Source organism: Phaseolus vulgaris, chromosome 2 (genome assembly GCF_051622355.1).
Source record: "Phaseolus vulgaris cultivar YP4 chromosome 2, ASM5162235v1, whole genome shotgun sequence".
Lineage (NCBI taxonomy): Eukaryota > Viridiplantae > Streptophyta > Magnoliopsida > Fabales > Fabaceae > Phaseolus > Phaseolus vulgaris.
In genome coordinates, this window is record NC_143499.1 from 11688096 (window position 1) to 11760184 (window position 72089).

At 30.5% G+C, this 72089-nt stretch overlaps 3 protein-coding genes and 1 pseudogene across 3 annotated transcripts; all 4 read left to right on the plus strand.

Moving 5' to 3' along the window:
* The first annotated feature begins 8025 nt into the window (after positions 1–8025).
* On the plus strand, positions 8026–9444 carry LOC150028994 (uncharacterized; annotated as a pseudogene).
* A 2907-nt stretch (positions 9445–12351) lies between these two features.
* LOC137810658 (methylsterol monooxygenase 2-2) lies at positions 12352–15574 on the plus strand. Its single transcript, XM_068612045.2, has 7 exons — positions 12352–12564; positions 13346–13483; positions 14204–14349; positions 14482–14601; positions 14687–14899; positions 14994–15074; positions 15232–15574. The coding sequence occupies exons 1-7, from the start codon at positions 12535–12537 to the stop codon at positions 15317–15319; spliced, it is 816 nt and encodes a 271-aa protein (XP_068468146.1). The 5' UTR covers positions 12352–12534; the 3' UTR covers positions 15320–15574.
* A 15509-nt stretch (positions 15575–31083) lies between these two features.
* On the plus strand, positions 31084–33946 carry LOC137810662 (methylsterol monooxygenase 2-2). Its single transcript, XM_068612049.2, has 7 exons — positions 31084–31167; positions 31328–31465; positions 32589–32734; positions 32888–33007; positions 33099–33311; positions 33400–33480; positions 33642–33946. The coding sequence occupies exons 1-7, from the start codon at positions 31138–31140 to the stop codon at positions 33730–33732; spliced, it is 819 nt and encodes a 272-aa protein (XP_068468150.1). The 5' UTR covers positions 31084–31137; the 3' UTR covers positions 33733–33946.
* Positions 33947–65868: 31922 nt separating this feature from the next.
* Positions 65869–67841, plus strand: LOC137810659 (uncharacterized). Its single transcript, XM_068612046.2, has 3 exons — positions 65869–66603; positions 66744–66886; positions 67381–67841. The coding sequence occupies exons 1-3, from the start codon at positions 66339–66341 to the stop codon at positions 67489–67491; spliced, it is 519 nt and encodes a 172-aa protein (XP_068468147.1). The 5' UTR covers positions 65869–66338; the 3' UTR covers positions 67492–67841.
* Positions 67842–72089: the final 4248 nt, after the last annotated feature.

The following is a 72089-nucleotide window of genomic DNA, read 5'->3' on the forward strand; positions in this document are numbered from 1 at the left end:
CGTCATTAATTATGTTTCATTTCGCACAAACTATTTAATGTACCATTGAAGAAAATATTAAATGAATGATCATCTTTCATTTATTTTCATTTTTATGATCAACATATACTTATTTAGTATCGCCTTATATCTCTTATATTTATCTTATTTGGATTTATTTTTATATCTTTTATCTTTATCTTAATTTGTTTTGCCTTTATTTTATATGTTTTATGTTTTTAGTTATTATTTTTTTTATTGTTGCTGTTTTTATTTTCTAGACTCTTTTTTTTTTCATTTTTTGCTTCTCATTTTTAAGCATTAAGTGTAACATTTGCATTAGTTTTTTTTTTTTAGGATTTTGCATTTAGGATAGACACTTCCATATTACTTGTGTATCCACTATTAATTAATACTAATTGACTTTGTTTTTTTTGTAATTATGTCATGTATTTTTTACTTGAAATTAACATGATTACATCATCTATAATAATAAAAATAAATACTAATTTATGTTTATAGATTCAACTTTTATGTTGTTGTAGAGTTTAATTTTTTATTTTCTTCATTTTAAAAAAAAATAATTTTAAACTAAACATTTTAATTTTTTTTATTTTATAAAAACTCATTTCTTTATTCATTAATTATATTTCTAACTATTTTAAACATTAAAAATATTTATTTTTTAATGCATTCAAAATTAAAATTATCAAAAAATAAATAAATTATTATTTATTTGTTTATTTTTGAAATGGTGTTAGATAGGGAAATAAAAAATAAAAAGGTGTTAGATAGGGAAATGAAAACAAAAGGGTGCTAGATAGGGAAATAAAAACAAAAGGGTGCTAGTTAGGAAAATAAAATATAAATGGTGCTAGATAGGAAATTTACCCAACATTAGTCACGTAAATTTAAATTAATTTACTTTTTTACAATAAGTTCGAATACTATTTAGTTATTATTGTTGAGGAAATTTTGTAGCTAGTTTGTTGTAAGATTAAAATTTTATTTTTACATGTAATTTTTTTTACAATACCAACTAATTAGAAATTATTTATATGACATTTAAAGTATTTATAAAAAATCAACAAAATTATAATACATAAAAAATTCATTAAAGGAGGATATAAAAATATTTTATATTATAAAATATATGCACAATTTAACCTTTGAATATGTTATTAAAAAAATTAAATACCATAACCATGTAGAAAATAAACAGTCTTTATTTCAATAGTTGTATACTGCTTCTCATTAATATTTGTATTATTATTATTATAATAAAATAAAAGAGTTTAATTATGTACTTAGTCACTTAAATTTTGAGTACTTTTTTTTGCATAGAAGTATTTTAGTCTCTTAAATCTAAATTATTTTTTAATTATGCATCATTTGATATAAAAAAAATATTTTTATTTTGCATTAGAGAATATATAAAAATATTTTTTTTATTTCATTTTTTTAGATAAAAAATTACAATTTTATTTATTTGTTTGAGAAAATATTTCAAAATTGTAAAATTCTTTTAATAAAATAAATTGTTTTTTGTGAATCTAAAAATTTATAATTTATATTAGTTTCGAATATTTTTTTTTTCAGATTTATACTCACTATTATGCAAAAGATGATTTTTATTTCTTGCTAACAAAATAAACCATTTTAGAACTACTTTTTACTAAATTTATGCTAATTCAACATAACATATGTTATATATATATATATAGTAATTAATTAATTATTGAAAGGCCATTAAATTAATGAATTGGGTTAGTTAAAGTTAGAGAGCACAGATGAAAGGGAATGAAATCCGCTCCTGTTTTAACATTGATAAATGAGAAGTGGTTTTATTGATTAACTTTGTAAAAAGATTCCTCATTCCTACTTTTAAGATTTTCTCTGTACATCCGTGACTCACTGTCATACTGCATGCACTGTCACTCTGAGGTTATGTGTCACAAAATTTCAAATCATTTTATTCTCAATCCAAACTACCAAGAATATTTATACGTGGCAAAGAATATATATATACTCATTTAATTTTTATTTTTTTTTATTAGAAGAAGATTTAAGATTATTTGAATTAAGATAAATAGAGTAAAAAATTATAGAAAATTTATGAAAATTATAAAAATTAGTGATTGATGTAAAGACCGTGGTTAAAATTATATTTTTTATTCATAAAAATAAAGTTTATAAATTTATTTTTTTATTTTAAATTTATTTTAAAATTAAAATAATTCATTTCTTATAATTATTTTTAATCAAAATCTTATTTATTATGATTGAAGTATGAGCTAATTTAAAAAAAATATGAATTATGTAAGATTGTTCGTAAAATTGTCGAAAGAAGATGTTTCTAATTCTCGGAAACTTTATTTAAAAAATTAACTATAAATTATTTATTTATGAATTATAACTATTTATATTTCAAAAATTATTTTCAGTGTTAGAGTTATAATTTGTGTTAGAATTATAATTGATTATCAATATAAAATACTTCAATATTGATGTTGGAAGTTTAAACATCCATTATAAAAAAAACAATTTAAAATTGATCTTTATACTTCAAACATTAATTCTTCAAAGTAAAAATGACTCAACATCAACTTTAACACACAAAACATTGATTTAAAAAAATTAAAAAAAAAGGATTATGACTAATGGGGAATATCAATGTTCGTCTTAAAAGAGTAAAACAACTCATCTTTTCGTGCTCAACAATTCATTCAAATGAATAAATATAAACAATTTCAATCTTCACCAATTGTTTCTTATTACAGTGAATCTTCAATCTTCAAACACTCACTTAATGAAAATAAAATAAAACTTCATTCCTTATCTGTTGAGATAACAGACTACTTTAATATTTTCATCAATATATTTTTTTACTTTAAAAATCATCTAATGATATTTTTAATTAAGACTAATATGAAGTTATCATGAGTTAAATTTCATAAAGGCAAGTATCTTATAAAAATATTTTTTTATATGTTTATTTACTATTAATTGTTAATTGCTACTCCTTTTTAAAAATAGAATAATTTACTAACATTTGAATTAGTTATGTTTTTAGTATATCTTAAATTTATATATTTTTAATTAAATTTTATTAAAAACATTCTATCTTATGAAATATTTAAAATATTTTTTATTTTTATTTAAGTAATTTATTATTTGATTTTTGTTATCAATAATATGATATGACTAATAATTTTTGTCTTTCTCATCTTTAGTTTATTCATTAATTTGTTTATTTCTTTTTTAATCTCTTCAAAATTTGTCGGTGTTGTATTTTTCCATATGAACCAATTGATCAATAAGTGGGAAAAAACCAGAGAGAAAGGACACATGTTAATCAACTTACATTATCTCATCAACAATAAAATCAAATGACAGTTTAATCAATAAAAACAAAAAATATTCTGAACACTCAATAAAATAAAATAAAATAATTAATTAAAATTAAATAAATTTATAAAATCCTTAAAAACTAATTAAATCAAAATTTTAAATTATAAATCAAACAAATATTTGTATAAGCAAGATATTCTATATTAACTTAGTAAAATATTATTTTTTTAGTTAATTCATGTGTGAAGATGGATTAACCCTAGAATTAAAGGTGACTTTGAACTAAGAACTCAAATAATTAGTCAAGAATCAACTCTTAAAAGAAAATTTAACTAAGAAACGTATAGATAAACTTTAAAAGTTTTTTTTATATATATATATATATATTCTTCAAAATTATTAACATTGATCAGCAACAACTATCACTGGTATATATTATATGCATATAAACAAAACAATTTATACTCTCAAGACATAAAAAATCTCATTTTTATATTCAATTTTGTGCATGAAGAATATGTGAGGGAGAAAGGGTTCAAGCATCATCTAAAAAACATTAAAAAAAAGTAAAACAAATCCAAATCAATGTAAATGTCATTGAATTTAAGGTGCTTCATGTTGATAAATTACTTATATCTCTATCTTATTGATTTTTTAATAAAATATTTATTTAAATTTGATTCTATTAACTAATATGACATAAGTTTTAACATGAGATAAAGTTAAATAATATGATTAAAAATTGATACAACTATAATTGACATATATTTTAAAATAAATAATATTAATATAAGTAAAAATATAATATTACTTTATATAAATATTATTTCTTAAAAAAAGTTAGCTATTTTAGTTAACGTTGCACACTTTCAAATCCTATTTTGATAATTAACTATATTAAGAATGAACTCCACGTTAATCTACAATTTCATAAGCTTAATTGAGTATTTGCTCATTACCTCCTTCTAACTTAGATAAACACACTTTGACAAGAAGACATGCGATTTTTCTAATACAAGAGTTTATATTCATAAAAATGTGTTTTGTCATAATATATACTAACAAGCGAAGTAATAACACGCGAAGTAACGAGAATAAATTATTCAAACCTTTTTTCAATGTATTTTATACACTTTATTATATCTAACTTCTAGGAGAAATCCCTTCTATTTTATAAATATATTATCGTTAAACAGAACTATTTATTGTTATATAAAATTGTTCAACCATAACTTTATTACAAAAATTTTACTTGTATTTATAAAACATTGGGCAAAATTTTTTATTTATTTTATAAATACGCCTAATATAACCGAATGATGTAATTGTCAAAATCTTTATGGTGTGTTCGGATTGGGAAGATGATCTGAGGGAGAAAATTTGGAATGATATGAGAGGAAAGTGAGGTTGTTTAAATTGAGATATATTAGAATATATTTGTGAGGAAAGTTTATTGAAGTTTGTAATTGATGAAATATTGTGAAAGATTTTTTTAATTTTTTAAAATATATAAAATGTAAGTTTTTTTAAAAAAATTATAAAAGAATTTAGAAATATATATTAGAATTAAAAATATATATATTAAATTTAATAAAAATATGTATTAATAATTAAAAATAATATTTTATTTATTATTTATTTTATTATAATATAAAAATTAATATTAATAATTAATAAAGAAATTATAAGTGTTATATATATTAATATATAATTTGCATACATAATCATATATAATTTTTTTTTTAAATAATGCAAAATCATCTTTCTCTACAAATCTTCTCATGGAGGAAGAGAAAGTTTTAAACAAAAAAGTTGTATTGTTTTTTATGTTTTTACTCTTTTTTTTTTTGTTTTTTTTTTGTTTTTCCAATTTTCTCTGCCCTCTCTCTTTCTTTGCTATTCTTCGCCTAGAAACAAACGATCCCTTAATGAAAAAGTTTTGATATGTTAAACTAGTGAAGTCTTATTTGAAACAAGTTAAACATAGTCTTATTAAATGTTGTAGGGACATCACTTAAGATGAAATATTTGATGTTCTAAGTGTGTTCAAGCTTAAGCATTATGCTTGTTGCTTTAAACAATGCTAAGGACGTTGTAAATGAGGATACACCAAACTAAACAATTTATAAGTGTTTTATGTTAAGTGTACATGCTTAATTTAAATAGATTTATGTAAGCTAATGAACATCACACTATAAACACCACAAGAAAAATTGGAATTACATAACGATTATTATATACATATTTTTATTCATATATAAAGTGAGCATTACATACAAATATTTACATAGATTGAATTCAGTATGTAAATAAACATTACATACTGATTTTTTCGTATGTAAACAAAAGGTGGTTACATACGGATATAATCCGTATGTAACTTTGACGCCAAGAAGCGGGAAAATTACATACGGATGCAATCCGTATGTAACTTATTTAATTAAAAACAAAACTGTTACATATGGATTTTATCCGTATATAACTTATTTCAAAATTAAATAAAAAATAATAAAAATTATTACATACGGATTATCATTGCACATAATGTTCAACAAGTTTATTATGTACCATATCCAACATCACGCAGAGACAAATGTGGCTGGTGTGTTGCAATCAAAACGAAGCCCAGAGGTAGTATAAATTCTGAAGATGTAGAAATTGAAGTGTCATATCAAGTTGATGAAATGTCACATGTTAATGAAGTCACTGAAGTTGAAAGGGTTTCGAGATTACAAGATTTAGAGGTTGAGCTTGAAGAAGTGGACATAAACAATGTATCATCATTTGAAGATCAGATATATGAAGAAACAAATGAATGGGAAGAAGACAATGAAGAGGGAGAAAGTGAAGATGAATATGAAGATGACTTTGACATCTCTAGCTCTGAATAGACTTAGGAAGCGAATGTTAACAAATAATATCTATTGTAGGAATTAGTATTGTATTGTTGTTGTTTTTTTTATCAGCAAAGAATTAAATTAATTAAAATGGGATACTTTAGGGGTTTAGGGTTTAGGGCCCGTTTACAAATAAAGTTTACAGATAAATAGGATGATATCTATCTATATGACACCTCTTCCCTTCCTAACAAAAAACTACCGTCCATGGATCATAAAATAGCTAACACCTAAAACAGGGACCATATCCTAGATGATTCAAAGTAAGTACTTCTTTTAGAGCAAAGACCCCACCATCAGCAATTTATGACATTCCTCCATCGCTGCCAAGCATACCTAAATCCAATGTGGCAACAGCTTTGAATCGGCCTTGTAGAGCAACAACCTTGATTTGGCCTTTTAACATCATCTAACACAGCTTGTATGAGATAAACCAACATTGCTTTGAGCTTGCAGTAAGCTATTCCTACAATAACTGAGCCAAAAGCCAGAGAAACCAAAGGGACCAAAAACAGCATGTACAAGCAACTACAAACTGCAATTGCAGCTGCATAATTCAGATTTTTCATCACATGACCCATTAGTGACTTATGCCTTTAGCTCCAGCTACTACATGTCCATCTAAAAAATAGTTTGCTTCATGCCATGACCCGTCTGTTCTTAGAGCACCTCCAGCGTCTTCCATTACCTTCATTCACATCCAGCATGCATCCTTTGATTGGCTCCCGCGCATACCTTCCATTTGCACCCAACTCTTGTCCTTCTTCCTGAACCTACACAAATAAAAACGACAACCTTTCCCTGCTAGATCAAAATAAAGGACCTTTCAATTAGATATCTTTACAACTAAACCTAAATCCATGTACTAGCTAGTTACATTTCTCTACCTTCTTTTCACCTTTCTCCCCCCTTTTTTACTTATAGCCCCCTTACCTATTCTCTTCCTTTCCTTAGTGATTACTATTTAGACATAGGCTAGGATTCAGTACCCAATCTGAGAAGGCGTAGTTAAAATATTTTGTCATATATTTCAAGCAAGACCAGGTTTTGAGTTGTGCCATCTGAAAAATTTCTTCCACATCAACTTTCCCTTGATTGAAGATAACTTTATTCCTGTGTTCCCAAATACTCCCCACAACTACTGCCCATACACCTTTCTAAACCATATTTTGTCTAGTGTTCATATGTACCAGATGAAAATTCTCAAAATGATATTTCAAATCGTAATGTTAAGCACCCAACACGCCAAACCACCTGAAGCAATTGTTCCAAACCTGGTAAGCTATTTTACACTCCAGAAACAGATGTTGGTTTGATTCTTCACTATCAAGGCATAGAACACAAATGTTATCACTAACTACGACCCCTCTCCCTGACAAATTTACTTTAGTCGGTAATCTTCCCAAAAGGGCCCTCCATGTCGTGGTTAGTACTTTTGGCATCGCCTTAGACAACCACAGGTATTTAAATACATCTTTAACATTACCTGTGACATAATTAGACAAACATTCATAAGCTATTTTAACATACTTGTATTGTTGTTGTTAACATACTGTTTATTACTCCAGTTAATCTGATGTCATATTGTTGGTTTATGTTTGCTGATGAAGTATTGTATTGTTGTTGTTAACAGACTATTTATTACTCCAGTTAATTTGATGTCATATTGTTGGTTTATGTTTGCTGATGAAATTTTTGCATGATTATTGGAATTTTTTTTATTCAACTACATTCAATATATTTTTCTCCATTGATAAACTTATATTACCTTCATTATCATTTCATGCCATATATATAGATGTCATCAGAAGGTTCTGATCAACCATCACCAAGTAACAACAAAAAAAAGGGAAAAAAATTATGTGATAAAATTGTTATCACGATTTAACAACCAAAATCCATCATCTAGTCAACCCAATTCACATATTCCTTCTTCAACTCATGGATGTACCCCATCAGTAGCAGATGCTATTGCATCAACACCATCTCCACATGTTGGTTCAAATGCATCAACCCCACCAGATATTACACCATCCCCATATACAAATGTTGGAGGGACGCATTCAGCTGGTGATCGCCCTCTGATTCAGGCCATTGGGGGAGGGTAAGAATATAATAAAATTCAATTTATATAATTTACTATTATTGTCTTATAATTTTGACTAACTTTGTTTTGGTATTTAGGTTTTATCCATAAAAAAATGCATCAAAGGCCATCACTGCCACCATTAAGCAACAATTTGGTGAGCCATGGCCAACATGGGGGGCAATTCCACAGGCTAACCGGGATCTATTTTTTCAACGTTTTAAGGTACTTGTTTTTTATTTTCTTTAAAAAATTTATATTTTACAATTTGGATTGATGATTCTTGTTGTTTTGTAGAGGAAGGTCACATGGAGGGTTGAGGATGAGGACAAAATTAAGAAAAATTTCCATACAAAGGCTTCTCACACCCTTTCACAAATGTTTAAAGATGCTCGCCAAGAAGGTAAACGACCGGAATGGATTGGCAATAATGTTTGGAACAACCTCCTGGAACAATGCAACATGCCTTTGTATCGATCCAAATGTCATACAGCTAAAAAGAATCGTTTGTCCGAAAAAAGTGGATGTTTGCACACTAGAGGATCCATTAGAGTGCATGAACACGTTATTCGTTTGGTATGACTTCCATATAAAATTTTGTATTAATCTATGATTAATTATTACCTCCTTTTAATTTATAAATTGTTTTCTTTATAGATAGAGGAGCTTGACTGCTCGGTCCATGTTGATGAAGTGTTTCAACAAACACATATACGGAAGAGCACTAGGGATTTTGTAGATGATAGATCGAGGCAGACACATGTTAGTTTTTTTCAACTTTTTCTTAAATTTTTTTTATGTACATTAATTACTTTGATAACAAATATTTTTCATTTTAGTAGGAAGATTTTGAAAGTAAATTCTCTCAAGCATTATCTGAGTCACAATTTATGTCTACCTCAATATCTACTCCATTAGATGCTGCTGAGAAGGAAAGATTGAGAAATCGTTGTTGGTTAGAAGCTATAGGTGGAAGGTATAAAGGACGAGTATGGGGTTGGGCGTGTCGATCGTCAGGACGAATGTGTTGATTGATACCTACAACAAACTCAAGCATCATTTAGTAATAAGAAAACTGATTCAGAAGAAATTGTTGAACTTAGGCAGCAGATTCAACACATGAATGATTGATTTCAATCCTTTCAAGATTTTATGATGCAATATCTACCACCTAAAGCAACAAAAACTGCACAACATATTTCTCAGCAGCCAAATACCCTGCAACCAACTCAACAAAATCAAATGCAAGATAATAATAAAGTGCAAAATGATAGTAATCACGATGAACAACAAAATTCACTTGGTCAAGATTATAATAATTATTAGCTTCTTTAAAACTTAGTTATGACTTGAATTTCCTTTTATTAGTTTCTATTTTTGTTTAATGACATACATTTGGAAATTTTAGTTTTGTATTTATTAGCAAGTTTGAATGTTGATGAATATTGTCTTTGAATGAATTCTTATTTATGGGCAGGTCTGAATGTTAATGAATATTGTCTTTGAATGAATTCTCATAAGTGGAATGTTGATGAATATATGCAGGTGTAGAATGTCTCGGGTCACCAAATATTAAAACAACTGCACACTATTACATACGGATAAATTCGTATGTAAGTATGTCCACCAGTACATACAGATTCCATATGTAACTCTGTACATACTTACATACGGATTTATCTGTATGTAATAGTGTGCAGTTGTTTTAATATTATATTTAAGAACAAAATATTATATTTAAATATAACCTCAATACATAAGAGTTGGAACAAATTATTCCCAATCCTAGATGTTGGAATTAGCCACTCATGTTGACCATTACAAGCATGGAAAGCAAGAAAAGAAGATCCAAGATGTTTCTCCTAGACAATTGCCTCCTCTAGGGTTTCTAACACCTTCTATTCTCCCCATTGATATCTAGGGTTGTGCCTCACGCCTCATATTTAACCTACTTGGAATTGGGCTAAGTGATTGCTCGCCTGGGCGAGTTGGACGAAAACAAGCCCGACGTCTCTGGAGTGATCTCGCCTGGGCAAGATTGGGTTCGCTTAGGCAAGATCCTCTGAGAGCTTCTAGCTTAGGCGAGCTTGAGCGAGTGCTGGAGCATTCCAATTTTCCCTTTTTATCTTTGTCTATTCTCCTTCTGCCCTTTCATCTCCATTTTTTTTCTAAAATCCTGAGATTAACACAAATTTGGGAATAAATTGTTCTTATTCAAATTATAATCACAAAATATGTAAAAATGTTTAAATTCATAATCTAGGGGTTATATTATAGTTATTTTATTAATTAATATCAATAAGTGCTTGTATTTTAATATAAAATATTACTGAAATATGACACTTATCAACAAGGCGCAAGGTCGACCGCCTAACTCGAACAAGCCACATCTCTAACCTCATTAGGGTTGGATTGTGTTTGTTCATAAGACGTAGAACGTGAAGGAATGCCTAGTGGCTCAAAAGAAACCATCACTAACCTCTTGAAGACAAGATTGAAGACTTAACAAGCAGCTCGACACTCGAAAATTCCCTTAGCACTCACACTCGGAGCAAGTAAGTAAAAACACAAGAAAGTTCGAAATGAGCTCCTATTAATAGATTTCTAAGGACGAGAGAGCGAAATATTGTCTCATTTCAAACCGTTAGAATCGTTTCAATCCAATGGATCATAACGCTTGCACTTGAATCGACACGGTTAGATGGACCATTATATCTCTTGGATCAAATAAAGCAAAACTAAAAATGACGCATTGAAAGACATATGTTTCATCTCTGACACATTGAATTTAATGTGTAACAGTCACTTCATACCTCAAAGTACCCAATAGTCACATCTAAACTCTTCTGAATAATGCTTCATCAAGCCTCGTGGGCAAGTATACTAGTTAGGTCCAAACGAGCCACGTCACTCAACATCGGTGACCGACCGATAAACCAGGTGATTAAGTACATTAAAGAGCAAATAAATGATACATGACGATTATGGTAACATCCTACAAATAAGGGTAATACCCTTATAAATCTGGGCAACACCCTGATAAATCCGTGAATTATGAAATAAATAAGCTAATACTGTTTTATTAAAGATACACGTCAGATACGACCCATGAATGAAATAACCCACTATGAAACACTATAAATAAGCCTTCTACACAAGTGTAAGATACCCTTTTATCAATTACATACACTCTTAATACAAAATACTTACTTGATCGTCGAAGAACATTTTGTGGGTTAACTCTTGACTGAGCACCAAAGTATTGAAAAGCTAAAGAGTTGAAGTGCTAAAGAGCATAAGGAGAGCAAAAGAGGAACGACCGAGTCAAGAGAACAAATATAAGAAGGGTGAAAAAGGAGCGACCAAAAGATAAAAAAACAATTGTTATCGTCTCTCCCGTATTATCTAGGTCCCTTTATCTAAGTACAATTTTATACAAAAACACACACAAAAAATAAACAAAAAAGATAAACATAGTCATATTTAAATAGGTTTAAACTCACATTTTTATCTATAAAGTTTAATTTTGAAAACATATCTAAATGTTAGCATTAATCTAAATTTTACTAGAAAGAATTATTTATTTATTTATTATTAAAAAAGTTGTATTTTTTTCCTACTATATTATAACTAAATTTAAATACTCAAGTTGAAAAGTCAAACTTTCACTTTCCATACCTATAATGATATTTCTATTCTTAGATATGTTTTTCATATACTATCTTGGTTATTGGCTATAAAGAACGCCTCTCTCAGCCCGTTTAAACCAGCATCGTTTTTAATTTTTGTCCTCATATTTGATTATTTCAACTTCACATATTTGATTATTTCAACTTCTATGAATTTAAAATATAACATATTTATAAAAAATATGATCTCATAAAGCTTTCATACCATTTTTTAAAATAGTTGAATGAAATAATTTTTAATAAGATAAAATTAATTTTTACATTAACTAATTTAGAAATAGTGTGCAAGTGTAAAGAAAATTAAAAATGTAACTTTAAAGGTGGGATGATTATTGGTTATTACAGTCTGTCTTCACTTGTTTGGTTCTGTGGCCTTTTCCTCTCTTCTCATTTATACACGCACCACAATCTGGCGTACCACAAAGCAACTCTGCATCCACTCCCTCCCACTCTCTCTCTCTCTCTCTTTCTCACACGCGCGCGCACACACGCACATTGTCTTCTCACAAATCTCTCTCCTCGCCCCTCGTCCATGGCTTCGCTTCTCGAATCTGGCTGGCAGGTTCTTCTCTTTTCATTTTCTTCAATTGTCGCCGCTTTTTGTGCTTCCGTTAGCTTTTCCAATTCCACCGAATGATTCGCCCTTTGATTTAATCCTTGCTTCTTCTCTGTTTCTTGATGTAGTTGAAGAGAGCGTGTACATTATTGGCTTTGTTTAGGAATCATAAACGGTGCTTGCTTGATTGATTGATTTATTTAGTGATTGTGTTCATGATACTGTGCCTAATGATGCCTCATTGCTCTCTATTTGGAACTTCAATTGTTGCTCTAGATCATTCTAGTGTCTTTGATTTTTTAGATTATGCTTTTCACTTTCCTCTCCTGATTTGTGTTGCCTCGTCGTTATTGGCGCGTGAAATAGATTGCTGGAGTTTGTGCGGACTGTGTTGACAGTGCTGTTTGATTTTCAGATGCGTATGTGTAAATTATTGAAAGAGTTTGTAACCCGCTTATAATTATAAAATATTCCTTTGCTTGGAATATTAGGTTTGGAATATAAAATGCATTTTTCACTGTTCAGTATTTAGTGTAAAGGAAATGTTTGTGAACGGAGCTAGGTTCAAACCTTTCCTTGTTGGAACACATAATTTAGCATGTTCACGGAGGTGATTTCTATTGCATTTTTGGTTTTTTGGCATTTTGGCTTCGGACTCTTTCAGGTCCTGTAGATTGCATGGTTACATATTTTGTACTGTTTACCAAAAGTAGAATTGATGTCTGGTCCTTTTCGCTTTTTTTGGGAAATGCTATTCTCTCTCTTACTTGCTCTATTTGTGCTGCAGTACTTGATCACACATTTCAGTGACTTTCAACTGGCGTGTTTGGGAAGTTTCTTTCTACACGAGGGCGTTTTCTTCTTGTCTGGACTTCCCTTTATATGGCTAGAGAGGGCAGGGTGGATGAGCCATTACAAAATTCAGGTCTGCTCTTGTTGATGTTTGTTGTTATCTCAATGTTGGATGATTCCTCATTTTGTTCTCCAAGATGGAAATCTAGTGCCTTATCTTTTGTTGCTTTTCTATTTAGAATGAGCATTAGTTATGACCAAGGTAAACTGCTTCAATATTGTTTGCTTTGACTTGATATACGTGTTCCTTTACATTGTTTCCTTGGTGCTAAGAACAATGCTGTCCAGGTCTTTACAAGTGAAGAAGTCCTTAGAGATTTCCGTTTTCACTATCTTTTTCCTAATTTGTATGTCTTACATGCGTTGATGTTCTAACAATGCTTTTTGGTGTTGATTCCCAACCTCTGGATTGGCTGATTCAAACAAAACATTCAAAATATGTAACATAATTTTCTTAGACTTGTCATGCCATATTTGAATGATGTATTGATTGAACCCCCTTGATAATGGTATAAATGATAAATTTGTTTCCATTTTCACTTGTAAATATGTAGATACATTTTTATTTCAGCCGTAAATATGTTGCTACATACTTTAGAAAAATGAAACCAGAAGTTAAATTTTGTCTGGTCTTGACACGCCATCAATTTTCTTGTTTCTATTGTATGTCACTTAGTATTAGTATGCTACTCATTCGTCCTCTTTCTCTTGGTCCTTTTTTCTGTACCTGACTGAATCCTCGTCCGACTACAGTCTAAGATTTACTCTTCTTGCTAATCTTCCTTTCTTGCAGGCAAAAAATAATAGTCCTGCAGCTCAGGAGAAATGCATTGTTCGCCTGTTGCTTTACCATTTTGGTGTCAATCTACCTGTTATGATTTTTTCATATCCAGTCTTCACATACATGGGCATGCGGAGTAGTCTTCCCCTACCGTCCTGGTACATTCAGGTTCTTTTGAGCACTGTCATTATTCTAAACATTGGAGTCCCATGCTTGTTGCTTTTAAAGCTAATATGTCTGGAATGTGCTCTATTAAGCTTATTTAGCAAGATTGGATTTTGATTTTGCAGGAATATAGTTCTAACTCAAATAATCTTTTACTTCATTTTGGAGGACTTTATATTCTACTGGGGACATAGAATATTGCACACAAAATGGCTATACAAGCATGTGCACAGTGTTCATCACGAGTACGTTAATTTTTGTGTTTGGAATTTTAGCTTTTATTATACTTCTTATCCATAGACTACTAAAGGGTTTTTTGCCATTGTGAAGGTATGCTACACCGTTTGGTCTTACTTCTGAATATGCTCATCCTGCTGAGATACTTTTCCTTGGGTTTGCTACCATTTTTGGTCCTGCCATCACTGGGCCCCACTTGATAACTCTCTGGTTATGGATGGTTCTGAGAGTCCTAGAGACAGTTGAGGCTCATTGTGGATACCATTTTCCATGGAGTCTTTCGAACTTCCTTCCATTGTATGGGGGGTGAGTCTGAATTTCCTTCTCCTTCACTAGACACCAGCCACTTGGTTTATTCTGCTATTGTGCCTCTTGTTAAACTTTGTATCATCACTTTCAGAGCTGATTTCCATGACTATCATCACCGTTTACTGTACACCAAGTCTGGCAATTATTCTTCGACTTTCACTTACATGGACCGGTAAGTATTGAGCATATAGTTCTTAAAGAATTATTGTTGTTTCATGATGGTTAGAATGTAAAGTGGCTTAACTGACATATTGTGATGCCTTAATGCCCTAAAATTTTGGTGACTGACTTACTGACAATGGTACACGACATTTTTGCTGTCGTATTAGGATATTTGGAACTGATACAGGCTACAGAAAGTTGAAAGCATTGAAGAGCACAGAAATTGAAGACAGTAGCGAGCTAAAGAACAACTAGAATAAAATTTTGGGAATATCTGCCGACCATTAGAAAGTTGATTTGCAACTTAAGGGCATATTTGAAAAATGCCCTGTCAATTCCTTATGTGTTCGTGTTATTGTATTAGCTGGTCTTGTCTACAAAGTGCTGGTGGGTTTTTCTGGACATTCATGCTGTTATATAAAACTTCTTTAGTGACGGTGATTTCAATTTTGGGATGTTTCCCATTGGTGATCCAATATTCTTGATAATGGCCAAGTTTTTCCTTACGCAGATGAATGTTATTTGTTTGATATAAAAGTCATTTGAATTGAATGGAGTTAAGTGACAATGGAGACAGAGAAGATAACCAAGTATCCACTGACGATCCTGGATAAATTGATCCTACATATATGCCCTGTCTACAAAGATTTGTTGACATTCTTTTAGTCTTCAATGTCTTATCCCACATTTGAAATAGGTGATACCTTGTGCCTGATAAAGTTTTGGTTTTTCTGTATCTTTAAAATATAATTTTAATATATTAAAAAGGAATTTAATATATTTTAAAAGATTAAAATCAGTATATTTTGAAGAATTCAAATTCTAAAGTTTTTTCTCACATAAAAATACTATGAAACAACACTAGTGGCTGCTTTCGCCTGCTTAGGTATTTTCCGCAAGAGTGAAAGCAAGTCGGAAAAAAATGAACATAATTTTGTTATTTTTAACAAATGAGCAGAATTAATTGGCTTTGTTTCTAGGGATTTAGTTAAGATCACTCCCGCAACATATTTGCTATGTTTACTCATGACAAGCCTTCAATTTGAATCATTTGCCATATACTGTTAAGAAACAAAGTATATTATTTTTTATATATAGAAGAGTAAAAATCCTTGTATTGTCAAACATTTAAAAACAATTATAGTATACTCTTAAAAATAATTATTATGCAAGTGTTGGTGTAATTTAAATTTTGTGGGTTGACGTTATGGTGAGTTTTGAGAAATGGAAGGCAGGCTGGTCAAAGGTATATAAGTACTGTGAGGCTAGCTTGCTCCAGACGTGAATGATGTTTGGAATAACTGTTAGAAAATTGGGGTGCTTCCTGTAAGATCCATTACCACCTGATATGACCTTTTTTTAACCCTAAATTTGATATCTCATCCATTCATTAAAAAAACAACTACTACTCAGACAACTAATTCTATTAATATTATAATTATATTTTTATATTTAAAGTAACAATATATACTATTATATTATTAAAATGAAATTATTAACTGGTGTCTTTCTTCTAAAAAGGTGTCAAATATTTTATTTTATTTTATCTAGCACCCGTTGCTTATCATAGCACATGTGCTTATGATTTTTATTTAAAAAATATATTTATATATAATTTAAAATAAATTATTATATAGTAAAATTTTAGTGTTACAGAGTTTTCCTTAGGGATGGAAAAAACAATTTGGTGGAAAATTTTATGTAACCGTTTATATTTTCTTAATTAAAAATATATGTTTACAAATATAAAATAAATTAAAATCTAGTATATCTTTGGTTTGTGTTCACTTAATGTAACCAAACCAAACCAATTCAATCACTACTTTAAATTCATGTTAATTTTTCAGCTTTCCATTAATCCAAACTGTCTAAGATAAACAAAGATTATAAATATTAAAGAGATCTCACAATAAAAATAAATTTATTCTATTTAAAATTTAATTAGATAAACTTATTCTATTTAAAAATTTAATCGGATGGATGTACTTCTTAACTTATTACCGTTTATAAAATAGGATTTGATCATGAAGAAAATAAGGATTGAAGTCAAAATTATAAAGAGAAGAAAATAGATAACATGCATGCAACCTCTAATATTTATAAAACCAGTGATTGAGAGAGAAGAGAATAAAGAAAAAGGAATGTATTAGCATCCAAAGTTTCACACCATTTTTTTTATTACTCTTTCTCATGTTGATGACTTGTTATAATTACTCTTTCTATTGATAACTTATGCCTATACCTCTTTCTTTTTACACCTCCCTCCTTTTATTTGATATTTGTTAGCAATTTCTTCGATTGCGTTTTATGCACGTAACTTCATATCGAATCTCATAATACGTGTTTTACATGGACACTTATTAAAAGAAACAAAATTAATATTGCAATTGGAATTCAACGTTATAAATATCCTATAAATATTTGTATGGCTATAAAAGCACTTATTAATATCAAATTGTAATTAATTAAGACTTTTTTAAGTTGGAAAAAGTAGTTGCTAAGACGAATAAAAACAACTTACAAGTTGTCACTAATAAAAATTTTATTTATTCATCTAGAGTCACCCTGAAAAAAGTATTTTTTTAATCTTAACATTTCATTTGAATTTAAGGATTAACTGATAATTCTTATTGATAAAGGCAACTCTTTTAGTTGGGTTGGACCGCCACGGTCCTTTAATTCTTTTTGTTATTTTGTGTCAACTGTTAGGCATTGCTTTTTCTATATATACACCCTCATGTTTACTCTTTGATACATAGAATACAATTTACTTTTTCAGAGTTTTTTTCACTCTCTTGCTCGTTTTCTTTCCTCTTCATTATGTTCATTCTCTGTTAATAGGGTTTGCTGCTCTCTCTGCCTCACGCACTCACAATGGCTTCATTAGCTTGATTCTTGCACTCTTGAACTTTAATATGGTATCAAAGCTCTTTGGATGAAAAGCTCTATTGTGTCCCTCTGATTTCTTCTTTATCTCTCTTTCAATTCTTCTTTCTTTGCTTTTTTTTTTTCTTTCTTCTTCGTGCATCTTGACCATTTTTTGTTGTTGTCGTAGATAATGGTTGACAAAAACGCTACTTTGTCCATACAATCGGAACAACCTCTAAGAAACTACTTGTATTTGCACCCCAGTGAGAATCTCGTTGCATCTCAGGTTTCCCTAGTTCTTGATTTGACCAACTACCATTCATGGAGTCGTTCAATCATAACTGCTATCAGTGCCAAGAACAAAGTCGAATTCATTCTTGGCACTCATCCTTGTCCACCAAAGAATAACCCTACCTTTTCGGCTTGGTTGCGTTGCAATAACATGGTGGTTTCTTGGTTAATTCATTTTGTTTTTCTTCCCATTAGACAAAGTATAACTTGGATGAATGTTGCTCTTGATATCTGGAATGATTTGAAAACCAGATATTCTCAGGGTGATTTATCTCGCATTTTCGATTTACAATTAGAGGTTGCTTCTTTAAACAAGGCGATCTTTATGTGATTGATTACTTTACTAAATTGCGCATGATTTGGGATGAATTGGAAAATTTCAAACCTAATCATATCTGCACTTGCTCTGTTAAATGCTTTTGTTCAATTGAAATTGTTATAAATCAAAGAAAGTGTGAAGATCGTGCTATGCAGTTTCTTAGGGGTTTGAATTATCAGTATAGTAATATTTGCTATCATATCTTGTAGTATTTGTTATACGTGCCTCAATTCAAATTAAACCTTATTTCCACTTCCAAATTATCTTTGCAACTTACCCGCACTTTAACTTTCACTTATACTTAATGCATAATATAGGACAATTTATCTCACGAGAAGATTGGTATAGTTAAAGCTACTATTGCCTTGTATCTCTTCAATTCTTTTTTTTGTTCTTTCACACACTACACCACATAATTTTGTTCCTTATATTAATTGCAATATGAAGAACCAACACCTCTGACATTATAGAATGGGATACCCTTCTCATGAAAGATTAACTATCTTGAGTGCTCACTATCCTTTTGTCTTATCATGTCAAGATATTGTGCATTTGATTGTCTAGCATTCTTCAAATCTTCAAAGAGAGCTGCCTTTTGAGGTGAGCAAGGTTTGGAGGATTCTCCACTAGAAAAATTATCCATGATCATAAAAGACACAAAAACAACAACAAACAATTAAGGAAACTTGTTAGCAAAAGAAAGTAAGATGTAGCTTGCTGGAAAAGGCCAAAAGAATGTACTCAAACCACTCCAAGAAAGTGTTATTTCCTTAACCAAGCCTCTCTTGTGGATTTGATGAAATTCAAATGAAAAATGTCAAAGCAAACCACACTAATCAAGGAATAAATCACCACAAAAACTAGAGAAACAAAGAAGACAAGCAAGAAAAGGTATAAGCAAGAAAAGCTAAACCAAAATAGAATGCAAGATATGACAAAACTAGAAAAGAATATGAACTAAAAGACAAGCAAGAAAATTAAGGCACACAAAGAAAGGATAGCACACAAAGGAGTCCTAAAGAATAGTACTAGAATAGATGAAGAAAAACAAAAACAATGCTACTGGAATTTTTTTTTGTTAAAAACCGTGCGTGACTTAAAAAATTTAACTGGAACTGTAGAAAGCGAACTGGAATGTGAAATTTTAACCACTGGAAATTCAAGATGTTATCTAAAAATTGGCACTGGAATCACTCAAAAACAGTACGCCAATTAATTGTAATAAAATTTTCAAAATCACTGCTAGATTACCGTATTTTTTTCGGCAGAATTACACACTGTTCGTATTTCATTTATAATATTTTTTGTAAATTTAATTTTGATGTACTTATTTTTTTCACTCTTTTGTAACACCTCAAACTACTTAATTCCAGAATTTCAGAATTTTCCAGTAAACACAGAAAATTTGATAAACCAAACAATCAACACGTTTTTATGAAAAACAGAGGAACCTATACTGGAATGAAAAACAGAATTAAAGAAACTACAAAGACACAATAGAAATGATGAATAAAAACTTGTATAGATCTAATACACAAGCATGAACTCAAACCTAAAAATAAAATGCACCAAAGGATCAAGAAAAAAAAAACCAAAAAATTTAAACTCAAATAAAAGCAATCAACCAAAGATAGCAAGAAAAGGACTACAAGGAATTGATGACATTATAGGAAAAAACATGACTAGACAAAACATGTATGGATTCAAAAATTAAAATGACTCAAGCACAAAGCATTAACAACAATTAAAACAGCAAGAAATACTCAAAAACAGAAAAACAGAATTACTAATCACAAAACAGAATCAAAGTGTCCAGCAACTCAAAATTTTTTTTGCACATAACCATAGCTCTAGATACCACATGATATGAGTTGGATTGAACATAGACACTTTTAAACTCTTGAACACAACATTATATGAGAATGAAAACAACAATTCAAGGATCAAAGAGTGCTTAAACAATGAAAACGAAATTATATCAACAAAACAACAAGCTGAAAAACAGAAATGGAATCAAGGAAGCTTAAGAGTCATCAATGGAGACATAGCCTTCCAAAATGATGATCCAAACTCAATAAGAGTGTTATCTCCTTGTAAACATCCATGGAACAAGATTACTAAACACAAATGAAATAATAACACAAGGAACCGAACAGAAAATTGAAGAACAAGCTAAGAACACAAAATCAATCGGGGGAAAGATGAAGAACACTAAAGGAAAACTAAACTACCGATTGAAATTGAAATTGGAGATGAAAGAAATGAAAACTTATTGTCTTTGATATTCTACTTTTTGATATATGGGGACCCTATCCCATTACATCTATGCGAGGTTTTAATTATTTTTTTACTGTTGTGGATTATTACTCTCACTATACATGGACTATTATGCTGCATAATAAATCAGAAGTTCGTACTCACATAATTAACTTTATAACTTTTGTGGAAACTCAATTTCATACTAAAATAAAAGTAATTCGCACTGATAATGGATCTGAATTTAGTATGCATGATCTTTTTGCTTCTAAAGGTAAAACACACCAAACTTCTTGTGTAGAAACACCACAACAAAATGGTATTGTTGAACACAAACATCAACACATTTTAAATATTACTCGTGCTTTAATTTTTCAAGCTAATCTCCCCCCCTTTATTTTGGGAATTTTCTGTTCATCATGCCACTTTTCTAATTAATTCTACTCCATTCCCCTACTCTCTAATATTACTCCTTATGAAAAACTTCTTGGAAAACCATGTGATCTCTCTTTTCTAAATTTTTTTGGTTATCTCTGCTTTTCAAGCACCACAACTACAAATAGAAAAAAATTGGATGCTCGATCTGTCAAAGTTGTTTTTCTTGGTTTTTCCATAATACAAAGGGTTATATCTTTTTAAATATGAATGATCATCACATTGAAACCTCAAAACATGTTATCTTTTATGAATCTCATTTTCCATACAAGTTGGATAATGACCTTGACAGGGGTCCCAACACTTTATCTCTTCCTATTCCCACTACCTTGCGGACCTTCGCACCACATCCAACTCCATCAGTACCAGGTACCCCATACATAAATACATCTCTTATACAACTTTATCTTCTTCTTTTAAGCATGTTGTCTCTTCAATTAATTCTAACACATAACCTCATTCTTACATTTAGGCTTCCAAACATTCTTGCTGGCAAACGACCATGCAAGCTAAACTTTCTGCCCTTGCTTCTAACAACACTTGGCAGTTCACTCTTCTTCCTCCGGGGAAGAAGTCGATTAGTTGTAAGCAGGTTTATAAAGTAAAACACAAATCTGATGACACTATTGACCGTCACAAGGCACAGTTAGTTGCCAAACACTTTTGCTTCTATTGCTAAATTAACTACTTTACTTCTATTGCTTGTTATTGCCACTTCACAAAATTGGATTTTGAAACAACTAGATGTCAACAATGCATTCCTTCATGGTGATCTTCATGAGGAAGTCTACATGACTCCTCCCCTTGGCCTTTCTCTACCATTTTCAAATCATGTATGTAAATTACAACGTTCCCTTTGGCCTTTGTCAAGCAGGACGACAATGGTATGCCAAACTTTCCCACTTTCTCTTAACTAACAATTACACTTTATCTGCTGCTGATCACTCTTTATTTCTTAAATATAATGGCCTCAAACTAGCTACCATTCTTATTTATGTTGATGACTTGATACTTACGGGTGATGACATTGAGGAAATTACATCTATTACTACCTCTTTGGATCACCATTTCAAAATCAAAATCTTGGGCAACCTTACTTATTTCCTAGGCTTTGAGGTAGCCTGCAATAGTACAAGTCTGCATCTCAGCCAACGCAAATATACCCTTGATCTTTTGTATGAAACCAAGATGTTAGATTCAGCTCTAGTAACCATTCGCATGTCACATTCTTCAAAGATTTCGTCTTCTTATGGCATCCTCCTCACCCTTAAAGCAACCTTTACCTTCAAGAGACTCATTGGGAGACTTATTTACTTAACCAATACTCGCCCCGAAATTGCTTTTACTGTAAACACTCTCAGTCAATTTATATTTGCACCTACAACACTCCACCAACAACTTGTCTCACACCTTCTTTGTTACTTAAAGACCAATTCATGTGACGACATCTTTTTACCTCGAACAAGTACCATTCAACTTCGGGGTGTTAGTGATTTTGACTGGGCCACATTTCATGAGACACACAAATCCATCACAGGATACTTTATCTTCCTTGGCGACTCTCTCATCTCTTGGAAGTCCAAGAAACAACAGATCATCTCTTGCAGCTCCTCTGAAGTCGAATACAGAGCTCTCGCCACTAACACATGTGAATTACAGTGGGTCACTTACCTATTCATTGAACTATGCATTCAATTCATACAACCAACAACCTTATACTGTGGCAACCAGTCTGCTATCCATATTGTCTCCAATCAAATCTTCCACGAACGAACAAAGCACATTGAAATAGACTACCACCTTGTTCATGAAAAGCTCAATGTTGGTCTCATTAAACTCCTACCTATCACTTCTCCCATGCAATACACAAGAGGGTATCAACATAATAAGCAGAGATGTTGATGATATCATCAGGATGGCTTAACAAAAAGAAAAATGTAATGGGAACAAGCCAAATGGAAAATGAAATTTTATGGCCATTCCATTATCACCATCTCATAAAAGCAAAATCAGCCCCATAACCCACCCCTTGGAAAAGAAACAAACTTACATTTAGATAAACCGTAACATCATTGTTGATTATATCACCATCCTGTAAATAAAGAATGCGTCTAACAATTTTTTTTAACATGGAATGTTTAACTTGGAAAGAAATTGACCAAAAGCACCTCAAGTGCATAGGAATTTGGTATTCCAGGTAGATGCATTCATTTATAGACTCTTTGGAAAACCATCATAGCTAAAAGGATATAGTTATGCACCATTGTCAACTATCATTTGATGAACTACTTAGTCAATTTCATCTGTTGTTATGCCTGGTTGTCAATTTCAACTTTTTTTGGATAAAAACATAAAGTCGACATTATTAGACAAAATTATGAGGATTTCATAGATTTATATTATACTACTCATAAACAACCGATTTTTTTATATAGGATGTATACAATTAAAAAATGTGCAATTATAGAACAAATGTGCAATCATTGAACAAAAGAATGATAGGTGTTCACCTTGACTAGGGTGCTAGCATATTGAAGAACCTACGTTGAAAGCCTCCTAGAAGCCCTCATGCATTCTATTCTTTTCTTGTCATGCACTTGAGGTCTACTCACAATCGTTGCAAGAACCATATAATCCACATAAGGAGACCTCAATATCTGCTTCGACACCTGTCATAATGGAGAAACTTTTCCATGCATCAGTCGTTTACACTTGGTGTTAGGCACTTCATCCACATTTCTGCAAAGCCAAGCATCAGCTAAAACTCCATAACCAAAAGACACGCATTGTGAAATGGACAAAATGTAAAGATCCTTTCGTCTAAGAGTTCAATAAGTTGACTAGCATAAACTTCTCTTTGTAAAAGAAGACGGGGAGAGCAATTAATCGTGTGAAATGTACTACTTTCACTACGAGCAATGAAAACACCAAATCACCAAGCTACTATTTTTTTTTAATAATGTTTTCAATCAAAATCAAATTCAACTTCACGTTCTTTTTCATAAAAAAATCTAATCACCCTATTCAAATTGAAAAAAAAAATGCACCAAATTAAATCTAACAATTCCACCAATACCAGAATAACAAGTGTTAATTACGAAAATTCTGCACCAAAAAAGAAAAGTTCACCAACAATTTCTTTCTAAATCACCAAATTGGATACTGCTTGTAAATTTCAAACGACACAAGAAAATACACGCACTCAAAGTCAAAGACACAACACGATTGTTCCACCAACACATACACCTCTGATCACCATGCAATGCGATTTTGTTTCCTTTTAAAGATGATGACCACCACAAACAATCGCAAACGACATCGTTAAAAGCAAATTTTGCTTTAACAAACAACACTGAACCACTTTGATTCGTATCATCACCATTTCACCGATTTAGGTCGTCAGAAAAGGCAAATCTCCTTTCACCGATTAAAATTCTCCAAAATCGCTCCAAAAAACGAAGAAGAGTGAACGCAAAGCACAAAACCAAAAAATTTCCAGATCAAAAGTGAAAGTGGAAGAAGAACTTACATGAACCAATTCCAACGAAATCGAAAGATTTTGATTTTTTTCGTGAGATCTAAAACAAAAATCGCGCCAATAACAATGAAGCACTGAATGAACATGACTGAAAAACACACAACTCAAGAAAATCTGAAAAACGTTTCAGATTGATATTTGAATCTCCAGATTCTTACATATGTGAACACTTGGAAATTGCTTTTCAGACCACTGAATTGCTGAGATTTTAGAATAAATCTTTGAAACTTAACAAAGATTAAAAAAACATCCATTAATTAAATCCATTTCTGAGTTATATTAACATTTGCTAAATAACCTTCATTAAAATCCTCTTTTTTTTTCTTGGAGTGAAACTTCAAATTCTAAACTAAAAAAATTCTAACATTTAAAAAAGAGAGTTTAAAACAACATCTAAGATAACACTAATGATTTAAAACTCATATAACATTTATCTTGCTCAAAATCAATATCTCAAATACAAAACAACATAGCTTAATAATAATTCAAGCAACTCATAATCATTGATCGTATTTATACAATTTCAAAGCAATTTAACTAAAGCATCCATCGTAATCTATTTACAAGATCTAAATGCAACTACTTCAAACATAATTGATTAATAAAAATTATAGGATGAACAATTAATATTATAATAATCCAAAATCTAATCACTTTGTGTTTCCTCAATTATAATATCAAATCATCTAAATACATATAGTTTTCATTCCAACATCTCAACACCATCAATACACTTTACACTTTAATTAGAAAATCCAATATCAAAACAAAATCAAATCATTCCATCAATTTTCAACATAAATTAGATAAAACATCAATTTTAGCTGAGAATCAAACTTCATATAAAATCCAAAATCAATTAAAAACAAATGAAATTATCAACTCTCCTTACCTTAATTTCCAAATTTTTTTAAAGTAATTGCTCTTAAAACTTTTAGAAAAGTCATAACTTGCTCACATTATGCATGATTCACATGCCAAACATATTTTTATGAACCTAACCTAGAGATTCATATTAGACTATGATTTTACATGCAATAACGTAACTCTCCGCATACAACTAAAACAAGAAAAGGAAACTTGAAATATTAAGAAAAAGAAAAATTTACTTTAATTGAGATTTTGATTGATCAAAATTGATTCTCAAATAGTTATCATTTCAATAAGACTCTTTGATAGTAAAAACAATGATAATCAACTCTAGAACATTCAAGAAAAATCATAAAAAATTTAAAGAAAAATAATTTAAAAAGATTGTGACAGTATAAAAAATCATTAAATAGAAACTAATTTTAGAAATAAAAACTAACTAATTACTATGTTAACTAAATTATATATTATTTTAAAGATTAAAAAATTATCAGTATATAAATTAATTTCTATTATTAATAAATAATTTCTAAATTGATTTTAATTTGTTACCAACTATTAAATTGGTAGCTAAAATTTTGGTAATTAATTATGCATCAATTGAGGAACTATTTATTAATAATAAGAATTACTTTAGATATCAATAATTTTTTAATCTCTAAAATAATATCTATTTTAATAATATAGTGACTAATTATTTTTTATTTTTAAAATTAGTTTATATCTAATGATTTTCTTCCAACTTCTAACGTGAATGATAAATAAAATTTTAACTCTTATTTCGTTTTTAAAGAAGAATATCCGATGAACTGAAATTAAGTTTCAGATATAAAAAAAAAACTTGTGTTATGAGAATATTAAACTATCTGAATAAAAATTTAAAAGAGTTATTATTAAATATATAAAATATAATTATATAAGTTAAAAAAATAATTATAAATGAATCATAAAAATTATTTCAGTTTAACTTAAATTTATTTATTTAAATTACACAATTAATTTAGTTACCCTCGTGTTTTCACTCTCTTCTTTCACTTTATTCTCAATAATACCAAATTAACATCTTTGAGTTCTTAATGCTGTCTACTGTTTTACTGGAGATCCAAAGTCATACACCTTTATTAAGTTAATAATGTAATTTTTGCATGAAACTAATTATGTACGGAAAAACATAATAAAAACATCTCAAATATTGAAATGATTTGCCTTTATAATTTTAAGGGGCAGAAATTAGTATCTTTTTCAGGAAATAATTTTGACCTTCTAATATGAATAGATTTTGGGCCTACAAGTGAGACAAGAACATGGGCCGAGAAGATACATGACCCAATGCAGTAAAGGTTTATGAGAGTGATAGGGCTATTTCTTTGTGCACCCTAGGTTCTTGTGGCATCCCATAATATTTGTGGAATTACATTTTTTTCCTTTTAGTTCATAATTAAATAATCCCTAAATCCTCACCTAGGTTTTTCACCCTATCTCTTCTTTTGATTTCTTTCACGGCGCACCCTGCACTCCCAACATCCAAAGACACCACTAGAATGTGATTTTTATAGTGCATTTGTGGTTATGGGGTAGAAAATATTAGTTTTTAAGATTTGTTTCACTTTTTTTCTCGATTGGTTTTGCTGTATTTAATTTGAAATTCTTTTTTAATAGTAAAATCGAACTTAGTTTCAAAAAAAGAAAATAGAAAAGAGAAAATTAATGTAAGATTATAAAATGATTTCTGTTTTTTTAATTATTTCTACTTGACTTTTAACTAATTTATATATGATTTTCTTTTTATGTAAAAATGAGAATAGTTAATATAAAAAAACTTTATAACTATTTATTAAATATAAATAGTGACAAAATTTAATTCAATGAATATTGATGTGGTTTCAAGTACTATGCATTTCAGTCTTTACACAATTTGACCTTACTGTTTTTAAATTGGTGTGATCAGCAATTTAATTTTGCAACTAGAATGTGAGTGTCTTTCCAATTGAAAATTTAATTTAATTTAGTTTTGTGAAAGGATGTGATAATTAAGACATGATGGAATATGTATATGTCTGCAAGATCAGTGTTATTTATCTTTATCTTGATGTACTACCTCCTTCAATGCTTTATTAATTTTGATATGAAAATTTAACAAAACAACAATATCATAAATTTAATGTAAAATTAAATTTGATACGTTAAAAATATTGATACCAATAATTGATATATATATATATATATATATATATATATATATCAGTATAATTAATATTTTTATTTATTTTTATTTAAACTGATATTAAAAAATTTAATTATACCAGATTTTTTTTATATTTAAGTTAAAACAAAGTTAATTTTAATTGAATATTAATTTGATATTAGTGATTTTTATTTTGTTTTTTTATAATAAATATTATAAAAATAAATTAAAGTTGTATAAAAGTATAAATTATATTAAGTTTGAATGAATAAACTATTTAACTTTATTATTTTAATATTAACATTTTTAAAATCATATTTTGTAAGCGCTTGAAAATGACATCAACTACATAAATTTCTTGAAAGAGGATGAATCTTCACAAAACTCAAAACTATTTTTTTAAAATTTCACCCTATATCAATTAAATGACCTGCAACAATGATATACTAAATTCTTGGTGACTTGTATAGATACAAAAACTTGAAAATTTGAAGATTTGATGTTTTCAATTACATTGCAAATTAGTGTTGACCTAACTTGATTTGATTGTTTGATTTTGTGTTTGGAGTTATAATTTTTATGTTTAATTTTTGTGTAAATATTTCTTTTGTCTAATTATTCATTGATAGATTGAGTAAAAAAACAATTTTAAAATTTTCTTGTTAAATGTTAATTGGTAATTGATTAAGATGAGTTTTAGTGGAATAAAATCACTTAAAGACACCTCTTTTGGTGATTCTAAGGGGTTAAAAATTAAATTGATTTATTAAATGCTCTTCTCAATTGTGAAGAATGTTTTAAAATATTAAAATCAATTTTAATATATTAAATCTACCAATTATATTTTATAGTATTTTAAAATTATTTTGATTGAATAAAGTCTTGTAGTATTTTTAGTGTTTGAGTAGAGGAACATATCAAACCATATATATTATAAGCTCGTGTTAGATGATTTTATTGAAATGGATCATGGATCAGACAAACTTCTTAAGAGGCAATCTTAGTGCTCATGGACTCATGAGAAGATATTGTCAGACGATTTTCATTGGATGTCACAAGACAACAATATCAAAACTCTCGCTTACAAGTTATCAGATGAACACTAAAGATTGCACTTATTAGACAATACAAGTATCTTCTACTAGTCTGACGAATCACTAGGTCACGTAAATATCAATACTTAATCTTTACATTCTTAAAATACTATATGACATCACTACTCTTATGTTTTCAAATATTATTTAATATCTCTAAATCACAAAAGAAAACATCAATTTTAAATAAGATTAATGATTTAATAATTTGGAAAATTTTGTATTTAAACTCAAATACATTTTACTTAAAATGATTTTCTAAATAAAACGTTTGTCATATTGATCTAAATGCAATTGGAATTAAATTACTCTGTTAGATATGCAACTTTAATTAAACTACACTATTAGGAAAAATTTCACATAAACAATACTTATAGTGTAACCTCTTAAAAATAAACACAGAGCATGAATGTAGAAGAGGATTTTGAAAACATGTTTTGTATATATAAATTTTTTAGCACGGTGGTGCATATTTTAGAACATTTTTATGTTTTACAAGGAAAACCATGTATTTTGTATTATCTTCCATGTTTAATTAACTTTTAAACATTTTATAAATATGAGTATTTTTAATTTAATTTTAGTTGAATCAATTTTTTTAATAATAATTTAATTAAAAATATCTAAATTTATGACATTAAAATTTAATCAAGTGTACTTTTTTTTAAAATATTCACTCTTTAATATATAACATTAATAATAAAATCAATCTATATAAAAAAAATATAAAATATTAGGTTATATTAAAAATCAATTATTAATGTTTATTTATATTTTCTCATAAATAATTTATAATTTTATATTTCATTATCATTAATAAGAAAATTAAAAGTTTTAATTATCGAATAAAAGGGAAAAAACATGTAGACTACTTAATTTATTTCAACCATAATGTCATTAAATATTTAACCATAATGTCATTAAATATTTAACAATTTATAGTATTACTTTTAATGATATATACATTAAATTAAATATATTAACAATTTAGAGTTTTAAGTATCAATTTGGTTGGACTTTAACTTTTATTATAAATTTATATAAACTAAATATAAAATTTAAATATAATTTGATTGAGTTCAATTTTAAATTAATGTGAAATTGAAATCAATTTTTTAATTTAAAAAATAATAATTGTTTTAAATAAAATTATGTTATATTTTTTATAATTATTATCAAATGTATACTTTATTTTTTTTATATATTTATAAATAAATTATATAATCTTACATTTAAAAAAGGTAAATTAATTATTATGCTTGATAACTATAAATACATCATAATTATAATAAATAAAATCTTAAAATAATTAATAGACATTTATTAATTTTTAATTAATTCTAAAGGTATAATATTATATTTGAATATAATAAATAATTTAGTTTTTAATTTTATTTATTTTCAATTTGAATCAAACAGATGAATTGAGAGAAAAAAAGTGTATTTGGTTTTATCCTTTAAATAAGTTTTTTATTATCTTTTTAGAATTGATTATTTTCAAAACTCGCACTAACATTATTATTTATTACAAAAGTATTTTATTATAATAAATTTAATTATTAATATATCACATTTCATTTAAAGTATAGAAAGTTATAGTTATTTTAATTTAAATGAAATATTAATTATTATACCATCAGTAATAGTACAGGCGTTTTATTATCTTTTATTTAAATTAAATAATATTATTTAGTAAATACTATTATTATAATTATAAAAATAAATTTTAATGTAATTAAAGTTAAATGTTATTTTATATTTGACATTAATTTAATTCAATAAATATATAATAAAGAAGTTTACATAATATAAGTAAATGATTATATATTTTTATTATATAAAATTATTGTATGACAATTTGTTAAAACTTAAAAGCTGAGAACTAAATATAAATATTAAAAGGAAAATGATATAATATAAGGTAAGTTTAAAATTAAATGATATGAAAAGTTATTAAAATAATAATATTAGAAGCTGTAATATAATTTTAGGAAAAATGTGAGTTGTGAACAAATATCTTTACCCACACTTAATCAAAAGTGGGACAAAATTTATGCATGAACCATTATGACAAGAGTGATGTGTAAGAAGGGCCCTCCCCTGGAAGAGTTGACACTTGGTTGGTCATACTGGAGGTGTATATTAGTATTTATGTGTCTAACTCTTCACACTAAACACTCTCTCTTTCACATAAGTTCTTTCCACCTCCAATGAGCCATGGCTTCCTTAGTTCAATCTTCTTGGCAGGTCCTATCTCACCCTTCACTCAGCTTCATCTCTAATTTCTTTTACAATGTCTCATTTTAAAGTTATCTTCAAAAGTTGGTTGCATGTCAATCTTGTTTGTCAACCAAATTTTGAACTAGTGTTTGATGATTGGGCATTTTGCATGTTCTTGTGATTGCAGTTTTTGATCACACATTTCAGCGAATTTCAATTGGCTTGTCTGGGAACTTTCTTTCTACATGAAAGTGTTTTCTTTTTGTCTGGACTTCCTTATATGATGCTGGAGAGGTCAAGGTGGCTCAGCAAGTATAAGATTCAGGTTTCACCTTATTCTTCTTCTGTCTTTGACAATTGAAATTGAGGACATGTTTCACAGGATGAAATTTTGTCCTTCTTTGTTGTTTTTCTTGGTCGGAAAATCAATTTTGTATTCACTTGATGTGGTTTTGTTTGAGAGTTGTAACAGATTTTCCAATGTCTCTCCATCTTCTTTTTCTCTATGTTCTGCATGATGAGGATTTCAAAGGTTTTGGATCCTGACCATGATGTGACTTTGTTTGAGAGAAAAATACAATTTTAACTTCGGATCCTACCAGATGGACCTTATTTGATAAAGATGAATTTTTATTTTCTCTTCACCAGGATCATATGTTGTTCAAGAACAGGAAAGGATCCAAATGCCCTCTGGCTGATCATCCATATTTATGTTTTCTTACTTGTCTTTATGCCCTGAACGAGAAATGGTTCAAAGAATCTCTTGCAGCACATGCATGTCTAATTTCTGCTATGGTTGAATTATTTCATGGACTGCAATCTCCCAATGAGTACATATAGAAAATTTCTCAATTTTTCCTTTCATATATATATATAATTATCTACTTTGGAGAAAGTTAGAGTTTCTTCACTTCTCTTTTCATTTTTTGTTTTCACTTGTTTTAAAAATATTGTACTAAAAATACAGAAATCAAAATTATTGTACATGAAACAGTCAAGCTGTTTTCTGTAATAAAATAAATACTGAAAACAAATTGAAAATAAGATGGTAGTTGTATAATTAAGGACGAAAAGAGAGAATGAAAACAAAAAAAAACATTTCCCTCAAATATGTGGTCCTTTTGTTCTTTCCTGTTTTACAATAATCAATCTTTTCTGTGTGACCACTAATTTGCTGCTTATTAATCATCTTTTTTTTTTTTTTTTTTGTATTTCCACCATTTTGAAGCCTGACCGTCTCATAGTGTATATAGTGTATTTGAAAATGGTTCTACAGGCATAAATCACATCCTTAATGTAAAAACTAGAACTAATAGTGGTCATTTTGATGTGAAAAAAGTAAAAGCTAGAACTAGTAGTGTCCATTTTGATGTGAATATTCTGATTCACTTCCACACATGCTATCAGTTTGTTAAATATATATAACTTCTAATGCTTCTTTTATGCAGGGAAAAAATAATAGCCCTGCAGCTCAAGAAAAATGTATCAGTCGTTTGATACTGTACCATTTTGGTGTCAATCTACCTGTTGTGATAATTTCCTATCCTTTGCTTAAGCGCATGGGCATGCAGATCAGTCTTCCATTGCCATCCTGGTACTTCAAGCATTCTTTTAGTAGTTATAATAATAGTAATAATTGTATGTAGACATTTTTTAGTTACATGATAAAAAGCTATTACGATATGAACATTTCTAACATTTATTTTCTTTAAGTAATCATGAAAATATCTTATTTTTGGTTTTGCAGGAAAATCATTTTTATCCAAATAGTCTTCTACTTCATATTGGAGGATTTTATATTCTACTGGGGACACAGGATATTACACACAAAATGGTTGTACACCACTGTGCACAGTGTTCACCATGAGTAAGTTTTATGCATATTCTGGGGTTGATTTTCATTTGTGCCTTTGAAGGTTTTGCTCACAGCTACAAAAGGTTTTTCCTATCTTGTGAAGGTATGCTACACCTTTTGGACTTACCTCTGAATATGCTCATCCTGCTGAGATACTTTTCCTTGGATTTGCTACCATTATTGGTCCTGTTCTTACTGGTCCTCACTTGATGACTCTGTGGCTATGGATGATTTTGAGAGTCCTGGAGACAGTTGAGGTGCATTGCGGTTACCATTTTCCATGGAGTCTTTCAAATTTCATTCCATTGTATGGGGGGTGAGTGTGATGTTCCTTTCCTTGGCATCATTCACTGGATTTATTCCACTATAGTTCTTATTGTTAAACTTTGCATCCTCATTTTCAGAGCTGATTTCCATGACTATCATCACCGGTTGCTGTACACCAAGTCAAGAAACTACTCCTCAACCTTCACATACATGGACAGGTATGTGTTCCACATATTTTTTTATAAAAGCATTAGTCTTGTTGGTGTTATAAAAATAGAGATAAAACTATACAAGATATAAAACAAGCTTTTCTTTTAAGATGTTTCACTAGTAAGGCTGATGGTGGTATGCAATTTTTTCTGTTGTTTCTTGTGTATAGGATTTTCGGAACTGACACAGGGTACACAAACTTGAAGGCATCCAAGAAAGCAGAAGCTGAGATCAGTAGTGAGCAAAAGAAACAACATTGAGGTACAAAGGTTTTTGGGAGTACATAAAGATCAGTGTTGATATTCAACTCAAGGACATAAGATCATTGTCATACTGCACTTGCTTTAAGGACATATATGTTTTGTTTTTCAGACAAAAATAAGGAAGTTATTGTCTTCAATGGTTCATTTCTTATGTGTTAGACTTAAACTTTCAATTAATTTGCAATTTGGTATTTGGTGGTTATGCATCAAAGTTCAAAGCAAGCACCATAAGACTCTGTAGTTGATCTTAAATATTTGGTATGTTGGGTAGCCAACTATGAACATCCTAATCAGAATTAACAAGTATTTGTCATGAGAATGACAAATTGCTGTTGAGTTGTGTTTATTTGTAAGCAGCACATTGAATGAACATAGCACTGAGACACTCAGCATATGGATGCTGAGATATTTGGTAAGGAAACATCTTGATTGAGTGTGATGATTAGGGAAGCGTGTTTAGATAAACATTTGATGATCTTAAATGATAAAAAATACCATGTCATTTTTTAGTGAATGATTACATGTATTTTTTTATATGTGGAGAAATCGATTTCAAGTTTAAATATTTTAGGAATCTGGTAAGTTTCATAAAAAATTTATAATGACTTTTAGTATTAATTTGTTTTTAAAATAAAAACATTTAAAAATAAATTACTTCATTCTAATATCAATGTTAAAATATACCTTTATTTTACTAAAATTCGATTTGTTTCTTTATTGTTTAAAAGATTTTTTTATAATTTTAAACACATTTATACTCTTATCTTTTAAAAAAAATGATGTTGTCTTTATGAAAGAGTAAATATATATATTGATCTTGAACAGTTTTTAGTCTGTTGAATATATGAAACTCCTTTCATTAAATTACTTCATTTAATCCAACTGATACTTAAAAATAAACTTTAAGTCATAAACATGATGATTTGTCTTTTAATTTTGAATTAGAGAAAATAACAGAAAAGCTAAGTTTTTTAATATGGAAATATTTAGTTAAACACTTTATTTTTTTTTCATATTAAATTTATTTTTTATAGCTCCTAAAAAATTATTTAAGGTAGGAAATTAGACATTGTAAATGTTTTAAATTAATTTTTATAGATGTAAAAATAACCATTCAAATAATTTTGTTGATAAATAAATTAAATTTAATGCAAATGCAAAGCTAATTAATATTTATTCAAAAGCTTTATTTCATATGTATCAGTTGGGTAACTATTTTTACATTCTGAATCACTTTTTCTTTGTCTTCTCTATTAATTTATGTCACATTAATTACTTATGAGTTCTCTATTAATTTATGTCACATTACTTATTTTTCATGCTATTTACTTCCTATAAATTTTCTATTGCTATAAATAAATAAAATAGACATTTTGAGCTAACATATTATAAGTGTGGGGTGTCCGTCATTAAGTTTTAATAATAACTAATTAGAATTTGGTTCACCAAGTATAATATATTTAAATATTAATATAAAATTTATTTTTAAAAAATCATTAAATAAAATAATTTTAGGAAAATTAATAATTAATTATTAAACTAAATTATATATTATTCTAAAGACTAACAATTGGTATCTTAAATAATTTTTATTATTCATAAAATTTATAAATTTATATTTAATTAGCTACTAAGATTTTAAATAAAATATTATTTAAAAAATAATTTATAAATTTTATTAATAATATAAACTATTTTAGATACCAATATTTTAGTTTTTAAAATAATATCTAATTTATTTGATATAATAACTAATTATTTTTTGTGTCTAAAATTGATTTTTAGTTAATGATTTTTTTTTATAAAAAACTTTCATGTTAGGCACCACTATGCTATTTGACATCTCAGCTAGGGTGACACCTCAAGTAACAACAATCATTTGCCATCACATGAAAAAAGTATTATTAATAAAACAAAAAGAAAGAAAATACAAAAATATGGGGGGACTAGACCAAAACTCATATGTTAACAAAAACGATACATAAAGTAGACTATACCTATTAATAAAGAATTCTAAGAACAAACTAGATAGAAACCTATTATACCAATGAAAGGATTCTCTATGAATAAATCCTAAATTAGCCAACTTATTTGCACACACATTCCCTTCACGAAAAATATGAGTAACCCTAAACCTGATTTTTTCACAGTAATTAAGACAAGTATTCCATCAATTACGAAGCATCCAAGGAACATTTGTTTTAGTAGTAAACGCATCACAAACCAAGGCAGAGTCACATTCCAGCCAAACATCAGTAAGTCCCAACTTTTGAGCTTCCTCCAAAGCATATATAACTCCATAAAATTCAGCAACCAAAGCAGTCTGAACGTCAAGAAACGCAGAGAAAGCTCCAATAAACTCCCCCATACTCACACGGAAAATACCTCCATAAGCGACAAGACCTGGATAACCCCTAGCAGCCCCTTCAATGTTAATTTTAACCCAGCTTGGTGAAGGAAACTCCCATCTAACAAGAAGAGGACGAAGAACTTTATCAGTATGAGTATTAATACCAAAAAACTTAATCACACTGAAATCTAGCATATCATTCTTCATTGAAGTTTTAGACGACTTTCCCACTAGACAAGTTAAATGTTTAATAACAGGAATAGCCCTAGAAACCTCAATCTTATCCTGAAAACGAGCATAATTCCTCATACACCATAACATCCAAATAGAAAAAGTTATCACAACAAGTTTAATCAATTTAACCAAAGGACTACCATCACTCTTAATAAAAGAAAGAAGATCATCTTTATTAGAGAAATGAGAAGTAGGAAAAATCTGCCGAACCCAACTCCAAATATACAAAACATCAGGGCATTCAAAAAATAAATGATGAATAGATTCCTCATGCTTTTCACAAAGCGTACACATAAAACAAATATGGAGACCTTTATTTTAAATATGTTGATCTGTAGGAAGCCACCCATGAAAATCTTTCCAAAGGACAAGAGTTTTGGAAGGTGGAATATCTGAAGACCAAATAAATTTACCCCAACTACAAGGAACTCCTAGTTCCAAGAAAAATGTCCTAGCCGATTTAAGAGTGAACCGACTAGACTCATCTAGAATCCAATTAGGAACAACCTAATCTTTCCTAACCATGATATGACTAAAAAGATGAGGCATCTGTTGTAAAGACAACGGAATATTCCAATCACGACATGTCCAAAACTGAAAAACTGTATCCGGAATGCTAATACCATCAGATAACCCTGCAATATGTGCTAAAGGAATAGTAGAACATCATTTATCATTCTAGAAATTAATAAAAGAACTTGTACCAACAATCCAAGAAGTATAATCAAGTATAGTAGAATAAAACTACTTAATTCCAGGCCAAAGAGATGAGGATCTATAAACCATTTTAAACTCGTATTTTGATTTAAAAACCCTGGCTTTCAAAACCAAAGACCAAGACCTGTTGCTATAAGCAAAGTTCCAAGCAAACTTAAGAAGATATGCATTATTTTCATGGTGAAGGTTAAAATCCTCAAACCTCCATTCTCAAGGGGAGAACAAATTGTAGTCCAATTAACAATAGTTATGCCTTTATTTAGAATATCTCCAGTCCATATAAAATTTCGACACCACTGCTCAACTTGCATAAGAAGAGAAACAAGGTCATTTATACAAATTAAAGTTATATGCTAGAATTCCCGTAATCACCGTATTGATCAACTGAATCCGACCCATTATGCTAAGAGATTTACCTTTCCAAGATGCTAACTTTAATTTGACTTTATCAGCCAATTATTATGTATTTTAAATGACTCATAAAAAAAAATATAAATATTATTATATAAATTATTTGATATATTTTTAGTTATTGTTTATATGAACAATTGACAAAAATAGTTAGTTATCTTATTTACTTGATAAATTTATGTTATATGTGATAAATTAATAATGATTAGTGATTGGAGACGTGTGAATATTATATTAAAAAAATAATAAATTTTGTCACGAGAAGTTAATTTTTGTGACAAATTTTGTTTTATAAATATATGTAACGAATTTTGTGATGAGAATATTATATCTTTATATACGAAGCTATCATAAAATTGTGTTAGTGACGAAAATCGTTTAATTGAGAGTTGTAGTACACTTAAGCGTTTGAGTGAATCTTACTGATCTAACAATGAACATTTGAAGCAGATAATATTTTACAGTTGGACGAACCATCTTTCTTAAAAAAAAAAAGCAGTTGGAGAAAAAGATGAAAATCACACCCATTGTCAAAAAGGAATAATACCAAACAAGAAAAAAGAGAGTAAGAAATAAAGAAAACAACATATAACATTATTCAATATAGTAGTAAAATAAAGATAATACGAAGATGACTTGAAAAAAAAAGTAAGAAAATTTTATTAGAACAAAAGATTGGTGAGAAAGTTTCACCCAAGGAGAAGAGTGGTGAAATAAAAAATGGGTGGAAAACCATTTATAGACATTGGAGGGATCACGAGCTAGTTGCTAAAAATTTTAAACCCCAACAATTATGTGAGGTTGATTAAGTGGGATAATAGTAGAACTAAGCGAGGGTAGTTGGTAAATTTTAATTACATTAAAGTGCGTAATGGTAAAAAAAAAAATTAATGTATTAAAAACTCTAATGTATGTTAGGTAGCTTAAGCGATCTTTGTAACACATTTAAGCAAGTAGTTGTGTGAATGTTCGCATTAATCACCACCTAACTTAAGTATTATTATACTCACACTTATGTGAGAAAGTGTACGAGGAGCTCACACAAATAATTATCCTACTTAAACGTGAGAGATACACCACTTAAGTGATGTATACACATGAATTACATTATCGCTTAAGCAGAATACTTTTTTGCTTAAACAACATGGTGAAGGCAATATTACAAGAGTTGGATTCATTTTGGAAATGAACATTTCTATAGATTTTGTTGTGGGTTCTTTTAGAGTTTTTTTTTTTGAGCTAATAGAGATAATTTGGATTAAGATTGAGGTAACGTCTAAAACCAATAATACTCTATGTATGCATTAATATTGGCTTTCATTTGTTTCATTAGGTTTTGGATATTTAGTTGTTTGAGGTGATATTGTTTCCTTTATAATGGTACTTGCCCAAGCTTTACTTAAGCATTCTATAGGCCACACGTAAGCAATATGTACTGATGTGAAGTTTGCAAACTTAAGCCTATGTTGCTTAACATCTACTTAAGCGACACTGATGTTCGTTTATAGCTTGTTTTTTTAAAATGTTAAGTTAATTTTGCTTAAAATGATACTAATTAGTTTCAAATTTAAATTGTATTAAATAGTTTCCTTGTAAGGATTATTATATAAAAATGTAACAAACATAAATGTTCCTGAACATTGAAGGTGGATGAATAATAGACTAAATTCGAATAGAAATATTAACGACCAATTTTTTGTTAGAATTCACAATTTTTTTCAATTTGCATTAGACAATGATGTAAACACCCTTCGACATGAGAGGATAATGATGGAAAATCATTTAGCCACAGCATCCACAAAATAATGAGATGGAAGACGTGGAGCTTTGTTCAATAAAATATTTGCAGAAATGGACCAAATTAGGCTTTTATTGGATAGAGTAGTGTAGGATAATTGGATCATGAATTTGGATCAAGTAGTGTAGGATAAGGCAGATTCTCCCTGCACCATATCATTTTGGACTGCACTCAATATACACAAAAAAGACTAAAATATACTTAATGAAATGAAAATTAGGGTTTAAATAATATGTGCACCCAACCCACACCCAACTCACCCAGCAGCCTTGCACCCTTCATTCTTATTCTTGCCGTCACTGTGGCTGCCGGAACTCGAAGCAGCATTCAGACAGCAGATGAAGTCACCGGAAAAGGAGATGAAGTCACCGAAAAGGATTGAAGCCACCAGAGAAGGAGACAAATCACAGAAGGTGAGTTTTGAGGTTGTCAGTGAGTTCCGCACTTTTATCTTGAAAGTGTAAAAAGAGAAGAATGTCACAACGATAATCTTTGGGAATGTTGGTGTTAAATGGTTGAACTATTATTTTGGGAATCTTTTTCACTTGCCAACCATGTTTTGGGAATATCTATGATAAACACATCCAATTAATCGTCAAGGGAATTTTGGAAAGAGTGCATCCATTCAATGGAGGAGTTCGAAGAAATTTATACTACTTTTGTTGTGCAAGGAACAAGGAGTGTCGTATACAGATTTGAACCATTGCCTACCCCTCAAGAGATAGAGGAAAGATCAAGGCCGTACACATGCTTGGATGCTTTAACATGTTAATGTTGTTGATGGTTTTTGTGTATGTAAAAAGTCTTTTAGTCCAACAGTTTAATTGTGAAAACTCGGAAGTATGTCGATGCACGCCGGTATGCTTAGACATATGTGTTATCTTTAGGCAGTTTGGTTTATAATTTATCATCTGGTATTCATTCTTTGCCTAATTTTTGGAGATAGAGTTTCAAGTTTGATGTACAGTTGCAGTGGTAGTGTGCTGTTTTAAAATATATGGACTTACTATTTCCATTTCCAAATTAAATTGAACTGAATTGTTTTAGAACTAAATTACAAAAAAAATTGAATTAAAAAGTTTTAAATCAAGCTTCATGAATTGTTTTGTCAAATTCAAACTGAACTGTGTCTTGAGGTTGAGTTACACTATTCTAAATTCAATCAATTTGTGTTAATATTGGAAGAAAGAGAATCTTTTTACTCTCTTAAAGAAAAAATATTTTATAATTTGATTTATATCAATTATTAAACAGTTTAGTTAATTATTATTTTTTATATAAAAACAGTTATGTTTGATTTAGTTTTTTTAATAACCTTATTTAAAAAATCTGATAATATTGTGTACGACTCACTACAATAGTTAATATTATATGATAGCTTAATTCAGTTTAGATTTTTCTCTCCTAGAACATAGTTTATAATATGTTAATATTGCCTTCAAAAGAAAATTGAAAAGGTCAAAGTAGAGAAAATAGTTACCTACCTAGTGTTGTTTTGTTATATTGTCTTTGATCTATTTATCTAAGTAAACATAGCTACGATAACTAAAGCTTAATGAAAGTATTTTTTTAATTTTACTTATATTTTATTATATTCATTTATTGCTTGACAAAAAAAAGTTTGATAAATTAATAAACTTATAATTTTCACGCTAAAATTACAATAGAATCATATAGTATTGGTTTTGATTCCGAGTCATAATATAGGGGCTTAATATGAAGTGGTATACAACCTTACGTCATGTGAAGCAGCCAGTGACAGTGTCAAAGGCGACGAACGGTTCATTAGGAAATTTAGAAAAATAGGGTACTGTATTAAAATGTTATATATTATTCTCTTTGAATAATTATTTTAGAAAAGAAAAAAAATACAAGTTTCTTATTATTTTCACATTCATTCTTATATTTTAAAAAATTAATCAATTTATTTTCTATTTTTTATAATTAATAATAATATTATTATAAAAAATTATTTTATATAAATAATTCTATTTATTTTTATTATAAATAATTTTATTTTTGTAGACACCATTGTGTGTGATGGATTGTGTCATCCATAATTGTATACGATAGTTCTGTAAGTGTGTATATGCAATAGAAATGTAATGAATACATATATTAAAAGAGTCTAAACATCTTAAAACATAAACATTAAATATCTATTACAAATGTTAAGATTAGAAATATCGTCTAATGAACATTATTTGTGTATAAACTTGTATCGACTAGTGTAGTATGTTGACCAAGATTGGGTCATAGGATAACGATGTGATGCCCACAATATATCTGTCGGTGGAATTGGACAACCATATTTCAGCTTCACCTATAAAAGTTATAAATATAAGTTACATAACTTTTAAGTTAGCACTATGACTTACTTTTCTTATTCGTTTAGGGTATACCTGGACAAAATGATTTTCGTGGACGTGCCCAATTGCAACTATTCGATGATGAGTGAAGTTACTTGGTGCTTGGGTTCTTAAAGGAAAAATACTCAATGATTATGTCATGGACAATGAAACAAAAATGACATTATACCGATTAGCAATAACATATCCCATGTCTGGAATTGTCATCCACTTATTTGCTCCTGCCTGCAAGTACAAATGGCGAACAAAGTTAAATGAAGAAATGCAAAGAACAAATGAAATGGTGTTAGTGGTTGATACCATAGACATGTGGTCAACTAGAAGTGACTTCTTCAAGTATTCATATCGTTCATCATCACCAAACAGTTCAACATATTCTTGTCTCCATTCACTTAGTTCTTTTAACAAATTCATTCGAACAACAGCCCATGACTCCTCTCTCATGCCCAATTCAACAACAATAGCACGGTACCTACAATGACCATCAACCTTAACGTCGACAACATCAACAATGAATGGATGATAACCTACAGGGAACTGATCAAGCAAAGGAATGGATTGCGATGGTAGAATTTGTGGTAAGTGTCTTCAATAGATTTTTTACTCGAACAACTATCATGTTGTGAGTGTAAGAAATCCACATGTTCAAAATAAGAAGGGAATCGCTTAGTTGATCTCATGAATTTGGTAGGACGAGCCATCTTCACAACACCTTTTGTTTTGACCTTATCATGTGGTGCGTAAATAGATGTCTTCTCTGGAAAGACAATCTCTTGCAATTTAGTTTTGATGTTAACCTTACCTGCAATGTCCAACTCTTTGAACCGCTTTGCGATCACCTCAAACTCTTTGTCAATTGACAACTCAGATGAACATTGTTCAGTTGCAATATCTTCAAAGCTTAATCGAGTCCACATGACATTTACTGATTTAAGTGGTATGCTACTCGCACCAAACGAAGCCAATTGACACGCACAAGGAAGACCATGAGTACATGTAAGAGTACATCCACCACATCTATTTTTATCAAACCCCACATATTTAACCCTATCAAGTTCTTCGGCAATCAGGTTCAAAGCATATTTAGACACAAAACCTAACAATTTTTTTGTAAGTTGTAACCTTAAACCGATGTCCAACCACATGCAAACTCTTTTGGAATGAAGCTTTGATTGCATTATGTTGTAAAATAATCATCTTGTTGATCGAATCCCAACAAAAACATAAATCCCCCATGGAATTTTGAAGAATTCTCTTCAGGCTCCAATATGCCGCCTCAACCCTATTACTTGTTGTGTTTCCTAAGTGCATCACCTTATCTGTCCATGCCTTGACAAATTTTACTTTATGTGGACGTAACCATGTAGCCATCACATAATCAACAAATATATGACATGGAGAACACACAACTTGAAATGCATTGACACGATCTTCAAAGGCCTCAACAATATCACAATCCACAACAGATCCCCAAGACTGCATTACTTGATCCCATGCCTCTCTTGGATGCACCAACATTTTACATTTTGCTTTCACATTTTTATCAATGTGAAATCGACAGAGCAAATTATAAGCTTTAGGAAAAATGATTCTGATTGCATTCATTAAGGCAATATCTCTATCACATACCACCACCCTAGGGTATGAATCATCTCTAAAAAACAACCCTCTAAGTCTGTAAAGGGCCCACAAAAAATTATTTTCCTTTTCTACTGCTAGTAAACAAAATGCAAAGGAAAAAGTCAAACCAGTTGATGTAATCCCAACAACCTCAAGTAACGACATCCTATACTTGTTCGTTTTGTACGTACTATCCATCAATATGATAATGTTAAATAAGTTCACTAGCTTTACTGAATCTGGATGTGTCCAAAATATATCTTGCACGACATTCGACACCTTTTCACACCTACACCAATGCACATACATGTCTCGCTCCAGTAACAACATGAATTGTTGCATTTATGTTCTGTGACCTCGTTGTGATCTTTAGTGCACACCCATTGCATTATAAACTTGCTTTATCGTCGTGACATTCTTCTCATTTCTCTCTTTCATGGTTAGTAAAATATTTCTTGGCTTCACAGAAGTTTTAGTCATATCCTCAACCATAGCATTTTCCTCGACACTTAACCTTCTAGCATACGGATGACCCACCAATGTCTCTGCCAAATCATGATTGTGAGAACCACAAATTAATTCAACCATCCACCCTTGACCACCTTTGACTGGTTTGCCTCGCAATCTGAAAGGACAATCACACTTCCTACTTCCCGTTCGACATGATATCTACGTCTTTTTTATACTTTCTGTATTTACCTCCTCTCTCACAATATAATAATACGTATGTCAATATAATATAACAATAAAAAACCCATAACAATAGCCAACACTTCTCGCCCATTCTAACAGCTTATCTCGATTACGAAATACCTACAATAATAGATGCCAAAATTTAAAATCATTCATAAACAATAAGGTTCGCACGCCTAACATTTACCTTACCTTATTTGTAGTAAACGTCTCAGTACACTCATGTGCTCTGTGATCATTATCCAACGCGTTATACGTTATTGATTGCTCCAAATCAACATCATCTAATCCATCCCACGCATCAATCTTCCCTGAAATTCCCATGTATGAGTCTGTTGTATCCATTGGCAATGCTGAAAAAAAAAACATATAAGTTAGCTTCCGAATATACAAATCCATAAGTTTCACAATATCCTTCCACATTTTGAAATTCGGAACACATAAAACCATTATGAATATTCAAATATAGAATTCAAAATACACTTCTGGATAAGTTTATCCGAAACTCATATTTGACTTACAGACATCTGTTTATATATATATATATATATATATATATATGTAATAAAAATTATTCATAAACATTAAAATTCACTATTTTAATTTAAAAAAGAAATTCAAAACAAATTATTTTCTTAAAAAATAAAATTTTTAATATTTTTTTATCCAAATATTAAATCACATAAATTTAAAATCAGAACTATGATTGATTGTATAAACTCACCTTGATCTAATATCACACATCCAAACCAAACACATCGAAAAACCCGGAAAAGCATGTAGCTTTGCACCCTTTGCCTTTCATGATCATGTGCATTTCTTTTTTTTTTTTTGGGAAGAAAAATATAGAAAAAAGGCCACACAAAAAAAGAAATAAAATTAACAATAAAGAATGAAGATTGCATAACCCTTGTCAATTTACAAGAAGCTTTGATCTTAAAAATGTGATTGTGATATGCATACTTAAATAAACATCCATCTTCATATATGATATGATGTGTTCAACATCTACTGGTGCATTCATCAACATTGTGTTCTTTGTTTTTCTCACTATGCTTGGGAACTATGCCTCCAATATGGATAGCTGAAACACCAGGCTACATTGCTTTTACGTACAAAACCTTGTATTTTTAGCGTGAAAATTATAAGTTTATTAATTTATCAAACTTTTTTTTTTCTAAGAAAACAATAAATGAATATAATAAAATATAAGTAAAATTAAAAAGAAATACTTTCATTAAGTGAAACTTTAGTTATCGTGTAGCTATGTTTACTTAGGTAAATAGACCAAAGACAATATAACACAACAAGACCAGGTAGGTAACTATTTTCTCTACTTGACCTTTTCAATTTTTTATGAAGGCAATATTAACATATTACAAATTATGTTCTATACCAGAAAAATCTAAACTGAATTAAACTATAATATAATATTAACTATTGTAGTGAGTCGTACACAATATTATCAGCATTTCTCAAATAGGGTTGTTAAAAAAAACTAAATCAAACATAAATGTTTCTATATAAAAAATATAATTAACTAAACTGTTTAACAACTGATATGAACCAAACTATAAAATATTTTTTTTTAAGAGAGGTAAAAAGATTCTCTTCCTTCCAATATTAATAAAAAAATATTGATTGAATTCAGAATAGTGTAACTCAGCTCAAGACACAGTTCATTTTGAATTTGACGAAACAATTCATGAAGCTAATAAATAGTTTAATTTAAAACTTTTTAATTGAATTTGTTTTATAATTTAGTTATGAAACAATTCAGTTCAATTTAATTTGGAAGTGGAAATGGAAATAGTAACCGATATATTTCATGACATGCTCCTCAAAAGTGTTAAAGACTTTGTTTTGTCATAGGCCATGAGAATCTGATGAGTATTTTATAGCTCCTAATATAATGAAAGCAAGCTATTGTGCAACATGCTGCGACTTCTAGCAACCATGGGTGAGCTAGATAAGGTTGAAACTAGGTATTTGGGAGTTAAAATAAGGAAAGTCTAAAGAGTATTAAACATGTGTTGAGGTGGAGAGAAGCCAACGCCTAGCATGAGATCAAGGATGCCGCACCCCCTGTGCATGCAATAAGATGAATACCGTATTTTCTCTGGTGTTCCACGACAACAACAATAGTGAGTTTGATAATAACTAGGTATCCAGGTCTACAAACTAACAAGTAAAGACAAAACAACACACTACCACTGTCATTGTACATCAAAATTGGAACTCTACCTCCAAAAATTAGGCAAAGAATGAATATCAGATGATAAATGATAAACCAAACTGCCTAAAGATAACACATTTGTCTAAGCATACGGGCGCTATACAACAGGGCCCAACAATAATAGGCCCAAACGTCAGATTGTTAAGCCCAAATGGATGGAAGACTACATTATGTAATTAATTAGGTGTTATTAGAAAGTTTAGGGAACAATGTAAGGCCAGTTGGGCCCATACAACTTCTATTTAGGTCAGTTTTTAACAGTAATGAAAGGAGGAGAATTTTGATGTTACCCTAGTTTCAATTATCTTAGTGTAGCCGTAGAAAGAGCCAATCAGGCGCACATCGACATACTTCCAAGTTTTCCCAATTAAACTGTAGGACTAAAAGACTTTTACTTACACAAAAACCATCAACAACATTAACATGTTAAACCATCCGAGCATGTGTACGGCCTTGGTCTTTCCTCTATCTCTTGAGGGGTAGGCAATGGTTCAAATCTGTATACGTCACTCCTTGTTCCTTGCATAACAAAAGTAGTATAAATTTCTTCGAACTCCTCCATTGAATGGATGCACTCTTTCCCGAATTCCCTTGACGATTAATTGGATGTGTTTATCATAGATATCCCCAAAACATGGTTGGCAAGTGAAAAAGATTCCGAAAATAACAGTTCAACCATTTAACACCAACATATACATGTTGCTGCTGATAAATTGAACCCAACAAAAGAATCACATTCTAGCAAAATGTTTTATTTATTGATTTAAGGTAAAAATATGAAATCATACAAAAACATAAAAAAACTAACTTATCTAACCTTAGATAGTGAATTCGTCTTCTCCTTGCAAGTTCAAAGGTAGTCCGATTTATTAAAATAAGATAACTGCAGAAAAAAGACAAAACAGTTGTCATTCTAAAATAGAATACTCACTATACATTCAACATAATGGAGAGAAAGAGCCAGAGAGTAAAAGAGGAAGAACAAGTTCCAGATTTCATTTTACATATAGTTATATTGGGGAAACAGAGCTGCTAAGATTAGATTATATGCCAAATAAAAATAGTACCAAACTCACTGAATACAAACAACTAAGAAATTCCATTATGCATACCCTAGAATAGTGTTTGATGTTTCATTATACATAAAATTAAATTAGTAAAGATTATCGTCCTAGCATTCGTCTCTTTTTACACTTTCAAAATCAAAAAATGCGGAACGCACTAACAATCTCAAAACTCACCTTCTGCGATTTGTTTCCTTCTCTGGTGTCTTCGCCGGTGGCTTCAATATTCTCCGGTGGCTTCGTCTCCTTCTCCGGTGGTTTCAATCCTTCTTCGGTGACTTCAATTGATGTCGTCGCGGTGCCTCTGCAGTTTTCTAGTTCCGTTAATGCAACAGTCACGACAAGAACAAGAATGGAGGTGCTTGGGTTGCTCTGTTTTTAAGTTTCCAAGCTTTTGTGCGCTGCCTCACATTGACCACCGAAAAATTAAGGGTGCAAGGCTGCGGGTGGGTTGGGGTTGGGAGCACATTTTATCTAAACCCTAATTTTCATTTCATTAAGGATATTTTGGTCTTTTTTTGTGTGTATATTGGGTGCAGTCCAAAATGATATTGTGTAGGGAGAATCTGTCGTAGGATAATTAGACCATGAATTTGGGCCAAGCAGAGTAGGATTTTGGACTTGTATTTGGACCTATGTTAGATTATGATTTTCTAAAGGCAATTGCTTCCTCAATCCAACACTTTTGAACCTGCACCCAACACAATTTTAAAAAATCCGAAAATACCTTTAATTCTGGAAATAAAAATCCAGAATTGAAAATAATACATTCCAGAGAAGGAGATTCGGAAGATATTATTGTGTTCCGGATATAAAAATCTGAAAAGAAAAAAAAATCAAAATCCCATTTGGAATAAAAAAATCCGGAATTAAAAATAATATATTCCAAAAATATTTATTCATAAGAGATTATTGTGTTTTGGAAAAGGAAATTTGGAATATAATTTTATATGTATTCCATTTTTTTAAGGGTATTTACGTCTTTTCTCCTGTAATTGGGTGTAGTGATATGGTGTAGGAAGCAATTGCCTTTTCTAAATATAGTTAGAGTTTCAATTGGGCTTCTAATGACCTAAGAGAAACCTTAAGCTAGTCGTACAAAGGGAAGGTGCACTCTAACTTGTGCTCTAAGCTAGGATTTTGTAGCTTCTGACATGACTAGACTCAGACTCCAAATTTCAACTTGAATCTTCCCCCAAAGTCTTCTTTTTTTTATACTTCCAAGCCTCCTATAAATAGAAGTACTCATCTATTGTATTTTTAACTTGAAATTAGTAATAAAATGCTGTTCAATTTTGACCATTCTACTTGTTCCTAAGCTTTCTCAAAGTTAGTCTTCTTCAAGACTTAACCTAGACTATTTTCTAGTGAGTTGGTCTCACCTCTCACTCTCACAAATTCCTCTAAAATCACGAAGTGTTAATGCTTGTGCAACCATATTTCTCTCAATCTCATCCAAAAAGTTAAATAAAAAAAAGACTAGAAAAACTGGAGTCTAACAGATAATATGCCCCTTTAAATCTTTATGAACATAGCACAACAAAATACTTGTATTGTGAACTTACACTCCTTAATACACTCGGTCATAAATTGGGAATTTTTGGGAGTGATTGTTGGAAAATTTGGGTGTAAATTAGAAAGCCCAGTCCAAATGGGTATAATTCAAAGAGAAAATACTCGGGCATGTAAAGCCTTTTTTCTACAACATAATAACAACCAGACAATTACTTCCTTCACCATACCACTGCACCCAATTTCAGGAGAAAAGACGAAAATGCCCTTAAAAATGGATACATATAAAAATACATTATGGACCACCTTTTCAAGAATATGTTTATGGATTTTTTTTTAAACGAATTTTTTATATTGCGGATTTTCTTATCCAGAATGGACTTTTGATTTTTTTTTCCAGAACACAAAAAACTCTTCCAGATCTACTTTTCTAGAATGTATTATTTTTAATTCCAGATTTTCATTTTCGAAATAAAGGGTATTTTTGAAATTTTAAAAATTGTTAAAAAATATTGGGTGTAGGAAGAATTTAACTTTGCTTCTCTATGAACACCCTTGTTTTACTAATTTCAATCAGTAGCCCATTGGTCAAACAACAATAATTTAACGTTATTTTGTATAAAAAAAAAATATTTTAAAATTTAGAGTATGATAATAGCTGCATCTTTTGATTTTGCTTGGTGCTGAGGACCATTATATTATCAGGTCAGGTTTGGTTATTATGGCTACATAACAACCACTATCGGTCTGGACTCCCAACCTCCGCTACTTTTCAATCCGTGGATCAACTTAACCACTTTCACCTTTCACCTTTCACTCACTTCGTTTTCACTCTTCTCCCTCCCATTCCACCGCACCTCCAACACCTTCTTCATTCCGACGCACCTCCAAGGTGCCCCCTTTATTCCAGTACACCTCCGGTGGTTCTTCGCAGTTTTCTGCTCTCCCACTTCAGATTTTCTGGTTGTAGAACTGTTCCCTTCCAGACAGGGTAATACGTATTTTTTTATAATTAAAAAATAATTTTCGAATTCAGTAAGTTGAAAATCCCACGTCGACTAGCTATTAGAGCCTTTCATAGTATATAAGTGGATGCAAACCTCACCTCATTGAGCCGGTTTTATGAGGTTGAGTTAGACTTAAAGCTCACTTCTTAACATAGTATCAGAGTCTATCCTAACAAGTATTTGTTGGATTTATCAGGCCACCCGCCATCGGGCCGTTATCAGACCACCCATAACATATATCTCAACGCACGAATTAGTAGGTAGCCTCGACGTGAGGGGTGTGTTGAAAATCCCACATCGACTAGAAATCATTCAACCCTTATAATTTAACTAATAATTTACTTAATAATTCAAAAATAATTTTTGAATAGGATAATTCATAGTAATATTATAATTAAAAAATATCTTTCGAATTTGATAATCTATAAATTATTTTATAACTAAAAAAATAACTTCAAGATTACACACACTTTGAAAATATATGTGCGAGTTTTGCTTCATTTCCGAATTTAGAATATTATCGAATTACGTAATTAGTAAGTTTTAAAATTAGGTATTGACAAAGTCAAAATGTTATTTTAAATTCAAGAGTTCTGTGTTACATAATCCAGAACATACTGCACACAGTCACACCTTCTTCACTCACGAACACGAACAAACGTAAAATATGGTGCTTTTTATTTTTATTTTTTATTGAAGGATAATTTAGGAATTTAAAAATTTATGGGGTGGCTGAAAATGTCATAGAAGTACATGAAGAAGCTACCTCAACTTTGTTCGGTTTAATCTAATCCACCAAGTTAGCAGGCTGAAGTAGGTGGAGCAGACTGTTTTAAAATTAATTTTTTTTATAATATATAATTTAAAGAAAGTAAATACGTAATAATGTTATAAATTAAATAATTAACACTTATAAATTAAATTTCAATTATTAATTATAATAAAACAATTTAATCAATAAAGTAATAATTATTTTAATTTATCAGACATTAATTAATTAAAAATTATCTAATAAAAGTAATAATTATTTAAAAATATATGTATATATAAATAAAATTTTAAAAATACCAGAAAGAGCACAAAATTTAGAAAAAAAAACTAATGAATAGCCATCAACTTGTTCACTTGTCCTTTAACAGCTCAAGATTTTTAGCTTTTCAAGTCTAATTTCAGACAAGGATGGAGTCAGAGAGACCTCTTTTGTCACCTTTAACTAAGACTCTCTATATTTACTTAAAAAGTATTATGTAAAGTTATACACAAGTTATATAATAACATACATTAATAAATTTATATTAATGGTATTGAAATGTTTCATGTTATCCATATAAGTGATACGCTATCTCTCTTTTTACTAACCCCGTCAGTTTAAATGAGCTAAATAAAGTCTGGAATTATATTCATAAAGATAAAAGAAACTTTGTATTATCAGAGATGATCAGTCAAATTTATTTACGAACAAAATTAGAATACTTTTCTGATAAAGTTTTGGTCACATATTTTTACTCTTGCATTTTAAATTAAAATATATGGATTATATCAATGTTGTGTGTTTCATCTGTATGTCACTATTTGATATGTCTGCATGTGTTTGTATGGAATATCCTATCACCCATGTTTCATATTTGCAACATGTTTTTGTACGGAACCATCTATGGAATAACCAAAACATCATATATGAGACACATTTATGCCTTCAAAGATCCCATATAAGAGTATGCTCACAAGTTTTTCCCATCTTCTAATAACTCACACAAATTCTAATATCATGGTCATGCTTAACAAAGAGTAGTAAGAAATTTTTAGAAATGTACAATTAAATAAAAATAACAAAGTTAAATAATATATAGTTTTTTCATAATTTAATTATCTTAAGGTTTTCCATTGAAAGTGATTTATATCTCTTTAAAAGATCCAACATGAACCTACAATCTCAAACAAAGGTGTATTTGGTTGAAAGGAAGGGGAATATTTTACTTTGGCTGGTTCTTTAAATCTTTTTAATGAAATAATATTTATGATATATGGTTGAAATGGCAAGGTGGTGGCTTATCAAAACAAAACATAAATTGGGAAGGTGGTAGATGATGATGTGAGTAATTAGCAAAAGCAGTTTTGTTGAAGGATTTGTAATATGATTCCTGAAATGTATTTGATTAGAAAAGGAGAGGGTAAGGAAAAGACAAAAGTTTGCCACCCAGTTGGACGTAAAAATTGACCCTGGAACAAGAAATGTTTGTGTAAATGCATATAATTATCCCATTACGAGCCTAAAAATGTTCCCACAAACTGTGACAAACCCATTTTGGATTTGATTTAAGCAAATGGTGTGGGTGACAGGGTGACCACCACAAACCGTGGTGTCCATTTCTGACCTCTTCAACATCTTTCTTAGCATCACTTTATATATTCCTGCCACACCAATAATTCTAACATGCTTTTACTCCCTCGTGCCTATCTCTTTCTCAGTGAGCAACCAAATAGACAGTTAAAATCATCATCACTGGCAAAAGTGAAGAAAAAGAAAAGTGATGAATCTTTGCCATTCGTGCATGAATTTGTCGAATAAAACATCAAATGGGAAACATAACTTTACGCTAAAGTGCTTCGAGTTTTTGTCTTGTTAAACGTTGCTTTGCTCTCATCCATTAATTATTGGAACAGTGCTCGCATTTGTGTTCTATAAAAATATTATTATTATTATTCAAAATCTTGTTAAAAAACCATGACACTATGTACCAACCAAGTGCATCACATCAATCGTGTGGTTGGTTAATGGAATCTTTGATGTTTGTTCGAGACACCAAACAATGGTTCTTTGCACATAGTCACAGAACTGTGTAGATTCGAAAAAATCAAGCAATCCAACAACAAAGTGTTTTTTTTCAGAAGGTATTGGTTTTAGGATTTATATTTTCATCTTGTGAAAAGTTATTCACTGCCATAACATAAATGGGAAGATTTACGCAAGCCTGCTGCTGAATCTCTTAACCACATTACTGTAAAAAAAATGTGAAGGCGTCACTTTTTTTTTTATCAGCAAAAATGTTAGTGATATTTCATCTTTTTGATGATGTAAATAATTGAAGATAAAAGAGAAAGTTACGCCTCATAAAAATTTAAAGATGAAAGAAGACCAGGACAACCAAGGAAAGTCAGTAGAAGAAGATGAATATCGTCTAGGACAACCTATCATGCTCAGAGCAAGTAGGGGAAAAGGAATGAAAAAGACAAAAACATTATGGGTTATCAAGGAGTTAAAGATGGATGGAACAATTGAAGTGGAAAGACCATATTCAAGGAAAACAAAAGTGGTAACAAGAGCACTAGTCAAACAAGATAATTATCCCTCTTGATAAAAACTTTCGTCGAGCTATTTGACATTAAATAAAGCGTTTGCTGGGAGGTAACCCAGTAATTTTGATTGGTTAATTTTGTGTTAGAATAGTTTTTTTTTTGTGTTTGATATTAATTATTGTCCCGCAAACAGAAGAATTGGAGCAATCTCACTCTGGCAAGCGAGAAAGTATGAAAAATGGTGGTGCCTCTGGAGCCATCTCGCTCAAGTGAGAATTTACTCGCTCAAGTGAGAACGACATACAAATTTGTGAGTTCTCGGGTGCATTCTCGCTCAAGCGAGATTTTACTCGCTAAAGTGAGACGACCTTGACAATGTTTTTAAAAACGCAAAATTGGGTCCAGTGGTGTCATTCTGTTCAAAATCCTTGGTGAGAGGCTCTCGTTTTTTATTTGTGATAGCTTATTTCTGCTATAATATTTAATTGTTCCTCTTTCAAACTTGAAATCTTGATCATTGTGTGCCAAGTAAGCATTTTTACCTCTATATATTGCCCTAATTTTTTGTTAAGCCATGAATTTATGTTTTTGAGGGTTAAGATTTGGGGGTTTTTGAGTTTTTAAGTTTCGAGAAGATTATGGTAAATGAAGTAAGTTTTGATTCTTACATTTTGGATGGTTAGTTTTATAAATCTTACTTTTTTGCACCAAAACTTAAGCATGCATGGAAGGTATTTGTCAAAATGCGTTATGAAAATTACATGGGATTTTTGTTTTTGGGCATATGGATGGCTAGTTGACAATTTACAAAAGGGGATTGGAAAAATGCTTTTGTGGGGATTACATGAGATTGGTTAAATTTTGAATTGAGATTTGGATTGATAATAATGTATGAGAAATAGGTTGTGCCTCGTTTAAATTTTGCAGCAATGGGGCAGACCATGAGTACTGCAACTCAAATGGCCAAAGGAAAGAGAGTGAGGATGGAGTGTCCATAGCCTCCAACACGAAAAAGGTTTGGAAGTAAAGAAAAGCAAATGAGGTATGAAGAAATAAAGAATTGGACTTTTATTCCAAAGAGAAGAGTACAGTTGTTTCTGAACAAAATGACCCACTTTTAAGGGGCCTACAAAGAAGAAGTTGGATGAGGCTAGCTGAGCCCCTTCAAATGTATGATCCTGATGTAGTTCATGAATTTTATACAAATGCTAGGGCAGGAGAAGATGGAACACAAAAGTTGTGATCAAGAGTACAAGGACGATGGGTGCCTTTTCACAGGGACTCCATTCGTGCAATTTTGGGTGACCCTTTGCAGTTAAGAGGAGATGTGGATTGCACATATCACCGGTTGAATGATCAAATTTGTGGGTTTAATGATGACATAGTGGTTAGGGAAATTTGTCTAGCCAATCACATTGGCCGGCATGAAGACCATCCAAGCTTGAGATAACACGTCTTCATATGCTTCATTAATAAGATGGAACACAAAAGTTGCGATCAAGAGTACAAGGACGATGGGTGCCTTTTCACAGGGACTCCATTCGTGCAATTTTGGGTGACCCTTTGCAGTTAAGAGGAGATGTGGATTGCACATATCACTGGTTGAATGATCAAATTTGTGGGTTTAATGATGACATAGTGGTTAGGGAAATTTGTCTAGCCAATCACACTTATCAAATAAGTGCAACTAGTAAACCATGAAGGATATTAATGAAGCATATGAAGACGTTATCTCAAGCTTGGATGGTCTTCATGCCGGCCAATGTGGTACCTAATGGCCATGTATTTGGCTTGAATATTCTCAAGTGTCATCTTCTCTATTGCATTTTAAAAGATGATTATTCTGTTGATGTGGCCAAACTTATTTGTCATGAAATTTATAAATTTGCTAGATTTAAAATTGGCCCAAACAATCAGAAGGCAAAGGGTACTTTAGGGTTCCTTGCTCTTATTAATGCCCTCTGTGCAGAATATGGTGTGGAGGTTAATCCATCTGTCAAGATTAGACCTCCAATTGATTTGAAATTTATTATTAGCAACTATACTGTTGCAGAAGAACAAGCACCACAAGTTGGTGAGGTTCCTATATATCAGTCAGTGGTTCACCAACCAGATTCATTTGTACCATTTAGGGAAGACAGGTTAATGGAACAGTTGCAGCAAATGCAGTTGGAACAAAGAGCTACATGGAACATATACAAATGTTGGAAAATGCCAATTATAGAGGGATAATGAGGCTTCAACAAGATATACATCAAAACTTTCCTCAAGGGCAACATAATCCCTACATGCCTCTTGATTGTTGCTTATGTTGCTTGTCCTAGGGACATGTACTATTATTCTTGGGGGGCAGATCCAACAAATGAAGCAGGACCATCTGCAGCTGGTGTAGATGATAAATTTAACACAGAGCTGGATGACTTTCTAAGGGACGACGAATATGGTTATTTCTTTTCAGATTTTTTTTACTTCTTATTTATTTTATTATCAATTGTTTTATTGAAGTAGTTTGTTTAGTTGTTGATGTGAGTTGATTTTAGGAATTTCATATTTTATTGGTTGCTCTTTGTTTATGATTTTTTTTATTTTTAGCAATGTACGGTGAGAACCTAAAGAAGACCCCAGTTGACATGAACTTAATCAAGTAGTTAAGTAAGTGTGAAGGTTCACTTCTAGAGGGCAAAGAGAAAAACACAATTATATGGTGACAATGATGCAATGGTGCGAAATTGAAGAGAATAAGGCAAAGATAAGAAACAATTTAAGAGACAAACATGAAAGTATAAAGATGAATGGAGTGAAGGGCACAAAGAAAGATGAAAAGAGGAAGAGATGAAGAGAGCTTATGGAAGAAAGAAAGATGTCACACCAGTTGGAGAAGATAGAACTCCAAGATGAGTGGTGCAAAGAGCTGCCACTTGAGATGTTACCCATCTAAGATAAGACCCACAAATGAGAGCTCACAAGTCTCACAAAAACACTCCTGCAGAGTTTCTTTACTATTCAATTTCAATGTGTCAATACATGGAGGAAAACACCCTTCATATAGGGTAAATATAGAACAAATATACTTTGAAGATATTATTCAAGAAATTATTTTGCAATATCTCTCACAACAGTGCTGGAATAAATTACAATCAATGCTTAAATTTGAAGAAAATTGGAAATAATATATGGAAGAGAAGCAAGAATAAAACCTGACATTGTTTGGGAATGAAGATATATGTTTAATAATTTAAAACAAAAAAGAAAGCATATGATAATTGTAAAACAATATCATAAGGTAGATTTTTAATCCGATTTTGTGCAAGGAAAAGAAGATTATATAAAAGAGACTTCAAAGGAAGAAAGATGGGGCTTTTTGGACCGCGTTTGAGAGGAGCAAACACATTCTAAACCTAATTTTATTTTCCTTTATGTATTATTCTTGTTTTGCTTTCGCATGGAAGGCTAAACCTTTTTGGTTGATTCCTTTGTAATTCCCCATTGAGCTCTGAGGTTTTGATTAATACAAGTTTCATTTTTTTTAACTCTCTATAGTAGTTGTTTTAATATTCTAATCTCTTGGAAAACTATTTTTTGTGAAAGGTTATACTTGATTGAGAGTCTTCCTTATCTTAAACTTTGGTTTCTTAGTTAGTTCACATTGTTCTAATTAATTTCTTGGGTGGAGATGAGCATTCCCATGAAGTACACACATGGAACAAAGTGGGTACTGATTAAACTAGTTGACGCATGCTTTACTGGTGAGTTTCCAGTTGACTTAGATTGACGCATGTTCAATCTGGTTTAGCTCTGTGTAAGAATTGAATGATGATAATCTTTAGATGACCTATGAAGAATTCATTGATGGAGGAACTTGGGGATCAGCCGCTTTTTAATTGCCATTTTAATCTCTTTTATATTTTATGCTAAACAATCTCAACCCCCTTTTTATCATTATTGTTATTGCTAATTCTCATTGCTTGTAGATAAGTTTTGAATTTTGTTCACTAGACTGACTATTGGATTCGTTGGAAGAGGACTTGGGGTCATTTGACCACAATTATACTATCATCTCTCTAGCGTTAGATAAGTCTACGCTAGAATCATTTTAATTTGACAACAAATCGACAACTATCACATGTTATACCATACATTATATATTAATCACAATCTGCTTTTATAAAAGGTAAGGGTATCCTGGATAGCGTAGTAGTGGAAAATGAGGTGGTAGAGGATATTAAGGAGGAAGAAAAGTGGTTTTATAATTAAGGTCCACTATGAGAAAGCCTATGATTTAGTGTGATGGGACTTCATGATGTATATATAAGACTTTGACGAGAGATAGGTTAGATGGGTAAAATGATGTATGAAATCATCATCTATGGTCAATGGAAGCCCAAGTAAGGAATTTAGATCGTGTAGGAGCCTAAGACAAAGGGATTCACTATCTCCTTTCTATTAGAAATGTAGGCCTTAAACAAGAGGGGGTGTGAGTTGTTTATGAAAGATTTTCGCAAGTTTTGAAGGTATAGTAAAATCAAATGAGGAATCAAAGAAGTAGAAATCAGTTCAGCCAAAAACAAAATTGTTTTTAATATGTTTCGAGAAAATCAACTAGTTGTTTTTGTGAAACAATCGGTTGTTTTTATCAGCAATAATTAAAAACCAAAGCAGAACAAATTTAAATGAGATAAGGGATAGAAAGATCAACACAAAAATTTTCATACTGGTTCACTTTTAGCCAAGAGCTACATCCAATCCACAAAGAACTTTTGAGTATTCCACTAAGCAATCAAACACTTTGTTTACAAGACACACACCAAAGTGGTGATCTTGAACCCTTCAAGAACATACACCACCTTTGGCAATCACACCACAAAATTGAGAACACCCTGAATCTGCACACCAACAGTTCTTACAGAAATACAATTGTTAAGAGAGAAAAGGAATGATAACACCTGATACAATCACAAATTGAATAGAAGAAGTACAGTGCAATTTTACTCCACTCTTAGAAAGAATCCAAAGCTTGAAGAAATCTTGGAAAAACTTGGTTTGAAAGTAATCTCATAAATCAATAACAACCAGGAGCGTAAAACAAATTATATATACTCCAATCAGATGTTAAAAACATTTAATGCTAAAGTCAAATCAGTTTTAAAACAAACAAAACAGATTAAATCAGTCCAACTGAAGTCTGTTAAGAATTTTCAAAAATCAACTGATTGAAAACACGAAACAATCGGTTGAATTGGCTTGACAGCAAAGTCAACCAATTTCAAGCTTTTTCAAATTCTTTTCAAAAACACTAAGTGTAAAATAACCTGTTGAAACGACAATTCAACAGGTTGATTTTCCACTTTCTTTCGAAAACACCTTTTTCCAAAAGAACTTGAATCAAGCAACCTTGGATCAAATCTATGAGTGGATTTACAAATTCAAACTACACAAAACCCACCCACACAAGCTACAACAAAGTCTTCCAGCAATCTTCTAGGATTTGGAGACATCAAAGCCTATGTTCAACACTTTCTTGTTTTTAACAGTAGCTGAAGGTTTGACAGGTCTTGTGTGACAAAGAGTAAAGAAAAACCTACTTTTGGGAGTTAAAATAGGTACAAACTCTGTACTGGTAGAAGTATTGTAGTATGCAGATGATACTTGATTTGTAGGAGAGGCAAAATTTCAAAATGTGAGTACTATAAAGGCCATTTTGCGATGCTTTGAGTTAGCATCAGGTTTGAGGGTAAATTTCCACAAAACAAGCATTTGGGCAATTGGAGTTGAAATGTGTGAATTGATTTGTTTTGTTAATGCCTTAAATTGTAGTAAAATGAACATACCCTTCACATATCTTGGTCTCTCGATTGGAGGGAATCCAAGGAGAAAGCAATTACGAGAACCATTTATTTCCAAGATCAAGGCTAGACTATTGATAAGTGCCATAATTTAGTAATATTTCATTAAAAGATAGGCACTTATGAACTTTAATTGATAAAATAATTATAAGTCAACCTCTAATTTAGGAATTCTAACCCTTTTACATATTTTTACAGATTGAGAATTTAATTATTCCTTATGAGTTTGATATTCATCCTTAAGAACAAATTATTACTTCTGACTCGATACACTTGCCTTAAAATAGTCACTAACTATCTAAATGGAAAGGAAGATTTCTAACATTTACTGGTAGAATTGGTCTAATTAAATCCGTTATTAACGTGTTGCCTCTCTATTACCTATCTTTTTAAAAGTCTCAATGTTTGTGTGCCACATGCTAACTAATATTCAAAGAAATTTCCCGTGGGACTGGGGGAGTGATGGTAGGAAAATTGCATGGGTTAGTTGGGAGAAAATATGTAAGGAAAATGAGGAGGGGAGGTTAGGAGTTAAGGAAATAAGAAGGTTTAATAAGGCTCTACCAGAAAAATGGAAATGGAGATTATGGACAAAAATGACACTACAAGAAAATTATTAAATAGCAACCAAATTTAGAGACAAAAAATAATTAGTTACTACATTGACTAAATTAGACACTAATTTAGAGACTAAAAAAATATTAGTATCTAAAGTGATTTCTATTATTACTAAGAATTTATAAAATGAATTCTAAATTGGTATCTAAATTAGGTACTTAGGTTTTAGCTACTAATATTTTAGATTCCAAATTAGGTTTTAAAAGACTATTAGAGACTAATTTAGAATATAAAGTAGTAAGTAGCTAAAACCTTGGTAGCTAATGGTTAGATACCAATTTAGAAACCATTTTATAAATTTTTATTAATAATAAAAATTACTTTAGATACCAATAATTTTTTTTAGTTTATAAAATGGTCTTTAATTTAGTCAAATAGTAACTAATTATTTTGGTCTCTAAAATTAATTTCTATTTAATGATTTTCTTGTAGTGTGAGGACAAACAGAGAGAAGACTTAATCTCAAAATATTAGATGGAAGATAGACATAGAAAGAATTTACCTCTCAACAATATGTCTTGGTGGTGGTGAGATTTAAAAAATAATAATTGAACAAGATAATTGGTTTGAAAAGAATATTAGTTGGAAAGTGGGGGATGGAAACAAAGCTTTTTTTGGGAGGATAATTGGTTGGGTGGCTCGACCTTAATGCATAGGTTTCCTAGGGTGTATTCTATTTCTAATTGTCAATATAAAACAACTACAGAGATAGTTGTTAGGAGGGAAACAAGTTCGAAATGATTGCTAATTTGGAAAGAGAACAAATTCATATGGGAGATGTCACAAGAAATGCAATTGTTGGACTTGATGAATGGGGTAAATCTGAGTTTAGATAGCCAGGATAAACGAATATGGTTGGGAGAAAAGCAACGAATTTGTATTGTGAAATTTGCATGTGCATGTCTGCAAAATTGTAATACAATGGAAAGCTTCTCTTATTTTGATTTCGACTTATTTTGGTCGGTTAAAGTACTACCCAATGCCCAAATATTGGTGTGGCAGGTTATCACTCGAAAGTTTCCAACAAGAACAAACTTAGTTAGAAGAGGAGTACAACTAAACATTGAAATTTGTCCCTTATGTCTAGAACATGAGAAACCGTTCAACACTTATTCCTATCTTGTGACACAGTATTTAAAGTTTGGGGCTGATTGTGGTAAATGGATAGGTGTCCAATTTGTTTATCATGGTAATTTAATGACATATTTTATGCAGTTTCATCTTTTAAATTTAAATCAAAAACAAAATCTTGTATGGAAAAGCCTCTGGATTGCAATAATTTGGAGCATTTGGAATCATAGGAACAATGTAGTTTTTAAGGATGAGCGGGTAGATGTAGAGGAGATTTTCTATATGCATCGATTGAAATCCTGGATGTGGATGAAAAAGAAACTCCCCAATTTTAGTTACTCTTTTACTGACTGACTTCTTTGTCCTCGTTCATATACTGGTTGTTTCGTGAAAATAACAGGTTGATTTTATGAAAATAACCTTAAATTTTTTTTTATTGAGTTGAACAGAAAACTAATTGTTTGATTTTTTAGAACTTTTCACTTTACCTTCAAACTTTACGAAAATCTTGTGAAAACAAATCACCTCCCTCTTGTTTGGTCCCTAATTCTAACAAGAGGAGTGAGTCAGGGAGGATCTAATTGGGAGGTTCTTTATAGTAAAGATGGTTCACTATTTTTTGCGAATTTATATGTGGTGAACACTTGAACTGCTGGATAAAAGGAAAAGAGTTTTTTTTTTTTTTTTTTTTTTTTTATTCAGATCACACTGTGTTGATTAATGCTTGGAATATATATATATATATATATATATATATATATATATATATGGGTTGTTGATTTTTGTTTTGCATATTCATAACCTTTTAGGTGTAATAAAGTTCAAGTATCACTGAAATGCTCCACATTTATTTATTCTTTTCCTGATTAAAAAAATGTAAAATATTTCTAATTGACCTCATTCTATTCTAGTATTTTTTTTAAATTCTATTCTTGTATTTTTTTTTAAATGAAATCGAAAGTGATCTCTTTATTGACTATCCAATTAAAAAAAATATGACTAACACTATCCTTCATAAGTAATTATTTTTTTATATTTTATTATTATTGATTAAAAAATACAAAAATTACTTTATAAATATGTATAAAAAATTGTTAATTAATAATTTACAGGTCTGAAATTAGTTTTTCCTTTAAAATACCAAAAATAGAGAAAATTCATGAAAAAAGTCCACAAAATTTTGCAATTTATAATTCTTTTTTTCCTAATAAGTTCTTTAGCAACAAAAGTTTTATAAAACATTATGAAAACGATAATAAATCCACACTTATATTAACGGACTAAATCTAAGAAAACATATTTATTATTAGTATATCATACTTTATCACAAAAAGAGAAGATAAATTTATATTAAAAGTATATGTATTTTTAAGTTCGTGATAATTGTAAACAATGTAATTACATTCCTCATAATTCATCATTAACTATAACTATTTCCACATGGATTGAAATCAATGTAAAACCTTTTTCAAAATATAGTAACATTAGTAGTATAAAAACTAACTAAAAACAGTCTTATTATCGTTTTGTTTGATATAAAGAGAAGAAATACATAAAAAAATAAAATAAAAGAAAGAATTAGAAAATAACATGTTAAAAATAGAATGAAAATAAATGTATGTCATTGAAAAAAATAAATGTAAATAAATTATATAAGAAAAATTTTATAAATGAATTTGCATATCTATGAATTAATTTAACTTATGAAAATGCTACTTTATTCTTTATTTTTTGTGCTGTACAATTCATTAGAGTAGTCCTACAAGAAGAATATATGCTTTTCTGGTTTGCTGTTACTTTCCCTGTACACGTCACTTCACATATATTATAACTTTTATTAAGAGAACAAATAATGCATAACACAAAGAACCAATTCAAAGTGAATTTATTAATTTTGAATACTAAAATGAAAGGTGAAATGTTAGAAATATATTGAGAAAGAAAACAAATAGTGAGAACAAAATAAGAAATCAGATTGTTCCGTTCTTTAATTTAATAGAAAAACATTAAAAAGTAAACCATTTTTACAGTTTCTTATGGAAATATTTTTAAAAAAAATTATTGTTATTATTATTATTTATTAATGAAAACAAGAAGTAGAGTTAGAAAATAGTATTGGTTCTTAAATGTTAAAATTTGGTTATATTTATATACATGACATACTCTAATCATATAGGTAGTAGTGTTTGACCTATGTGTTGCGTAGCCATCTAAAGGTAATCGTCCACTGATATTAAACCATAACCACATGCAAGTGCAGGAATCCTGGGGAGAAGTCTTTTCATTTCTCATTTCTATACATGAAATTTTATAAAACAACTTACGAAAAAAAGTTATTTATGACTTTTAAATTGCTTCAATTTTATTAACAAACATCAATAAGTTCATCATATGTAAACAAATTGTGATTAAAATAAACTATACAATTAAATATAACTTTACATCGATCACCTTAGGTTCTGAATTCCACCTGAAAATCTCCTTCAAAATTGAAAGTGAAGAATTTGTTTTTGATTATTGGTGCCTTTTAATGGTTAGAAGCATTAATTAAGCATGATTATTCCGTACTTTGATACGTTTGTGAATTCATGATGGAAGACCACCATTTGGGTCTGTTCATAACTTTAGAAAACCTATTCATCATTACAAAGGCTTGTTTTAAAGTTTTTTTCTCGAGCTGATAACCTAAGGTTTGACCCCTTTATGATAATGAAACATTTATGCATGAATCCACAAAAGTATTCATATTCTAAGATAAGTTTGCCATATTTTAAATTTTTTCTCACTAAAATTTAGGTCCCCTTTGAATCATAAATCTCCGTTGAGGTTAAAACCGATTCTCTTCTTCAGGTCTTTTCACTAAGGATTTGGATCCTATTTTATGAGGAACAACATAACAGTGTCATATATATCATGAAAGAGAAGCTCAATTCTATTAGTAATACTTATCATTTGTGTAAGCCCCCATTAATTTAAGGGTAATTGAGTGTCACTTTAATGCCTTGAAGCATATACCCTTTCGATATTTGTTGGTGAAGGCAAAAATACTAATGGCCTAACCACATGCATTTTGTGAATAAAATAACAAACAATTAGCAGATGAAATGTGTGAAACAGATATGGTGAGACGAATGTGAACAATGTTTAGGAAGCCTTGCACAGAGGACAGTATCTTGCACCTTGATTTTTTGGAATCAATAAAAAATTATAGAGGAGAAAGGAAAGCCAAACATGATTTGTAGACACCAAAACTATATAATTAATATATCAGATTTCATTTCACAACCTTTATAATGTGTCCCCAAAGCTTATATGCAACAACACATGCAGATTTTCTGTATGAGAATATACTGAACTTGTATCAGACAAAGCACTGTAAAAACCCTGCACAATGTTGGGTACTTGACTGTCCCTAAAACAAGATGGTGGCATATGCTTTTGCCCTTAAGTTCCTCCCTCAGTCATCAATTTCATGGGGGTCTATTTTGATTCACTGAACTTTTCTTGTAGATAATAAATTCATTAGTAAGTTCTTTTTGGATGGTTGGTTTTGTTTTTATCATGGGGGGAAGAATGTGGAGAAAGCAACCCTTGGCTTATGTCCTTCACAGCAACAAAAGAACGAATAGCCCCACAAATAAGAGCCTTTCAGAGGTCCAATGTTTGGTAGGAAGTTTTAAACAAAAGAGAGAATGTTCAAAAGGCACTGTACAAGCCATACAAACCTGAATATGGTACCCCCCACAAGTTGCAAATATGAACCATTATTGAGATTGAATTCCATCAACTACTATATTTAAAACATGTCCTAACATTAGAATATTAAGAGCATTCGGACCCCAATAAATAACAATTGATGGCGGCCACATTAATGGTGGCCGCATAGGTCTAAGACTCTTACTATATATATATATAATAGCAAAGGTGTAGTCCCCTACAAGACTCATGTTTGAACAAGAAACAGTCCTTTCCTCATTTAATATTTGAGCAAAAATCACCCAGCACCTCACATGGCTTACATAGACTGACATTATGCAGAGATGTTTACACATGTGAATCAGAAGAAGAAAATTTCAAACACCTTGGGGCAATCATAGTTTAAGCAATATCAGATTCACAAGAGTCAAGGATCTACACCAATATTACCACTCTTGTCTTAACTCAACAAGGGATTGTTCATCCCAAGATATGGACTGTTTATTGAGAAAAACATGTCAACATTTTTCCCCGTATATGATATGGAGATATATAGAAGCAGACAACCTATGGAGGCCCTTCCGAGGCGTGGTCCCATAGGTCATACTTACTTGCTTGCTTAAGTTGGCAAAGCAAGGTTAATGTGTCGTAAAAGTTCAAGAATATATTTAAATATTAAATCAGTATGAAGCAAATATGACTTCTAGTAATTTCAAAATTAATGAGTTTTGTTTATTAGCTAAAAATCAATGAGTATTATTCATCGCCATGTAGCTACTGGGATCATGCGGAGAAATTATGATTGTAAAGCATCTTTGGTGTCTTGTTGTAAAAGCACTCAAAGATCCGCACAAATTTTGCTCCATGAATCAAAGAGGATTCTCAAATCTATCATTTATGGTTCATAAAATAGTTTGGGCGAGTCGTGTTTCAAATCTTGAATTAAAGTTTCTCCACATTGAAGATGGAAGACTCTTGCAGCCGTCTGAAAAGAAATATTATATCTCAATCTAAAACTTTCAAAATTACAAAATGGTTTACAATGATTTGGTCCAACCCACTTTCAACAGCACTCAAGGATAAAGCTGCAAGTTCGCTTGAACACAAATATTTTTTATGCAATCATGAATCAACTAATATCAATTATTTGCCACGGAATAGGTCACTTTGAAGCTACACTTTGCATTGGACTCCGAAGCATTCGAGAAAAGTTGTGCAATGTGACAATATCCATCTAATATGAAGGTGCCATGTTATGTTTGCAATGACAGTAGCAAGTGAGTGAAAATTTGGCAACATGTTAATTCCTAGAAGTTTCTACCTTCACTTCTTTGTCTCACATTTTCAAGGAAACCAAACAAACAAGGTATGCGAGTTTGTGTAACCCGGATAAGATGGTGGTGTGTCCTTTATCCAACGTCCACTCAAAAGAATCTTGTTCAAAGGCACGCTTTGAGTCCGAATTCTTATTTTATTGTCCTTATTGTTATAATTATTGGTATTTTCTGATTTTTGGTTATATAGTAGTAGCATAGATAATACGTATGAAGCATTTGTCTTACCTTAAATCTAAATGCTTGACCGCGTCGACATCGCCGAACATATCCGTCCAAATTTCTTCATCTTTCTCATCTCTCCACGTGGCATTTGCACCATTTCTAGAGGCTAGTGCCGGTGCCAATCACTTGTTGCCCAATACTAAAATAATTAACCACTATGTCGAAACATTATCTTACTAGATTCACAATTATTAACGAAAACGTTCACAATATTTTTGTCATGCCCCCCTATGCAATTTAAGGCCAAATATCTTGGGCTTAAATTGACCACCCTATCATAATAATAATAATAATAATAAAACATGTTAGTTGGGAAGAGGCTGGTTAAAGAGCTAAGAGTCTTAGAACCTGTTTTTACTATATTTGTGGGGTGCTAGAAGGAGCTGTATAGATAGAGACCTTTGCTTACTTCACTTCCTTCTCTTCATTCATTCATTCATTCATTCATCCATTCTTCCTTATCTCTACCATTTTCTTCAATCTCTCTTGCCACAAGCTAATCTGAGACATGGGGAATTGCCAAGCTGTGGATGCTGCTGTGCTTGTGATCCAACACCCTTGTGGGAAGATAGAGAGGTTGTATTGGCCAGTCACAGCAAGTGAGGTTATGAGAACCAACCCAGGTCACTATGTGTCTTTGATAATACCATTGCCTGTGCCACCACAGGACCAGAATCAAGACCAGAAAACGGTGCGTTTCACCCGCGTTAAGCTCCTCCGGCCTAATGAGACTCTCAACCTTGGCCATGCCTACAGGCTCATCACCACTCAAGGTATGGTGCTATCAGATCTCTGTCATGAATAAATTCTACTTTTTGTGTTCAAGGGTCAATTGCTGTTTTCGAAGGGTCTGTGTTTGTTTGGTTTCATCATTTCATGTGATTCTAAGAACTTCTTCTGTTTCTGGTTTTAGAGGTTATGAAGGTTTTGAAAGCAAAGAAGCATGCAAAGACAAGGAAGCCACAGGCTGAGACAGTTGAGAAGGCACACACAATACAACCGGAGAAGCAGAGTTCAGCCAGTGAGCCACACACAGGAGGGGAGTCTACACACCAGGTATGTCTCATGTCAACACTCCTTTTCCACTTTTCCCTTTAAATTTAACTATTATTCTATGAATAATATTCTAGTAGGTTGTGTTTTTAGTACACCCCAATAGTGAATCCACTCAAGACTTTGATCTATATACCATGGCACATGTTCTATAGATGCTGAATCTCTCTACTGTATATCTATAGTATATATATATATATATATATATATATATATATATTAAACAAGATATACATATATTTATACCATTATTTCATGCAATCCTTAACAAAACATGCCCTGGATGTTATAACTATGAAAGTGTGAAACTCTAGCCGTTATGTTTCTTTTGAAACAATGCAAATGAGTGATCAAAGCCAAATGAAATATAATCCAATAATTTGACAGCCATAATTTTGCTAGAAATTAAGTTTCAGACAACTTTTATCTTTCAATTTTTGAAGTTTTTATCCTCATCATTGATTAGTATCGATGCTAAAAAGTCTAATGAATTCCAGGGAACGAGGGCAGAGAGACACAGGCCAAGGGCGAATTCAGCAAATCCTGCTGTTGTGAGGTCAAAATCCTGGCGCCCTTCATTGCAGAGTATTTCAGAATCCGCAAGTTGATTGGTGCAAACTGCAAAGTTGTGACATGTACAGTGGCTCATAGAGTATTATATGATAGCCACTAGAATGTTCAGATGTTCCTACTGGAGGATTCATTACATGGGCATGGAAATTCATCAGACGTTTCAACCAAGATTTCTCTTTCATCGCCAATCATACCCTTAACTGCAGAACCATGCTCCAGTGGTAGCATGTTTGTATAGCCCCCCCACCAACAAGAAGAAAAAGAATAGAAGAGTAATGAATGTAAAAAAATTTTAGAAGTGAGTTTTCTGATTGATATAGTTACAGCATCCACATCTTCCTTTTAGTAATTATATATTTAGCAAATAAGCAATTCTTACGTACAACTTGAAGGGATCTTATTTATAACAAGAAAAAAAAACCATGAGGTGGAAATTATATCAGTGGAGTTCCCAACTTCCAACATTCAAGTCTTTATGACGCTCTTGGTAACCAGCATATCCGTGAAATGTTTCACCAGTAATGTGCCAGGATCTCTCCATAATCCTCAAATATCTGTTTTCCAATTAAGACCGGTTAAAATTTATCTTGGAATTTAGCTATTCCATCATTTGTTTCTAGGCACAAGCATAAAGGACAAGTAGCACGTCAAAACATTGTCAGCTTTGGACTAAACATGACAGAAAATTTGAAATACTTTAATAGAGGTTTTCCAAAATTTTATGCTGTCTTTCAAGTATTTTTTTTGTTGGGGTTCAATAATTGTAACATTCATATCAGCTCCCGCTTTCTAATTGAAATGTAAATGAAAATTCTTTATTGCAAAAGAAAATAAATACAGTAACATATTATTACAGACATCTGAATTTAAGGAAAGGTTTGCTCTAACTCTGAAGTGTTATGAACCACGGAATCCTGACCATGGCTTGGCTCAGATTCTCCGTTTTGTTAAAAGAAATCAATCACATATACAAGAGAATTTAACTTTTCACTATGTGTGCAAAATATAACAGCAGAAGTCACAAAACCACCAGCCTTTTATTGTTTGTGCAATAGGAATTTGAAACAAGCAATGTTTTAATCAACAACTCAGTCTCTAATATACTGTAACTACATCAAGAAAGTCTCTAATATAATATCAATTCAAATTAATTATAAGAAATTCTTGACCCTTAAGCTATTAGTACATTAGCATGTAGGGAAGAAGCCAAAAATCTATCCATCAAGTTAGGATGGGTCCATAATCATAACTGCATATATGTAGCAACTAATTACTAGTATGGACCTGCTATATCAAGAACCAACAAAGAAGCACTTCTTATTATGAACCAACATGCAAGATGAACTCCTATGAGATTCATGATAACAGTAATAGTTATTACCATTGTAATATTCTTTTATAATGTACCTACTGTATTTGTGATGTTTTTGTCTTTAAATAAGGCCATATAACTCATTTACTAGATTTCCATAGATCAGAAAGTCTAATATTCGGCTACTATTTCCATCATTTCAACCATCCAAAGAATTGCATATAACTTCATGTGTCATGATTAGACCCAAATCAGACAGTCTATCTCTACTGATTGAGACCAGAAATAGACAACCAGGTAAACCTACCTTGGGATTTTTTTGGCCATCATTAAGGAAAATTAAGTAATTATAACATACTGTCCACCAAGGACCACAAATCAAATCTGCAATAAATTTTCAATTACTCTGAAAGGCAAAAGAAATGGGTCATATAAAATAAAGGCACATGCAAATGGGGCCTGTGTTGTGACTCATCAGTAAACAATTGCGATATTCTTATTAATGTTACACTGTTTCTTCTAGGAAAAGAATGTTGGCCACAAACATTAATGAACAAATTCCTTTAGTTGTACCAATATTGGCCACAGAATCATGAAATGAGAATGTCCTTAATGTGGGCATGGTAATCAATAAGCTTATTATCAGTGAATTAAACACTGGTCTTTCAAATTCAATTTAGGATTGCTCATGATAATTATAGTGATTGAATTCTCTGTCCCCATTTCCAGCCTTCTTTGACGGTTCCAAACTGAAACTCAAGTTTATGAATAGAATATTATGATTTAGAAGAAACAAGAAGAGATGAACAAAACCCTTTATGATCAGCATTCTTTTTCTAAACACATTGCTTGAAAAGATTAACACAGAGTAGCATATGATAATTGACCTTTGTTCTTTCAAGAAAGATGTTGGAGATCAGATCATAATTCACAGGGAAACTAGTCAAAAGCAGATTTTCCTCTTTATATGCAATCAATGAAGTTCACTAACTGCATAAACACCTCTTACCAGCATAGCCCTTGTTCTAGTACTTAAACTATGAGAAGTAGAATTTTTAAACACCAGTATCAAAACTAAAGTAGCATAAAGATGTATAAGAACAAAGAACTGTTTAACAACAGAAACAGTCACGTTCTCCTTCTCTGCTGTTGATGGATGAAAGGATGAGTTATTATCGTGCAAGCAAAAGCTGTTTTCATCTCTAAACTACAAGTTCTGGGATAGGATAACATTAACATTAAAGATAATCAAAGAAAGAATTAAAAGATTGAAATATCGATTAATAAGCTGCTTGATTCAGTTTTTTCACATGGAAAATACTTTCACTTTTTTTATGACTTCTTTACAGAACAATATTCTATTATTATAATAGATTATTTTGAGTAGTTTCTGGAAAGAAAAAGCTGTAATTATAATTATCTTTTATCAAATAAAATGTTTTTATGATTAAAACCAGATAAAAAAATCCTTATATATATATATATATATATATATATATATATATATATTCTGTAATTTTTGAAATTACCTTGCTTGAGAGCTTATATATGCATCCCATGGTGGAAGTCATTCTGAGAAATTTTGGTCTGTTATATGTTCCTTCACAGCAAGGTAAACTATAACAGAACATTGAAAACAATAAGATAATGACAAAGAGTTTGTTTGTTTGGATTATAGTTAGGAAATTAAGCAATGTTAGGTTAGACTTACTTAGATTGAAAAAAATTACATTTTACATTATTATAGCTTTTCAAGTAACTGAAAATTTTGGTGTACTTTGTTTTTGAATAAATTAAAAAAAATAAAGTTTTCAAATATATCAGCATAATGTTTAATGAAAACTAATTAAAGTTTCAAATAAAACCCAGCAAACACAAACACGATTATACCAACAACACGAACACACATGTTACCAAAAACATAAAATAGAATGTGAATTCAGTTACCAAATAAAATGTAGTTAACAAAACCTTAATATCCTTGTTCAATTTACATCGAACTGTTTTTTATTCAGTCAATTTTTTTGGTAAAATTTAGCGTCTCCAAGTTATCATTTAATATATGTATTCTCTTTGTTCACAAGAAACTTGGAGAATTTTGTTTAGTTCAAATTGTTTTTTGTATTTATTATTAAATCTTACAGTTAAAACATAAAAAATAATGACAAAAGTGTGTAATTTAGTAGGATAATAGGTTGTTAGTTTATATTTAATCATTTATTTTAGATAAAATATGTAATAAACCTTTAAAAATCAATTTAACAGATTTTCTCTTATTTTTGGCTCAGAGTACAATTAGTAATTTTAGGGTAACAAAGTTTGGGATAGGGTAAAAATGTTAACATGGATTATCATGGCCGAAAGAGTCCTTAGTCAAATTCTCCCTACACCTGGCCAATTATGAGCTATACCTAGACTTCTTATAAAATTTTCAAAATTACCTTTCATTCTCGAATTAAAAATATACATTTTGGAAAAATAAATTTAGAATAGATTATTGTATTTTGGAAATAAAATTTTATAATAGAATTTGAAAATCAAAATCTCATCTGAAATTTATGGAAAAACAATTCCAAAATAAAAAAATACGTTATGGAACAAAAATCACAAAAAAGAAAAGCTGATAGGTAGTTCAAAAAAGGATTTTCATAATTTAGAAAAATATTCTAAAAATCTAAATCCAAAACCGTGTGTTCTGAAAAAGGATTTCTAGAAGTATATTTTTATTCACACCCTTTTATTTAAGGGCTCTTTTATAATTCACATAAAAAAAATGGGTGAAGATTCAAATTGAGGGAGTGTAGAAAGTAATTGTTTAGTCCTTATTTATTTGGGCACAAATTTCAATTCATGGACAACTTTAGTGAAAAGATTTATTGGACCAAAAGCATGGGAAGTTGGCAACAAATGCGTCAGCATCCAAATAGATAAGTGATATAATATAGGCAAATTTTTCCAACACCTCCATATCTTCTTGCATCTTTATATATATATTTTTAATTTTAACAATATCATTTTGAGTAAGGTGGAGAATATGGTGTCTTCTTCTTCATTTTCAAGTGGAGGTAATTTTTTGTGGTGATTGGTGATAAACATTGATGGTTGAGATAAGTTTTGTAGTGTTTTTACTGATGGTGGTTGTGTTTTCGTTTGCTTTTTCTTTTCATTCTTTTGGAACCCACAAAACCCAGAATAAAAAACTCAACAAAGTGCAAAAAATGAAGTAGAAAACTAAAACAAAAAATATTCTCGTCAATTCTTTAAAACATACTCAAATGATAAAACTGTTCTCTCAAATGTTGTGGTTGGAGAAGAATGGAA

Excerpts from the sequence above, each read along its gene's own strand:
- LOC137810659 (XM_068612046.2), top strand. The coding sequence starts at position 66,339 with ATGGGGAATTGCCAAGCTGTGGATGCTGCTGTGCTTGTGATCCAACAC. Across the intron at positions 66,604-66,743 it reads CAGGCTCATCACCACTCAAG|AGGTTATGAAGGTTTTGAAA; the intron begins GTATGGTGCTAT and ends TTCTGGTTTTAG. Across the intron at positions 66,887-67,380 it reads GAGGGGAGTCTACACACCAG|GGAACGAGGGCAGAGAGACA; the intron begins GTATGTCTCATG and ends AATGAATTCCAG.
- LOC137810662 (XM_068612049.2), top strand. The coding sequence starts at position 31,138 with ATGGCTTCCTTAGTTCAATCTTCTTGGCAG. Across the intron at positions 31,466-32,588 it reads TCAGCAAGTATAAGATTCAG|GGAAAAAATAATAGCCCTGC; the intron begins GTTTCACCTTAT and ends TCTTTTATGCAG. Across the intron at positions 33,008-33,098 it reads GTGCACAGTGTTCACCATGA|GTATGCTACACCTTTTGGAC; the intron begins GTAAGTTTTATG and ends TATCTTGTGAAG.
- LOC137810658 (XM_068612045.2), top strand. The coding sequence starts at position 12,535 with ATGGCTTCGCTTCTCGAATCTGGCTGGCAG. Across the intron at positions 12,565-13,345 it reads TTCTCGAATCTGGCTGGCAG|TACTTGATCACACATTTCAG; the intron begins GTTCTTCTCTTT and ends TTTGTGCTGCAG. Across the intron at positions 14,350-14,481 it reads AGTCTTCCCCTACCGTCCTG|GAATATAGTTCTAACTCAAA; the intron begins GTACATTCAGGT and ends TTGATTTTGCAG.